Source organism: Zootoca vivipara, chromosome 4, assembly GCF_963506605.1.
Source record: "Zootoca vivipara chromosome 4, rZooViv1.1, whole genome shotgun sequence".
In the NCBI taxonomy this organism is placed as follows: domain Eukaryota; kingdom Metazoa; phylum Chordata; class Lepidosauria; order Squamata; family Lacertidae; genus Zootoca; species Zootoca vivipara.
This window is the reverse complement of record NC_083279.1, coordinates 2452676-2524764: the sequence shown is the minus strand read 5'-3', so window position 1 is coordinate 2524764 and position 72089 is coordinate 2452676. Positions and strand designations below refer to the sequence as shown.

At 45.7% G+C, this 72089-nt stretch overlaps 1 long non-coding RNA gene across 1 annotated transcript; it reads left to right on the top strand.

Annotated features, from left to right (window-relative positions):
* The first annotated feature begins 53566 nt into the window (after window positions 1-53566).
* On the top strand, window positions 53567-70271 carry LOC132591955 (uncharacterized). Its single transcript, XR_009557412.1, has 3 exons — window positions 53567-53590; window positions 55941-56044; window positions 70033-70271. It is a non-coding gene; the product is annotated as an uncharacterized LOC132591955 (long non-coding RNA).
* Window positions 70272-72089: the final 1818 nt, after the last annotated feature.

The window sequence follows — 72089 nt, the reverse complement described above, 5'->3', positions numbered from 1 at the left end:
ACTGTGAGGGCGATAGGGGCTTCCCGAGAGCTCTCAGCACCCATAACAAAGTACACTTCCCGGGATTTTTTTGGGCAGGGAGAAACCATGTCTTTTTAGTGTGATACTGCTTTAAATGCATAGTGCTTGATAAGTATGATGAGGTAATGGGAGAACATTTCATAGAATCATAGAAGTGTAGAGGCCCATCTAGTCCCACCCTCTCCAATGCAGGAATCTCAGCTGAAGCATCCATGACAGATGGCCATCCAACTTCTGCTTGAAACCCTTCAAGGAAGGAGAGTCCACCACCTCTCAAGGGAGTCCGTTCCACTGCCAAACAGCTCTTACTGCCAGAAAGTTCTTCCTGATGTTTAGTCAGAATCTCCTTTCATGCAGCTTGAAGCCTGTTCCATATCAAACAAAAGCAGTTTGTGATGCTGAGATGGAAGCAGCAGAGCCACTTGGATGAGGAAATGGAGCAGGTTCTGGCAGCATCAAGTGGTTGCAGTTTGCCCTTTGCCCCCTGGCTGTAGCTGGCCCACTTGGGTTCCACATGTTGCCATGAGCTGCGACTGTATGCTCTGCCAGGTAAGGATGAACTTAATAATAATAATAATAATAATAATAATAATTTATTATTTATACCCCGCCCATCTGGCCTGGTTCCCCCAGCCACTCTGGGCGGCTTCCAACAAAACATTAAAATACAGAAGTCCATCAAACATTAAAAGCTTCCCTAAACAGGGCTGCCTTGAGATGCCTTCTAAAGGTCTGGTAATTGTTATTCTCTTTGACCTCTGGTGGGAGGGCATTCCACAGGGTGGGCGCCACTACCGAGAAGGCCCTCTGCCTGGTTCCCTGTAACTTGGCTTCTCGTAGCGAGGGAACCGCCAGAAGGCCCTCGGTCCTGGACCTCAGTGTCCGGGCAGAATGATGGAGGTGGAGACGCTCCTTCAGGTATACTGGACCGAGGCCGTTTAGGGCTTTAAAGGTCAGCACCAACACTTTGAATTGTGCTCGGAAACGTACTGGGAGCCAATGAAGGTCTTTCAGGACCGGTGTTATGTGGTCTCGGCGGCCGCTCCCAGTCACCAGTCTAGCTGCCGCATTCTGGATTAATTGCAGTTTCCGGGTCACCTTCAAAGGTAGCCCCACGTAGAGCGCATTACTGTAGTCTAAGCAGGAGATAACCAGAGCATGCACTACTCTGGTGAGACAGTCCGCGGGCAGGTAGGGTCTCAGCCTGCGTACCAGATGGAGCTGATAAACAGCTGCCCTGGACACAGAATTGACCTGCGCCTCCATGGACAGCTGTGAGTCCAAAATGACTCCCAGGCTGCGCACCTGGTCCTTCAGGGGCACAGTTACCCCATTCAGGACCAGGGAGTCCTCCACGCCTGCCCGCCTCCTATCCCCCAAGAACAGTACTTCTGTCTTGTCAGGATTCAACCTCAATCTGTGAGCCACCATCCATCCTCCAACTGCCTCCAGACACTCACACAGGACCTTCACCGCCTTCACTGGTTCTGATTTGAAAGAGAGGTAGAGCTGGGTATCATCCACATACTGATGAACACCCAGCCCAAACCCCCTGATGATCTCTCCCAGCGGCTGCATGTAGATGTTAAAAAGCATGCGGTAGAGGACAGAGCCCTGAGGCACCCCACAAGTGAGAGCCCAGGGGTCTGAACACTCATCCCCCCCACCACTTTCTGAACACGGCCCAGGAGGAAGGAGCGGAACCACTGTATAACAGTGCCCCCAGATTAATAAAACATGTAGCAGTTCAGAATGCAGGTGAAATCACATTCGGGTGAAACTCGGAAAATTAGAATATCGTCAAAAAGTGCATTTATTTCAGTAATGCAACTTTCTATTTTTTTCTTTTTCTTTGAATTTTTACAAATGCTTTCTTTTGGAAATTCCACTGTAATAAAACAGTTACAATAAAACAAAAATAAACATCGCTATCACATTTCATTAATTACATTCCATTTATACTTGACCCGCCTAATGACAAATAATGACAATGACAACAAATAAAGGCTTGACATATCTTGCTTTGCATGTCATGCATCTATCTCAGATATTGGTTCCACCTTTTAAGTTTCATTACTGAAATAAATGCACTTTTTGACGATATTCTAATTTTCCAAGTTTCACCTGTATTTGGATGCTGTCCACATTAAAAGCAAGTTATCTGTTCAAACAGAATATCATGGAAAAGGCTACATTAGAACCCTGTTACTTTACATACTGATTTTTTCATAGGTTTATATGATTATATGATCCTCTTCTTACCTTCTCAGGTTGTACCCAAAGGGTTTTGTGGGGGCAGGACGGATGTAGAAGAATACTGAGCAAATGAGTCAGAGACTGACTGTTCTTCCAGGTGTCCTATAAAACTGTTCAAAATTCCTCAGGGTTTTTTGTTTGTTTTGCTTTGCTTGCTTGAGGAAGAATCTACAAATTCCCTTTGGGTTTCAGTTATTTTATTATTATTATTTCCATTTAGGTGGCATTTCTAGCCCTGACACATTTGCCTTAAGCATCATCAAAGAATGTTTTTGTTACCCCTGTAAGATGTAGATGTCTTGTGAAGGCCACAGTTCCATTTCAGGAGACATGGTGCGCATATATATACACACTGGTTGTATCCTGGCCACATGTTGCTGTGGCTCAGTCAGGGCCCCCGTTTCCCAGGGCGGGCACATGATGTAACGACACCCCTCTCTCTGTTGCCCCCAGTGTGTGACATCATCTTTCCCCCACATGACGTCACCCTCAACCCCGACCCCCCTCACATTCCGTATGCACATTTTGGGGAGGGCCTGACCGCTTCCCCTAGCGGATCCCAGTGGGCGGGGGGACAGGCGGCCCAGCTGCAGTTCCTTATCGAAGGTGGACATGCCGAGGGCAGGGAGGAAGAGGCGAGGCGCCGGTGGTGAAGGGACAGGATCTGGCCCCCGCTCTCCCAGAAGGAGGCAGCTACCGTATGCACGTTTTGTGGAGGGCCTGGTCGCTTCCCCTGGTGGATTCCAGCGGGCAAGGGGGCAGGCAGCCCAGCTGCAGCTCCTTATGGAAGGCGGACATGCTGAGGGCAGTGGGGAGAGCCGAGGCGAAGGGACAGGATCTGGCCCCCGCTCTCCCAGAAGGAGCCATCGGTCACCCGCTCCCGGTACCCTCTGTGCGCTCACACCGGAAGGATGCCACCACGCACCCCAAGGCGTCCTGGGAGTAAGAAATTTACTACAGCATGTGTTGCTTTGACGTCCAACAGATGGCACTGTTTTTCCAAAAAGCATGTTTTTACCTGTCACAGGTGTGACATCTATATAATCTAATTATATGCAAACACTCCCGTATTCGAATGCAACGTTGTGTCAAAATTTCAAAGCAATTGGTCAAGAACTTTCAGAGATTTTGGATTTTGTACAAATGAACATTTACATTTTTATTTATATAGATATAGCCAATGCAAGTCCTTTACCTACTCATTAATAAGATGTTATCTCCACACATAAGAAGACTTGCGTATTTTCAAAGGACAATAATTTGTTTATTTTGCTAACAAAATATTTTGAACGTGATTATATTTTTCATATTTTTTTTAAAAAAGCATCAGCTACTCTAGTCTCCAGGCTGCTCTGTTCAGCAACATGATTTGTGGACCTGGGCAAACCTTCCACACTGGGCAAAGGCCTTCCATTAATTGTTTCACATATATAGTTTCCGCAAGACATCCATCCAGGAACCAGCTGCAAAGTAAAGGAAGCCAACTAAATTATATACCTTCATCTTAGGCACTTTAAAAGTTTCAATTCTTAATTCATTGGTTTTTTATGTTTAAAATATTTAATGAAAGGAAATTATACCAATTGCACTGTGATGTCATACTATATGGTATTACCAAAAGGGGACTACCCCATAGAAATCCCCAAGGGAAAATCCCTTTTTTTTGGGGGGGGGGTAATCTTGCCACCCACAGCAGCATCCCTTATAAGCCCCTGTGGAGCAGCTGGTCAAGGCAGAGGCAGGTGCCTGCAGCTAGGAATTGGCTGGCCCCTCTTGGAAGCAACATACATGGACAATTTGTTTTTCAAAACTCTGCATATTTGCATGTAGCCAAAATTTCACACAAATATATATGTATGCTAGGAACCATTAGCACAAAAATGTGGTTAATTTCCATGAGGACTTTGTTGTTGTTGTTGTTGCAGACTGATGCGGAGAACTTAAGACCAGCAAAATGAGAAACTGAAAGAATCTGAAATTGAGAGATTTGCTCACCCCCAAGTGGCAACTAAATTCCTAGATGACTTGAACTGCTTACATACAGCTCAAAGTATATGGAAAGACCTGTCATTGCCAACGTAGTTTGCAGACAGCTTGATCAGGTTGTTTTAAAGTTATGGTTTTTCAAAAAGGGCTCAGCCTTTGAAAAGTGAAAGATCTGATTAACTGATTAGCAGCACGGTTTGTAGTTATTTACAAGGTGCTGCTTGACAGAGAAGGGCTGGAGATTTCACTTTCTGAAATGAACTTCCTAATGAGTCCAGACCTGCTGAGTTGTGCAGGTATCAGATAACACTTAGCAAAGATTAGAGAGATGCCAGGGGGGTTTGCTGGGGAAAGGAGACCAGATGGTATCTAAACATTGCTTCTCTCTCATCTACAACATAAGCTTTCTACTAAGAAATGCTTGTTTTGGACCTCTAGAAACACTGGCAGCCAAAGGATATATGATTTATAGTGGAAGCAAGCTGTTAACAGAAGTCAGAGATCAGGCAAATATTCAAGTGATATCGTAGCTCTCAAAATTTGCTGTAGATAATCACACCTCATAAAGCAGAAAATGTTTCAGCTCCGTCTGAGTGCAAGTAGATTACCGGGTAAATGAGCATATACAACAAACAAGGTTTTCTTCTTTTCTTTCCACTAAGTTACTCAAGATGGTACTTGAAAATCCATAAAAAGTAAATCAGTACCCATTCAAAGTACATATAAAAATAAACACAATCAGCAGTGGAGAACTCAGCACCACAAGTTTTGACAAAATCCAAAGGCCTCCACTTGCCTTTTGAAACTATGGATTACCATGGATTGGGCCCTCTCTGCTGCTCTCACTGCTTCCTAAACCCAGGAATTAGGGCTGAACACCTCAAGCTCCACATATACCCTAGAGGCGTGTGGTTACACATCTGTGGTGCATTCCAGGTGCCTGGGAATAACAGAAACAAAATTTATCATTTCTTCTGCAAAGGGGGAGGACTGGTGGAGAAGAATAACACAAATAACTTTCAAAACTGATGCTTTGTATTCCAAAGTAAGTTTTTTCTCCTAAAAGAAAATTACCAGCTTCTCTCTTACCTATGTATGGAGCATATCACATCTGCTGTAGCAATATCCTGATGATAAACAAATTCAGAAAGCACGGAAAGTTTACTTCAGTCCCAACCTGTAGCATTTCACGTTCAATTAAACAGACTTCTTCATTCTGATGAAACCAAACACTGTTAAAAGATCTTTAATGAACTCACACAAATAGTTCTCGTTACAGGTAGGTAGCTGTGTTGGTCTGACGTAGTCGAAACAAAATAAAAAAATTCCTTTCAGCAGCACCTTAGAGACCCCCTAAGTTTGTCATTGGTATGAGCTTTCGTGTGCATGCACACTTCTTCAGATACACTGAAACAGAAGTATCTGTATCTGAAGAAGTGTGCATGCACACGAATGCTCATACCAATGGCAAACTTAGTTTGTCTCTAAGGTGCTGCTGGAAGGAATTTTTTATTTTGTCACACAAATAGAGCGGACACGGGCAATGAAGCAGCAGTGGCAAACCTCTGGCACGTTGTAAAGCTGGTGTTTCCCCTTCGGAGTAACACTCCAGCACAATCAGCGTGATATTTACGGTCTTTATTACATACCGGTATACAGTGGTGCCTCGCTAGACGAATTTAATTCGTTCCACGGGTCTTTTCTTATAACGAAAAATTCGTCTAGCGAATCCCATAGGAATGCATTGGATTTTATTTTATTTTGCCCATAGGAACGCATTAATTGAATTTCAATGCATTCCTATGAGAAACCGCGATTTTTCATAAAACGAATTTGTCTAGCGAGGCAACCTCCGCTCGGAAAATCCTTTCGTTAAGCGGAAATTTCGTTAAGCAGGGAATTCGTTAAGCGAGGCACCACTGTATACAAGAAACAGCTACAGTTCAGAATTACAAGTCCGAACCTGTTGAGTCAGATTCAGGGAGTGGCTTCCTACTATTCCCACGCCAACAAAGTAGATGTGGGAATCACGCAAGACATCTTTGATCCTTACGTTTCATTTCCCTCCTTGTCTGTGCTGATTTGAAAGCCCCCTCCCTTCCTGAGTCTGAGGTTCCTTCTGGAGCCTCTGGTTGGTTGCAGGGCTCCCCAGCATCCCTGAGCCCCTGCTCCGCCTGGCTACTCTCCGCCCTCTCTTCCGCTTCCTTTGTCTCTGGGCATCCCTGAGCCCCTGTTCTGACTCCTCTGTCCAATGCTCCTCCAAATCCTCCCTGACACACGTGGACCCAACTGAGCCCCCCAGGGCTCCGTATTTGCAGAAGTCACCTGTCCTACACTTGTGTGGTGCAGGTAAAGACATAGGCAGACCAAAACACTGGATTTGCAGCCATCGCAGATGAGTTGATTGGTGTAAAACGAATGCCAATGTGCATAGTGCCACATACAGGTTTTTTTTGCAAGCCTTCAGAAATGGCAAGGCTTCAAAGCATCACAAACCGCATGTGCTTTAATTTCAAAGCTTGAGTCAAAGATGGGCCACCTGACATCATTATTACATCAGTTGATTGGCAGGTTGACAGCCCCACCCACAAATGCCAATGGGGAGAGGAGGATCTGACCTGCTAATTGAATCCAGCTCTCTACTCATGGCCTGAAGTGCACATTTTAGGTGAATTTGGTGGGTTCTGCTGGTGAAGAACTGCCAGGAGAACAGCTGGAACAGGAAGAATACACTTACACCAGAAGTTAACTGCAGAAATTGTAGAAAAACTAAGCCAATGGTTTTGAATATGCCTCTAATTTCATCAATATTACATCATCACCATCACCATCATCATCATAGAATCATAGAGTTGGAAGAGACCACAAGGGCCATTCAGTCCAGCCCCCTGCCAAGCAGGAAACACCATCAAAGCATTCTTGACATATGACTGTCAAGCATCTACTTAAAGACCTCCAAAGAAGGAGACTTCAGCACACTCCTTGGTAGCAAATTCATCATCATCATATTTCTCTGTGTATTTGCTTGAGAAAAGTCATGATTTTTAACTAGAAAAGCAATTCCCAGGATCACCTGTTTATTTAAAGCATTTTAGAAACTGTCAATTAGTTTTCTTTTTGAAGGAAAAACATTTATTTTGAACAAAGGCTATTCCCTTATTTAAATGCTCATTTGGCCAATGCTATTGGAGAGGCTGTGACTTATTTCGAGGGCAAGTCCCTGGAAGGGCTGGGAATTTGTAGAAACCTCTAACAATGCTAGAAGATCTGGAAATGTCGATGTGGTTCATAGATAACTTGCTTAGGGTACAAAACTACCATGCTTTACAAAGGCCAGGGAAACAAAAGATCTGATTGACTGATTAGGTGCCCTGTTTATTTGCAACTTGAAGCTTGATGGAGAGCTCACTCTTTCAGGAATGAACTTCCTAATGAGCCTTGTAGTGCAAACATCAGATAACACTTGAAAAGATTAGAGCTTATCTATGTATAACTTGGCTCCTGTACATGACATGCACATTCGAGCTGCAACAAGAGATGCTAGGTCCCTGATTCATATCAGGGAAAGAGCGTTTATAATTAGAGCTTAGCTGAAACATCTTGCCTTGTTTCCGGAATGTTGAAGTCTCCTCCACTTTCTTGGGTTTCAGCCATACTCGCCTTGTTTCTTCCTCTGGTTTCCTTGTCTTCCCCACCATATCATACCCCACAAGTGTCCCATTTTAGGCGGGACATCCCAAATCACAGAAGACAATCCCAGCTTCTGTTTTGATCCCAGAATAAAAGTGCTCTGACACTCGTCCTTGGGGTCTCGCCAAAGTGCCTTCCTCCCAGCACTGAGGTTGCCCTGCAGACAATCACCAGATCACTGGACTTGAAGGCACACCCCTGCTGACGTACCGATTTTGGGGACAAAAATGTTGGAAGATATGCCATATGATAGGGGAACAGGTGGCGCTGTGGGTTATACCACTGAGCCTAGGGCTTGCTGATCAGAAGGTCAGCAGTTTGAATCCGTGTGACGGGGTGAGCTCCCGTTGCTCTGTCTCAGCTCCTGCCTACCTAGCAGTTCGAAAGCACCTCAAAGTGCAAGTAGATAAATAGGTACCGCTCCAAGCGGGAAGGTAATGGGCATTTCCGTGTGCTACTCTGGTTCGCCAGAAGCGGCTTTGTCATGCTGGCCACATGACCTGGAAGCTTTACGCCGGCTCCCTTGGCCAGTAAAGTGAGATGAGCGCCGCAACCCCAGAGTTGGTCACGACTGGACCTAATGGTCAGGGGTCCCTTTACCTTTACCTTTATGCCATATGATACAATTGGCTGGGTGACGAATGACATGTTGCTGGTGTTGTCATGATTCTACAACTCCAAAATGATGTCACAGCAATCAAGGCTGAGGGAAATGAGGGTGGGCAAGAGAAATAATCTCAGCTTTTAATTTGCATACTGCCTTTCCCTAATTCTATACACAAAGTGGACTACAAGCTAAAGAATCAACAATGACCGCTTCCCCAACATAAAGGGGAGGCGCATTTTGCGCAGTCGCGCGCAGCCCCCCTTGGGAACCCTAGGGCAGACCTGGAAGTTTGGAGGCTGGCACTGCCTACCTGAGGCTGGAGGCTGGAGTCAACGCCCACTCCATCAGCCGACCAATCCGGCCGAAGGGGGCGTGCCAGGGGGATTGGCCAGGTAGGATCAGGTAGGCTTACCTGCACACAAAGAAGAGGAGCCATTCTTGGGAAGCAGCCGACGGATTCAGAGCTTTAGAGCTGTCCTTGGAGCTTCGCTGGATTCCGCAGGTTCAAGGTAGGCCCTTTGGCCCTTTACATGGCCTTTGCGAGGCCTCTTTTATTTTTATTTTGTTTTGTAAATAAAAATAAAATAAAAATAAAACCAGTAAGGGTTCCCCTTCCCCCACTTGTATGCTCTGATGGGGAGGGTGGAGGGCTTGAGCCTAGGCCCCCTTTTACAAGGTTGTTCCCTTCCCCCACTCGAAGGTAGGGCCCATCGGCCCTGATGGAGGAGGGTGGAGGGCTGCGTGGGCCCCAGGTAGCTCCAGGCGCTTCCCGGGCCGGCCTGGAGGCCTTGGCCTGCACCGGGGGCCTCCCGGTCGCGCTGGCGACCCCATCCACGTGGGGGGGGTACCGCCACTCCGGACGGCCCTGCCTCCCCCCCTTGGGCTTCTTTCCGTAGGCGGGGGCCTACGAGGCCTCCCGCAGATCCTTGGCGACTCCGGCTGCTGCCAGGTCGCATGGGGGGGGGCGCCGCCGTTCCCAGCCCTCCCCCAGGAGCAGTTTGCGGTGGCGGGGGCCTCGGAGGCCTCCCGCCGATCCCCTGCGACTCCGGCTGCTGCCGGGTCGCATGGGGGGGCGCCGCCGTTCGCGCGGCCTAGCCTCACACCCCCAGGGGTTTAATGCGGCGGCGGGGGCCTCGGAGGCCTCCCGCCGATCATCGGCGACTCCGGCTGCTGCCGGGTCGCATGGGGGGGCGCCGCCGTTCCGGGCGGCCTTCCCAGCCCTCCCCCAGGAGCAGTTTGCGATGGCGGGGGCCTCGGAGGCCTCCCGCCGATCCCCTGCCGATCCCCTGCGACTCCAGCTGCTGCCGGGTCGCATGGGGGGCGCCGCCATTCCGGAGGCCTCGTGCTGGTTCCCTGTCGGCCTCTCCACCCCTCCCCAAGAGTTCTTACTGCGGCGGGGGCCTCTATGACCTCCCGCTTTCCCGCGACTCCGGCGGCGGCCGGGTCGCATGGGGGGGTGGGCGCGCCACCCCCGAGCCTCTTTTATCAGCGGCGGGGGCTGGGGAGGCCCCCCGCCAGTTCCTGGCGGCCTCGGCGCTAGCCGGGCCGCATGGGGGGGAGGAGTGCGCCATTACAGGCCGCCTCGCCACCCCCGCGCTTCTGGCAGCGGCGGGGGCCTCAGTGCCATGGCGGGCAGCCTCGCCACCTCCCCAGGTGCCTTCCCATCAGTTCAAGGCGTCCTTGGCCCGGGACGCATGGGGGGGGGGGCACTGCCATTGCCAGCTGAGGATTGCCCAGTCAGTAGGGCAAGAGACTCATTTCTTTCGGGGTCATGAGTTCGAGCCCCTTGTGGGGGCAAAACGGTTCCGGCATTGCAGAGGGTGACTAGTTGATACTTGGTGCCCTTTCCAACATGGAATTGGTTTGATTTCGGCCTGCCCATTGGGCGCTGGGCACCATGGCGGCGGCCATCTTGGGGGTGGCCGCACGGCGGCGGCCATCTTGGGGGGGGCGCATGGTGGCGGCCATCTTGGGGGTGGCCACATGGCGGCGGCCATCTTGGGGGTGGCTGCATGGCGGCGGCCATCTTGGGGGTGGCCACATGGCAGCAGCTGGTTGAAGGGTGTCATCCCGGTGCTGGACACCAGTTCACGCATGCACACGTGTGCACAGCTGCTTACACGCATGATTAACCCTTGCATTATTTGTCTTTTGCAGCTTTGGTAGCGTTGCTTGTTGCGACTCAGTTCTTGCTTTCTTACCCTGTCTAATCTAGTTTGCTGGGATCAATTTCACTGCCCTACTCCAATTATTAGCTGATTGTGATACCACTCGGTGCTTATAATTTACATCATGCCCCCCAAGCGCCAAGTCTCCCCTCCCGTCACCAGAAGGGGCACCGTGAGACATGACCCCCACAAGCCGGTAAAGGCTCAGGCGGCCGCCAAAAGCAAAGGGCGCAACGCTGGGAAAGCACGCAACAAGCCTCCCAGTGCCCCTAAGGGCAAAAAAGCTGCTGGGGGTCCCCCAAGTTCCCGCAGCCCCAAGGCCGCCGCAGGCCGGGCGGGCAAAAAGGCAGCCGCCAAAACAACCCGCAGGGAGCGCTCCGCCTCGCGCTCATCGCATGGGGGCAGTAAATCTAGATCGGAGCGTGAGGACAGCTGGGAGCGGACCATCGCCCGGCTCAGAAGGCGCCTCCAGAGATACGAGTCGCGGGAGAGTTCGGTGTCACCCTACCGTAGCAAGGGACGCTACAGCAGTAGTTCACCTGACCACCGTGCCCGCGAGGACCGATCGGTTTCGCCGGCCTCACCTTCCAGACGTAGAGGTAGGTCCCCCCGCCGTAGTTCTTTCGATAGGTGGGCGGGTGACAAGAGCCCCGAGTCGCGCAGAACGTGCCACCACGAGTCGCATGGATCATGTCACCACGGGTCACACGGAACCTGCCACCACGAGAGTCGCCGGCACGGATGCAGAAGAAGGGGATACAAGTGCAAAAGGGATTCCTCGGGATCATCCACATCCTCAGGTAGGTCCAGTTCTTGTGACAGTGGGCATGGGCGGCGCATCAAGGGTTACTGGGTCACTGGCCCGCATTCCCCGGGGCTCCCGCAATGGGTTTGGCGCCGCCGTAATCGGAGGCACAGGCGTGAGCATGGTGCCATCGCCCCATGCGGGGAGGAGGGCCTTGACTCCACAGGTAATATCAGGGAGTCTAACTTTGAACGGACTGATGACCCCCCTGGCATACGCCTCAATGCGAAGCTCAGGGAGAAGATTCTCAATGGGGAGTTCGTAGACCTCTTCTCCCTACTGTCCCCGGCCTCTAGTACCAGCCAGAAGTTTAAATCATCCGAGCAGCGGAAAAAGGATAAAAAGGTGTCCATTGAGCGTACCTTCCGCAACTGGCTCACGGGGTTTGCCACATATGCGGGGATAGTATCAGCTGCTTACCCTGATAGGGCCTGGCACCTCTACAATTACCTGCTCATCATCCTAACTGCGGAAGCCAAAGCAGGTGAGAAGGCGGCGCTCGCTTATGATCATTTTTTCAGGGAGCGCGCAGCCCAGGACCCCACCTTCAGATGGGACGTCCAGGAAAGCAAGGCGTGGTCGGAGCTTGTCGCCCCATACTTTGAGAGACAGCCGGGGTTCGATAGGCAGCAGAAGCAGGCCCCTAAAACATCAAAAAGAACCTGCTGGGAATATAATAATGGGGCCTGCTTCAGAGAAAAATGCTGTTACGCTCATGAATGCGAGCGCTGTGCGGGTTCCCACCCCATCAGCAAATGCTACAGAGGGAAGCGGCTTTTTCGTGGCCCACGGGGCTCGGGTTCCGGCGCGTCCCAGGCGGGACATGGGGCCGGAGCACCTTCTGGTGCCTCCGGATCACAGCCAGCAAAGGGCTCTTCCCGAAAATAACCACCTCCTTTCCCTAGCCCCCTCCCCCATTTCTCTCCAAGCCATGTTGCCATTCCTGCGTGTTTATCCCAACAGAGAGGCAGCAGTATACATTGAGGAGGGCTTTAGAGATGGCTTTAGGATACCGGTGCAGGGCACGCCCTCCTGCTCAGTTGCACCCAACCAGAAATCAGTACGCGAGATGCCACATATCACAGAAAGGAAAATCAGCAAGGAACGCCAGCTGGGCCGTGTGGCGGGACCATTCACCGAGCCTCCATTGCCTGACCTCATAGTATCACCTCTGGGCATCGTCCCCAAGAAGGTGCCGGGCGAGTTCCGCTTGATACATAACCTATCCTACCCAAAAGGAGGCTCGGTGAATGATGCCATTCCACGTGAGCAATGTTCAGTGCATTACGCATCCCTCGACCATGCTATCAAGCTGGTGAGGGAATGCGGCCCAGGCGCCCTCATGGCAAAATGCGACATTGAGTCGGCTTTCCGACTGCTCCCAGTGCACCCACACAATTTCAGGTTCTTAGGTTTCAAATTCCAGGACAATTGGTACTTTGACAAAGCCATGCCCATGGGCTGCTCCATAGCATGTGCAGCTTTTGAAACATTTAGCACCTTCGTGGAATGGGCCATGAAACAGAGGTCAGGTTCCCATTACATCTCGCATTATTTGGATGACTACTTCCTCGTCCGCCCTGCAGGGTCGGACGCATGCGCCAGAGCGCTGGCCTGCTTCGAACAGCTGGCAGCCGACAAGACGGAGGGCCCAACTACGGTCATATCATATCTAGGCATCGAATTAGACTCCATTAGCCAAACTTCCTGATTGCCGCAGGCCAAGCTGCAGATATTAAGGGAAATGATTAGTGCTATGCTACTCAAAGAAAAGACAACGGTCAGGGAGGTACAGGTACTCCTAGGGCACCTCAATTTCGCATGTAGGGTCATCGCACCTGGCCGTGCCTTCTGTGCGCGACTAAATCGTCTCCTGGCAGGTGGCAGGGCCCGCCACCACCACATCAGGCTCACCAAAGTTATAAAGGAGAATCTAAACACATGGTTGGCCTTCCTCAAATCTTATAACGGGGTGTCCTTCTGGCAATCCTGGCTGCAGCCAAAGGAGGAGTTCCAGATACATTCGGACGCATCAGGTCGCTGTGGTTTTGTTGTCTACTTCAGAGGCCACTGGTGTGCACAACCGTGGCCAGCATCGTGGCATGCAGCGGGTGTCACGCGTGACTTAACATTTCTTGAGTTCTTTCCAATTCTAGTAGCTCTGCGCATATGGGGGTCCCACCTCAAGGACACCAGGGTCTGCTTCTGGTCAGACAACCAGGCTGTGGTTCGGATCATCGCAAAGCAGTCCGCGAAATCAGACAGGGTGATTCGTATACTGCATCTCTTCGTGCTGGAATGCCTCAGAGGTAACACCTCCTTTTCAGCCAGGTTTATTCCAGGCCTTAATAATGAGATTGCGGATGCCTTGTCTCGTTTTCAGATGGAGCGCTTCCGAGAACTAGCGCCCGAGGCCAATCAGCTACCAGAGACATTTCTGGGGGAGCTGTGGAAGGTTGGAGAGCCGAAGTGATGGCAGGGATACTGAGTGCCCTTGCTCCATCAACGCTGCGGTCCTATACCAGAGCCTGTTCACAGTTTGAGCAGTTCAGAGCTAAGTGTGATCCGCGGCTCAGTCACGCGCCCAGGGAGTCTGAGGTTTTGAAATACTTAGTGCACCTCAAGAGGGGAGGCATGGCCATCAAAACAATTCGGATCCACAAGGCTGCGATCTCCTATTTCTGTAACTGCTCGCAGCACCCAGATCCATCCGACACTTTCCGAGTTAAAAAGCTGATAGCAGGATGGCACCGCACACACCCTCCCAGTCCGGATAGGAGAAGGCCAATCACCTTAGAGACCCTCAGTCAGATCTGGGATGTGCTCCCTCGTATATGCTGGTCCAAGCACGAGGTTAGGCTTTTCAGGGCAGCCTTCTCCCTGGCATATTTTGGTGCCCTCAGGCTGGGGGAATGCATCTGCGACAAAAAATCAACCCAACTCAGGGGGCTGACCATGAAGGACGTCAGCTTAGATGACCACAGGGTGCTCGTTAGAATAAGGGCCTCTAAGACCGACCAGCTGGGAAAAGGTGCCACCCTTACCCTGACACGCTCCACAGAGGATGGGCCCTGTCCGGTATCGGACACAAAGAGATTTATCAAAGTGCGCCCGCACGGGCCAGGCCCCCTGTTAATACACTCCACAGGCCGCCCCCTGACATGCACGCAGTTCACAGCAGTCCTGCGGAAGGCCATCCAGGCCTGCGGGGGCGACCCTGCCCACTACTCCGGTCATTCCTTCCGCATAGGGGCAGCCACTACAGCGGCGGCAAGTGGGCTTCCCCCAGAGCGCATAAAGGCATTGGGCCGCTGGCGCTCAGCAGCATTTAAGGGGTATATCCGGTAAAGGCAATGGGTTCTGACAGCTTCTGTGTGATGATTTATTTCAGGTACACACCCCAAGCGCATCTGGATCTTCGGGCATAGCATTGTATACTGGGCAGCGGTCCATGCCTCCTCGGTTCTAGCCGATAAACACCTGGGCCTTCAACCGAAGATCAGCCTCACTTGGTTTGGTCACCGCGGAATGTGCTGGGATGCGCTCATGCCCTGGCTGCGTCACGAACTCACACTCCGCCAACCACCAGACGCGCTGGTCATCCACCTTGGCGAGAATGACCTGGTTGCGCTCAAGAGCATCGTCTTGATAAAAGCGGCTATTTCAGACCTGGAATGCCTTCAGGCAGCGTACCCTAGCGTTACCATATTCTGGTCAGAACTCCTCCCACGCCTACAATGGCGCAACAACACCACCCATGTCAGACTTAACTACACTGTTGAAAAAATCAATAGGGCACTGCGCGCAGCACTCACACGCATTGGAGGCCAAGTTGTGAAGCATCCCAGCATCAAAATTTATAGGAAGGAACTATTCAGGCATGACGGCGTTCACCTCACAGCCACAGGTTGCGACCTCTGGCTGAGCGACATCAGACACAGCCTCCTGGAATGGCTGGCGGTTTCTGGGGCGGTTCAGGTGTAGGTAGTCTTGGCGGCGAGACCCCAATTTGTGGTCTCGGGTGGCGGATGCAGGCCTCGGGCGGAATCCTTTAGTCATTTACATAAAGGGGAGGGGCGTGGGGGCGGTGACCCCACGCCCTATTGCGGCGGCGATAACAGGGTTCCCGTAATTGGGCATCAAAGGGGGGGCATTTGGCGATGCCACTTGGCTGGTTATTGCCCTCCCCTTCCAGCGGCGGCGATCGGGGGGGCGGGCTATCTGCTTGAACATATGTTCTCCAGAGTTAGCCCAACCCCCACTCATGCTGGACAACCCTGAAGATCACCCCACCCCCTGCTGGGGGCTGGGAGGGATATACGCCCAATGCCTGCGCCAAGGTCTTCCTACATCTGAATTTTAATAAAGTTGTGGCCAATTTTTAATCCCATAAATACGTGGTCCTGTGTCATTATTCCACTCGGGGCTGCCCTGGGGGGCTGGGGGGACTCCGCCTGACTGCGCAAAATATGCAACAAATGTCACACAACAATCTGATCCAATACGAATAAGCCATAATAAAATATATTACTTAAAATAAACAGCTTATATAAAATAAAGTAATATTCAGTAATCCATCAGAATACAATAATATAGAATAAAGTTAACTCTCAAAATATCAACAAGAATTTCACTCTCAACAATCACAATATATCATTACTAAATGATAATCAATAAAAATAACAGCCAATTTACAATGCATAAAATACAATTCATTTAAAAAATCCATGTAAATTACATGGTGTGGAAGATGTAGCAGCAAGGAGAATGAAAGGGCATCAAGCAATATCAAAACAACAAGAACGTTTGATGAACTGAACATCTTTTCAGTCATTTGTTCAACTGCAGAAAATGTGCTTATGTTGTGGCAAATAGCTAAGTGGGCAAACATTTAGCACCGATATAGTTCTAATAAACACTCTGTAGCCTGTAATCACATAGTGTCAGAGAGTCAGCCAGCAATAAATTACACAGAGTATGTGAAGTTAACTCTTTAATAGAAGAAGCAGTGCTAGCTCAGGGCAGCCAGACCTAATGAGCACAGCAATTCTTCTCGGTAGGTCTAGCCCCTATGAGGTGGGTGTGGAGGCTGAAGATCGGGCATAGGCAAACTCGGCCCCCCAGATGTTTTGAGATTACAGTTCCCATCATTCCTGACCGCTGGTTCTGTTAGCTAGGGATGATGGGAGTTGTAGTCCCAAAACATCTGGAGGGCCAAGTTTGCCTATGCCTGCTGAAGATCCTCGCCTTCCCACAGCAGCCTACATCTCTCCTCCTCCCTGGGATCCTTCCCAAGCAATCTGAGACCCTTCCAGCATGCCTGCCTCTGCTCCTCCCTCTTCATACCTCTAGTCCTGGGAGACCAGTGGGGAGGGGAGCTTGTTGCAGAGGAGGGAGAGACTGCCTGGCTTCTTCAGCAGCCTGCCTCATCTCTGCCTCTTGGCCTTTCTCCTTTCTTCCTTCTGCCTCTGATTCTGGACTGCTCTCTGCCTCTTCCTGCTCACCAAACCCTGTTACTTCTTCAGCTTCTGACACCTCCTCCTCCCAGTCTGCTCCCGCTTCTCCCTCTGACTACCCACCATCCCACCACCGCTTCCCGGGCTCTGAGCCTTCTTCCCTTGGGGGTTTCCCAGCTGGTGCCTCCCACCACTCTACTGCGTCCAGCCAGCCCATGGCACACAGGGCAGTGGCTCCCAAATTTTAAGGGGGGCACCTGGAAATGGCTGCCCTGTGTGTATAGGACAGCTTTTATACATAAATTGTGCAACCTGCTCAACTGCCACCTATCTCTATACTGGGTCCAGGCACAGTTTTATGCATGGCTTATGTAGACCAGGCCTAAAGAACACTCACCCACTGATTCCTGAAGAGTCCAGGGCTGCTCATTTTGTCACACACAGCTCTATCATGGAAAGCTGGGCAATGGTTTATGTGGCATCAAAACAGACTGTCTAAAGCAAAGCAAAACAAAACACAGGATGTGGAACAACTGGCAAAATGGTCAAGAGGCATCTCAGGGTGCTTGAACTGTCTCTTGCCATTTGGCTGGTGGGTGGCATTCAACTAAGCTTTACTCTGAGGAGACCCATTAAAATGGATAAACATGACTAAGTTGACCCATTACTTTTGGTGTGTCTTACTCTGAGTAAAGCCTTGGTGAACGCATTCCAAAATATCTGTGTGCAGAATTGGCTACAGAGGGAAAATTCAAGTGCGATGTTCTGTCATGGTATTCTGTGAGTACAGTGATGCCGTCTCCGCTCCCTCTTCTGCAAGCCCTTTACCCTTTGCTTTTGCAAGACAAGTCCAGCAGAAGGGGCTCAGCAACCTTTGCAAGAAATACAGGATTGATTTTTGAAATAAATAAAATAAATTTATGAGGAGAACTGGGCAAAATATTGCAAAAAAGAGAGAACGATTTCATAGTTCAAGGCCAAGAAATGCACTGACTGAAGTGTATCTTGGCTTTGATAAGGCTTTTCATTCAGTTTGGTGCACAAAAGAAAAGGAAGCAGGGCAGATTAAAGGGAAGCCCTTGCTCTGCATTAGGTAGTGATTTGACTGTGAGCTCCATCACACACAGAGAGTAATTATGTGTGGTTCTGTGTCAAATGGCCAGGGAGGGGTTGAGGAGCTTCCCCAAGTGGGCAATCTCTGACCAGCACTACTGCTGCTGCTGCTAACTCCCACTTTGAGGCAAGCACTTTATTAGCAACTTTCATAATACAAGCCCCACTCTCTAATCAGATCTCTGATGAATGGCTAAGAGTTGGATGGACTAGAAGGTGTACAGAGGCAAAAGCTGAAACTGGAATGATTCTAATGAACAGATGAATTGGAATGGAAAAGTTAGGAAGTAATAGTTCCACTCTTTGATGGGTGAATTAAGTGCCAGGATAAATATCAAATAGTGAAATTTAGACTACAATTTTATGGGGCACAAATGAAAGCATACTTATCTTTATTAAAGTTATCACCCATATTTCTGCAAGCTAACAAAAGCAAACATGATGTGTGAGTGCAATAGAAATAGTACAAAAGAAAGAAAGAGTGAGATTTGCATATGTATAACGTGTTGTGTAGATTCAAATTTAGGATCAATATTGGAGAGGGAAGAAACATTCTAGTTGTCAGTGCTTAACACTGAACAACGGGTGCCAGCAAGATGGGGTCCTCCACCCAAACTGAAACAAGTGTCTCTGGGAAATTAAAGTAGTGGGTAGTTGGGGTCTCATTGGGACGTCCCCATCATTGGAGGAAAGGCAAAGGTAAAGGGACCCCTGACTGTTAAGTCCAGTCGCGAACGACTCTGGGGTTGCGGCGCTCATCTCGCTTTACTGGCTGAGGGAGCCGGCATACAGCTGTGGCCAGCATGACTAAGTTGCTTCTGGAGAACCAGAGCAGCGCACGGAAACGCCGTTTACCTTCCTGCCGGAGCGGTACCTATTTATCTACTTGCACTTTGCCGTGCTTTCGAACTGCTAGGTGGGCAGGAGCTGGGACCGAACAACGGGAGCTTGCTCTGTCGTGCGGATTCGAACCGCTGACCTTCTGATCGGCAAACCCTAGGCTCAGTGGTTTGGAGCAGGTCAAAGCAAAAGAAAAAGGTTTATAACAGCAGAGACAGAAGGAGATCTGCAGCCAACACAAAAAATCTGTGCCACCTTCTCACCAGGTCCCTGGTGAGAGCCTAATCTCTTAGCACTAGGAAAAACAACCAATCACACTTTGGTTTTTCCACAGCCCTTGGGATAAAGACTGCCTTAGTCTTTATTCCAGGTCCTTATGGTGCATCTCATACAGGTGCCTTGGAAAGTGATAAAAATGTGTGTTTTCCCCACTTTCAAGAGAATGATGTGTTACTCAGTAGCAAAATTAGTAAACCCTAGATTAAAATTCTAACTTCAGGCTTGGGCATCACTTTTTAAAAAAAGACATTAAAAGGTTTGAAACCAATACATGTGGGGAAGAAGAGGTTAAGTGAACTGGCATGTGAATACTCTTAGGTCAGAGAAAATTGAAAAGAGAGAAGATTGTCCTTGTATCTGTGAATGACTGTTTTAAATCCAATGGGGGGCAATTATTCCCCTAGTTGATAAGAGCAGAACAAGAAGTACTAGGCTTAGTCTGCAAAAGGGAAATGTAATTGCATATAAAAATGATTTTAAGAAAGACCTTAATGATTAGATTGGAACAATCAAATAAGCTGTCAAAAGGCAAGACAGAATTCCTTCCAATAGAGCTAATCAATCATAGGCCTTGATATCTGTTTATATATATATATATCAATAACCTAGAGATCGTTCATTCAGCCCTGCTTCTTATGCACAAGTGAAGAGATATCACCAACTTTTATTAGTCCTATAATTCTGCAAATGAAAATGGGGGAGCCAAGTCACCAACCCCACCTTACCTGCTGTTGCTTCTTTAGGATAAACAGGTACCTGGGATCTTTTTCTCAACTACCCAGTAATTCTAATCCAGTGTAAAAAAAACGCTTCAGTTTTGTTTGTTTTTTAAAAAATAATTATTAGAAAAAGGGAAAGTCAGTAAACATAACACTTGACACTACATAAAGACATAACACTACATAAAGACATTTGTTTCCTTCATCGCTGCCTCAGAATCTTCCCCTCCTCCCTTGGGAAAGTGGTGGGTCCTCTTTTGTCCTTTGGGATACATTCTCCTGCTCCCCTTTGAAGTTTGATGTCCCACTAGACTAGACTGTGCACATCACAGCAACTATAGCATATTGTCATGTTGCATAAAACAGACATATTTCCTTTTTCTGTTGTGCAGTTAGTCGGTTAGTTTTCTTACACAGAAATGGCTTCATCTGCAACATTTATAAGCCTATCCATTGAGAAGCCAGGCTAATTGTACGCCAGTCTCTCCATAGGTACATTTCCCCTTTCCCCCTCAGTCCTTCATATGAAAGTAGATGGTTTTAACAAGGAATTGGGAACAGGGGAAATGCAGCCTACTGAGTCTTACCACTGGTCCATATAGTTCAGTATTACCTCCATTGCCTGGCAGCAGAGAGGATCTCTACCCGCCATACCTGGAGAGGCTGGGGATTAACTGGGGACCTTTTGTATGCAAAGCACGGCCTGCACCCCCCAAGCCATGGCCGTCTCTCTGCTCCACTCTCAGCTTCCATTATGAGGAAAACTGTTCCTGGATCTGTGAAGCTGCTCCTCTGCTTGTTCATAGTGTATCTGCCCTCGTCTCCAGTGACCTTGGTTCACTTGTTATCCTTGGTTTTGCAAAGGTGGTTATTTCACAGTCATCTGAATCACAGTCAAACAGCAAGTCATCTATTGTCTCCTGCTTGGACAAAGATTGGATATTAGAAGATGGCACAGATGACGGACTCTTTGCTTCCCACCTAGTTGTTGTCTCCTTCACTGACTCATTTCCTGGCAACCTAACACACTGTCTTATAGGCAATGTATTATTTCTATGAAGAATTCTCAGATCATGTCTGCCCTTCTCCCATACATACTGGAATTTCAAGTAATTTCTCTGCTGCTGTAAATGGCTCTGACTTCCATCTGTTTCTTGATCTGCTTTTCCCTTCAAATGCCATCTTTCTTTTTGACAGACTCCAGAAAGCAATTCTTGCTCTTGTATTCTTCTGTCAAACTGTGTCTTCTTCTGTACATTTCCTAGTTGCTTCCCTAGCCAAGTGATCTGCTTTCTCAAGTTGTTTCCACTCTTCCACAGACTGCAAGTCTCGGGACCACTGCCAGATGGAGTCACCCCAAAACAAATGTCTTTGGACAGCTGTGCATCTTTCTCAAATGCCAGATAATCCAGAGCAGTTCTCGTAGCATCATTTCTTGTGCAGCCCTAAGCATGAACCAGTCCAACCTATACTCTGCTTCCAGTTGCTCTTTCACTCTGTGGTGAGTGTTTCAATCATATTCAGGTGTGTTCTGTTAGCATATAATCCACAGTTAATCCTTCTGTGGGTGATAAAGTATAATCTGGGGTTTCTCAGCTCATTTGCTAGCAATGCCCCCAAAGTCTTCCAATTTCTGCATTAACTTCACAAAAACAGTACCCAAACTGCCTTGCTCCTCTGGCAATCTTCCTTCCCCTTCCTAAAGCAGGGAATGAGACCAATCCTGCACCCACCTACCTGGATGTCAGTAAATTTAGTCTTAAAAGTTCCAGCACCCACTCCTAGTCCCCAGTCCATGGATAGCTGTGAGTCCAAAATTACTTCCAGGCTGCACACCCAGTCTTTCAGGGTAACAGTTACTGCATTCAGAACCAGGGAGTCCCCCACACCTGTGCACCCCTTGCCCCCCTAAAAGTTGTCCTTTGGTCTTGTCAGTATCCATTACTTGTCATCCGTCCTCCAACCACCTCCAGACACTCACACAGGACATTCACCGCCTTCACTGGTTGCAATTTAAAGGAGATCTGACTCTTAATTAATAATAAAAGTACAAATAGATCCTTTATTTCTGCTAGATGCCTTCATCCCCCCCCCCAATCTTTCTCTCTTTTGACTTTCATGTAGCTCCATAAACTTCAATGTTATTCCTTTTTCACACTGCTGTAAGTGAAACCTAAATAAACCTATGAATTTTGCAGCTGGTTGTGCTCTACATAATGAGAGGAGCAGACACCTCACACCCGATATCTTCTGAATTAATTTTTTGTAGCTTGGAGTGATTATTAATAAATATATATATTTCTGTTGCTGCATTGCCTTTTTTCTCTGACACAGAGTCCACATGGCCAAGAATAGAAAGGGAAGTTTAATTCTGCTCCCATATCATTTCCCTTTATATTATAAAGTCTTTGCTTTCCAATTTCTTCCTCCCTCTTTTTGTTGCTTTCTGGCACTGGAGTAGTTTTGGGCTGTGTTCACTGCTGCGCATGTTTCCCACCACTGCTGGAAATCTGTCAGGAAGCGGAGACTCAGGCAAATGCCTGTCAGCTTCCTTCACAGCTTTGGTGAAACCAAACCCTGCAAATGCTGGGATCAAGCGACATTCACCTCTGAATTGTTCATTTTCATGACAGACTGAACTGTGTGGTCAATACATGCTGTTATTTTCTTCTTATTCGCTATATGGTCAAAAGAGAGATTGCAATCTCTTAGGCACCTCTTTCTGCTATTAATACCTAGTTATACCACGTTTTATTTTTTAAAACGTGATGTGTGTTTTTAGAAATCAGAGCCCAGTTATAGGTTGGTTCTTTTCTTCTGAGGTTAATGAGTTTGTGGGTAAATCCCTGAGGGTAAATCTTTGCTTTATGTAAGGAGGTTGCCAAAAATGTTGCACACAGTTGACATTACAAACAAATTTTGGAAGTTCCTACTCAGGCTCTAACTATGTGTCATTATCAAGATGATCAGCAGTCACAGCAAGATTGCTGTGTTGCTTTAAAATGGTACTGGCAAAGGAAGGCAACAGGGGCAGCAGATCCAGCCTCCAAGGAGTGCATTTCTCGCTGCTGCTGCTGCTGCTGCTGCTGCTGGATTTGCCAGCTCCTTGGCTTCCAGCCCACTGTCACCTCCACAGCTACTGTTCTCCTCTCACCCCTAGGGAGGAAATGGCAGGGGCAGCCCACAGCAGTCTCCTGGGCTCTGCACCTGCCTGGTGTAATATAATATATAATATATAATATATAATAATATAATTTATTATTTATACCCCGCTCATCTGGCCGGGTTCCCCCAGCCACTCTGGGCGGCTTCCAAAAAAACAGAAATTCTAAAATACAGAAATCCATCAAACATTAAAAGCTTCCCTAAACAGGGCTGCCTTGAGATGCCTTCTAAAGGTCTGGTAATTGTTCTCTTTGACCTCTAGTGGGAGGGCATTCCACAGGGTGGGTTCCACTACCGAGAAGGCCCTCTGCCTGGTTCCCTGTAACTTGGCTTCTCGTAATGAGGGAACCGCCAGAAGGCCCTCGGAGCTGGACCTCAGTGTCCGGGCAGAACGATGGGGGTGGAGACGCTCCTTCAGGTATACCGGACCGAGGCCGTTTAGGGCTTTAAAGGTCAACACCAACACTTTGAATTGTGCTCAGAAACGTACTGGGAGCCAATGTAGGTCTTTTAGGACCGGTGTTATGTGATCTCGGCGGCCGCTCCCAGTCACCAGTCTAGCTGCCGCATTCTGGATTAGTTGTAGTTTCCGGGTCACCTTCAAAGGTAGCCCCACGTAGAGCACATTGCAGTAGTCCAAGCGAGAGATAACTAGAGCATGCACCACTCTGGAGAGACAGTCAGTGGGCAGGTAGGGACTCAGCCTGCGTACCAGATGGAGCTGATAAACAGCTGCCCTGGACACGGAGTTGACCTGTGCCCCCATGGACAGCTGTGAGTCTAAAATGACTCCCAGGCTGCGCACCTGGTCTTTCAGGGGCACAGTTACCCCATTCAGGACCAGAGAGTCCTCCACACCCGCCCGCCTCCTGTCCCCCACAAACAGTACTTCTGTCTTGTCAGGATTCAATCTCAATCTGTTAGCCGCCATCCATCCTCCAACCGCCTCCAAGCACTCACACAGGACCTTCACCACCTTCACTGGTTCTGATTTAAAAGAGAGGTAGAGCTGGGTATCATCAGCATACTGATGGACACCCAGCCCAAACCCCCTGATGATCTCTCCCAGCGGCTGCATATAGATGTTAAAAAGCATGGGGGAGAGGACAGAACCCTGAGGCACCCCACAAGTGAGAGCCCAGGGGTCTGAACACTCATCCCCCACCACCACTTTCTGAACACGGCCCAGGAGGAAGGAGCGGAACCACTGCATGACAGTGCCCCCAGCTCCCAAGCCCTCTAGACGGTCCAGAAGGATGTTATGGTCAATGGTGTCAAAAGCCGCTGAGAGATCCAGCAGAAAAAGGAAACAGCTCTTACCTTTGTCCCTAGCCCGCCGGAGATCATCGACCAGTGCGACCAAGGCAGTTTCAGTCCCATGATGAGGCCTGAATCCTGACTGGAAGGGATCCAAATGGTCCGCTTCTTCCAGGCGTGCCTGGAGTTGTTCCGCAACCACTTGCTCAATCACCTTGCCCAAGAATGGAAGATTTGAGACTGGGCGATAGTTGGCCATATTGGCCGGATCTAAAGATGGTTTTTTAAGAAGCGGTTTAATAACCGCTTTCAGCGGGTCTGGGAAGGCTCCCTCATGGAGAGAAGCATTTACCAACCCGCGAAGCCCATCGCCCAGCCCTTCCTGGCTAGCTTTTATAAGCCAGGATGGGCAAGGATCAAGGAGACAGGTGGTTGGTTTCATTCGTCTAAGCAGCCTGTCCACATCCTCGGAGGTAACAGATTGAAATTGATCCCACAAAACCTGACTGAGCTTTCTCTTTCCACCTTTGATGGCCTTTGATTCCCACTTCAACCATCAGGTAAGGTGGGTTATCTGACATGTCAAAGTTGCTGGTGTGAATAGAAATTTCCTATGCATTATCTTTTTCAAGTTATAGTGAAGGGTGAGAATTGGGGAAATGTTACATGCATGCACGATGCACCTTTTTAAAGCAACAAGGACCAGAGTTGCTTCTGGGGGATTAGTGCGTGAGGAACTGTGAGGAAAGGCGAAACAGTTCTGAGAGACAGGTGGTTGGTGGCACATGAATTTACTTATGGGAAATCATTCCAGTTTGGCACATTCTATGGGTACAGGAATCTTACCTTCACCTCAGTGGATTCTTCCCCCATAAAGTTCTGCTATTAGCACTCAGGAAAGAAATACGATGCTCCCACCATCTATACAAGAAGAGGTTTCCGTCTCTGCTACTGGCTGATGTCAGGTCACCCAACTTGGAGTGTTGTATAGACTGGATTCAAAGCAGGTACATGTAAACCCAAAGTATAAGCATTTTGCTTCCACCAACAATGACAAATCTCTTCAGTCTGTGCTGCTCACAAATTGAAGCCGAATCCAGGCAGGGCAGAAGTGTTGTTGGTTGATGGACCAATCACAAGGGGACATTATTCTTGAAGGAGCAGGGACAAAGCTTGTGTTTGCCCTGAGACCCTGGTCTGCTTTAAGTGGTTTTGGTCCAAAATGCAGATTTTTATACATTACTAGCTATTCCCGGCTGTCTGTTAAATGGAAACGAAATAGAGAGTGCCCCATCCCCCCCACCTTCAGACTGTTGGGAGTATGTCGCATGTCTGTGCACTTCTGTTGTATATTGCTTTTGTTCTCTGCTGTGCTGATGTAGAAGGAGGGACGTGTTGTTTTTCTCTCTCCTAAGATATGCTTAATAAACGCCTGTAAATATGCCAACACGTCTCTCTCTCTCTCTGTGGACGCTCAAGCTACATGAACTCTGCAACAGCGTATCTAGCCTCTTAGAGTCTAGATCGATACCAGCTGGCTGCACCGGAGGGTTGAGACACCCAGCCGGCCAGGGGGTGACGGAGCCCTGGCGTCTACGGTGTCTGCCAACACAGACTCCCCCCCCCATTCATCCTTTCCAAAGGCACGGCCCACCCCCCACTCAGCGCCCCCGTTTCTCACCCCAGCCACATGATGTCACGCTGCATGAAGTAATCTTCCTCCCGCGTGATGGCACCCATCACCCAAACTCCTCTCTCTCTCCCACCCTCCCACCCCATGTGCTTCTTGGGGTGGGCCTGCTCCCCTGGCTGGGCTATGCCATGTTATTGTGATGTCACAGCAGATGTTATCCAGGCGATGTTTTAAGTTAGAAATCATGTTCTAACTTGTCACAGGTGAGACATCTATATAATCTAGGTATATAAAAACACTCGTGTACGGTGTGCCAACGTTGTGTCCGAGTTTCAAAGCGATCAGTCAAGTGCTTTCGGAGCTTTTCGATTAGGGCCATTGTCATCTTTATAATAATAATAATAATAATAATAATTTTTTTATTTGTACCCCGCCCATCTGGCTGAGTCTCCCCAACCACTCTGGGCGGCTTCCAATTGAATATCAAAACAATACAGCAATATTTTTATTGATATAGATTTCTGCATGGTCCTGGGTATGTCAGTCCACCTTCCTTAATTTTCCTTAATTTTCTTTTTCATATTGAGATTGATGATTGGTAGACATTCTCATGCTCCTGAAAAGCTTTTTTTTCAAATGGAACACTCAGTGCAAAGGCAGAAAAGGCCGGAAAGGGCTTTTGGGAGCCTGCACATAGTAAGTTATGTTTTAAATTGACTCATGACATAACTGCTGGAGGATCTCTTATGCCAATGTATTGTTCATGAATGGCTCCATTCAAAACTATCATTTTAGCAGCAGACTTTCAAGAGGCTTTCATCAAGAGGGTCACTAAAGATGGAGAGTCAGGCTGCGCTATCAGCTGAGTTAGGTGATGTTCCTGACTGGCTTGGAATCCTGCACTTGATATGCCAGCTTTACATGGGCAGAGTTTTTCATCCAGGCTCCTACTGACATCAATTAACCCTTTGCAGAACACACTCATATATAACTGTAGAAACCATCTTTGGAGTCTTGTGCTTGAAATCTGTTCTTATTCCACAGCCATGGCACTTGGGGACAATTCTTGTGCTGCCAATGTAACAAAAGTGTCGTTTTTTGCATATGCAACACATTCATTCTCCTCCCAGCAGAGCTTGTGCTTTGAGAGAGGGATCGTTCTTATTCTGCCAAGGGGCATTCAATTGACCTCAAGTAATTTCCTAGATTTGTCTGGTTTCAGCAAATTCAGCTGGTATCTTATTTTCAACATATTTTCATGATATTTGTTCGTTCCAAGGAGATGTGCTGATGCATCTTAAGTTATGCTAGATGACAAGCCCTCTGGCCTCAGCACCTTTGAGGCTACAGTGGCACCTCGGGTTACGTACATGATCCATTCCGGGGTGCCGTTCACAACCCAAAAAGTACGTAACCCGAACAGCGCTTCCACGCATGCGGGAAAGCGTGATAGTGCGCTTCTGCGCATGCACGAACTGTACAGAACGCTTCTGTGCATGCACGTGCGGTGAACCCGGAAGTAAACACTTCCGGGTCTACCACATTCGCAACCCGAAGTGTACGTAATCGAAGGTATGACTGTACTTTATTGCAAAGCAAATCAAGAGTCTGCAAACATCCTCTTTTAATACAATGCGCAGAAGGATGCACATGATGGCATGCACATGCATCTATATATAGGGTTTTTTAAAAAAAATTTTTAGAGACTTTCCTCTTTGTAAGGCAATTAGATATTAACATCTGATTTGGTAGGATCAGGTGATCAAGGAACGATAACTGTTTTTATCATTGTTTGAGGGTATTAGGATGTAGTAAGTGTTTTCATCATTGCTTAGGGCAGGGGTGTCAAACTCAAATTCATCGGGGGCCGCATCAGCAGTTTGGTCACCCTCAAAGGGCCGGTTGTATCTGTAGGACTATGTGTCCACTCTTTATTATCATAAATTATTGTCACTGCAATCAATTATTACTGTTTTTTGTAATAATGTAAGTAATAACTAGCTCTGAAAGCAGAAACATAGTCAGAATAATGGCAAGTAGATATTCAAATGTACAATTATTGTGTTGTTGTTGTTGTTTAGTCGTTTAGTCGTGTCCGACTCTTCGTGACCCCATGGACCATAGCACGCCAGGCACTCCTGTCTTGCACTGCCTCCCGCAGTTTGGTCAAACTCATGTTCGTAGCTTCGAGAACACTGTCCAACCATCTTGTCCTCTGTCGTCCCCTTCTCCTAGTGCCCTCAATCTTTCCCAACATCAGGGTCTTTTCCAAGGATTCTTCTCTTCTCATGAGGTGGCCAAAGTATTGGAGCCTCAGCTTCACGATCTGTCCTTCCAGGGAGCACTCAGGGCTGATTTCCTTAAGAATGGATAGGTTTGATCTTCTAGCAGTCCATGGGACTCTCAAGAGTCTCCTCCAGCACCATAATTCAAAAGCATCAATTCTTCGACGATCAGCCTTCTTTATGGTCCAGCTCTCACTTCCATACATCACTACTGGGAAAACCATAGCTTTAACTATACGGACCTTTGTCGGCAAAGTGATGTCTCTGCTTTTTAAGATGCTGTCTAGGTTTGTCATTGCTTTTCTCCCAAGAAGCAGGCGTCTTTTAATTTCGTGACTGCTGTCACCATCTGCAGTGATCAAGGAGCCCAAGAAAGTAAAATCTCTCACTGCCTCCATTTCTTCCCCTTCTATTTGCCAGGAGGTGATGGGACCAGTGGCCATGATCTTGGTTTTTTTGATGTTGAGCTTCAGACCATATTTTGCGCTCTCCTCTTTCACCCTCATTAAAAGGTTCTTTAATTCCTCCTCGCTTTCTGCCATCAAGGTTGTGTCATCTGCATATCTGAGGTTGTTGATATTTCTTCCGGCAATCTTAATTCCGGCTTGGGATTCATCTAGTCCAGCCTTTCGCATGATGAATTCTGCATATAAGTTAAATAAGCAGGGAGACAATATACAACCTTGTCGTACTCCTTTCCCAATTTTGAACCAATCAGTTGTTCCATATCCAGTTCTAACTGTAGCTTCTTGTCCCACATAGAGATTTCTCAGGAGACAGATGAGGTGATCAGGCACTCCCATTTCTTTAAGAACTTGCCATAGTTTGCTGTGTTCGACACAGTCAAAGGCTTTTGCATAGTCAATGAAGCAGAAGTAGACGTTTTTCTGGAACTCTCTAGCTTTCTCCATAATCCAGCGCATGTTTGCTATTTGGTCTCTGGTTCCTCAATTATTGTACAATTTATTGAAAAATGATTTTTGGTAACTGCACTGGGTGGTGGAGGCTCGCTAGGGTTTCATGCAGGACCTTTGCAGAGCTACTAGTACCTGGAGATGCTGGGGTCCTTCTGCATGCAGGACAGATATTCTGCCAGTGAGCCACCACCCTTCACCAAAGGGACTGGCTGAGGTTGACTCACTGGAGCTGCTCTCCTGGTTCCAGGGTTTAAGGGCCAGAAGTATAAAGCAGCATCCTATGTTTCTGAGGAGAGGGAGAGGGAGGGGAGGGGCGGGAGGAAGGGAGGAAGGAAAGAGGGGAGAGAAAGAAGAGTAGGAAATAAGGAAGAGAATAAAGAAGGAAAGAAAAAGAAAGAGGGAGAGAAGACGGAAAGGGAGAAAGAAGGAAGGAAGTAGAGGGAAAGAAAGAATAAGAATTAGGGAGAGGAAGAAAGTTGGGAAGGACGGAAGGAAGGAAGGAAGGAAGAAAGAAAGAAAAGAGGGAGCAGGAGGGAGAGAGGAAGGAAAGATGTGAGAGAAAGAAGAGTAGGAAAGAAGGAATAAAGAAGGAAAGAAAAAGAAAGAGGGAGAGAAGACAGAGATAAAGAAGGAAGGAAGGAGAGGGAAAGAAAGAATAAGAACGAGAGAGAGGAAGAAAGAAAGGGAAGGGTGGGTCGCCGCCTTGATTCAGCGCCAGAAAAGAGCGTGAAGGGACCCAGGGGCAAAAAGCATTTCCTGTGCAGCGTGAGGCAGTGGGTGTCCGTTTTAGGAGAAGTGCGTAAAGCCTCAGAGTTGCACGTTCGTGAGGCTGAGCCGCGGCAGGAGGAGGAGGAGGTGAGGCAAGAGGAGGAGGCTTGCTGGGTCGGTGCCCGGCAGCGCCGTGCGGAGAGTCCCGAGCCTCTGGGACGCAGCAGTGCTCTGTAGCACTTTGAATCCTCCTCCTCCTCCACGCGGCGCTGCTGGGTGCTTTGTTTGTGCTTCAGCAGCAGCAGCAGAAGCAGCAGCCGTTTCCAGGCGCCGAGCCGTGGCAGGAGGAGGATTCAAAGTGCTACAGAGCACTGCTGCGTCGCAGAGGCTCGGGACTCTCCGTGCGGCGCTGCTCCGGCCGCCTTTCTACCCCCCCGACCCCAGCTCTTTGTCGGCGCTTTGTCGGCGCGGCGCTTCAGCAGCAAGGTCCCGCTGCTGGGTCCCGCTGGCTGGGGCGCTCGGCGGGCCACATGACGAGGTCTGGCGGGCCGGATTTGGCCCCCGGGCCTTGTGTTTGACACCCGTGGCTTAGGGTAATATGTCTCATTACTCTGATTTGAAGAACAGTAATAGACACAAGAAGAGCTGCCTGGATCAGGCCCATGGCCCATCTGCAAGAAGATGCCAGCTGGGAGCCCCAAAGAAGGACCTGCGTTCCTACTGCCTTTGAGACAGCATCAACTGCATCAAACAAATGCAGTTACAACAATTTATCACTGATGCCTGTCATCAAAACTCAAACAAGCTCAAGAAAATGCTCATCAGTCAAATGTGTTGTTCTTAGTTTTGAGCACGGGTATGATGTGAGAATTAGCAGGGATTTGAACTGGGAGTCCAGTGAAGGCACCTGCCTGATGTCAATAGGCAGGGAGTTCCAAAGTGTGAATTGTGGGTGGCATCCATCTGTTTCAAGAGACAATGGAGTGCACCTTGAGGGTGAAGCCAACCCCCTGTGTTAGCAGCACTGAAGTGACCTCCCTGGGGGGCAAGGTTGGACAGGTCAAATAAAGGTCAATCTAGTCCAGTATAGTATTGCCTTTTGCCCGAATTTGTATTTGTTTGTTTGTTTGTTTGTTTGTGTGTTTGTGTGTTTGTTTTGTCATTCTCCTTATTTAGGAAAAATATCCACTTTTTAAGGGGAAGACATTTTGTGATTTGAAAGGCTATATGCAAATGTTCAAAGTGTTAAGCACATTTTTAACTAAAATGTGAATATAAATGCATTAATGTTGTGTTGCATAGAGTTTGTAGTAATGGTACACAAACGTCTAAAACATTCGTTCTGCTGCAAACTTTTGGACAAAAGAAAAAGTTTTCTCTGTGGTCATGGTTACATCTGAAGTACTTTAGATCAAGATATTCTAGTTAAACTTGTGGCTTTATCCTTTGTGACAGTTAGAAATTAATGTGAGCCATTCCCCCCCCCCAAAAAAACTAGAAAAACAGTAAGAGAAAAGAAAAAAATAGAAAAAAAATCTCTCATTGCCCTTAATTTGCTTTCTGACAGAATAAGAGCATCAACAATAATATTAATCATCATTACTATTACAGTCATTAAAAAGAAATACATGTGAGGACATATCATAGAATAGAATCACAGAGTTGGAAGAGACCACAAGAGCCATCCAGTCCAACCCCCTGCCAAGCAGGAAATATAAGAAGAGGGAAGGAAAATACGCAAAAATGTGGTTTGTTTTGTGATACTTTTGTTTCTGTTATTGCTCATACAGAAGGAAGAATTCCTGAGGAACCCAGCAGGCGGCAGCAAGGCCCATTGGGGTTATGAACTATGAGGAAGCAAATCACACTGTAAACTTTAAATTGCCCTTTCAAATGGGGAGGATTAAGGAGAGGAGAGAGAAGAAGAATCAGAAGCAAAAGTCCACACTGGTGGATGTATGCCATTTTATTAAGTTAAAAGATTTAATTCTCACTTTTAGTCCAAAGATCCCAAAGGTGACTAAATGTCTATCCCTACTCAGCTTTGTCCCACCCCAGAACTGATTACGGTACATGGATTCTGCTGTTTAATGTGCACACTCATCGTCACGTAGCTTCATTAATTCTTTGTTCATGTGATGTTCCTCCCTCATTCTGGATTGTCTCAAAACAAGGATACCCCCAAAGGGAAAGGGTCTGAGAAAATATAGATTGAGGAAGGAGAAAGTGTGGGAATGCAGTGGTTTGGAGGAGAATGTCATGTGGACCGTGGAGTTTACTATCCACATTAAGCAACATGTTGGGTGAGTAAAATATTGTTTAGCTTAAACAAAGTTCATGACAATGGTATGTCACTCCACAATATAAGAGCATAAGAACAGCCCTGCCGGATCAGGCCAAAGGACCATCTAGTCCAGCATCCCATTCTCACAGAAGTCAGCCAGATGCCTGCAGGAAGCCCCAAAGCAGGACCTGAACCCAACAGCAGCATTCTCCTCTCTTTCCCAGCCACTGGAATACAAAAGCATGCTGCCTCTGACAGTGGAGGAGGCGGGACATGAGGAGTCCTCATGGTTGGTGGCTGTGGACTGCCTTAGGCTCTGTGAATTTGTCAAATCCTCTTTCAAAGCCATTCATGTTGGTGGCTGTCCCTGCATTTTGTGGGAGCAAATTCCATAGTTGAATTATGTGCTGTGTGAATCTCCCACACTTGGCCCTGAATTCTCTACACCATTCCTAATCTTATATACCTTACTTGTCCTCCCTTTTTGCCTTTTTTAAATGAACTAAAAGGTCTCAAATGTTGTAACTTTTCCTCATACAAGAATTGTTGGATCATTTTGTTTGCTCTTTTATGAAAAAATTCCATCTCTACAAGATCCTTTTTGTATTGTAGGATATGTGGTACACAGTATTTTAAGTGTTGTCTCACTTTAGATTGGTATAATGGCATTATGATATTGATTGCTAAAATAGGACTTGCCTTTTTCAGAGCTTCTAGAAACTGGACCACCGTCTTTATCAAGCCATCTGCTGTGACCTCGAGGTCTTGTTCATGGTCAGGAACCACCATTGGCAAATATGTGGAATCTTCTGTTTTTTATTCACATTAAGAGTGAATAATCCATAGTCACATCCCAGACTGTGGTGGGTGAACCTTGCTCCTAAAAGTTTGGTCAAAATTAAACGGTTCAGGAAATCCAACCAGACCAAATTTCATAAAAACATACATAGACTTTACTAAAACAAAACTCTACAAGAGAGGAAAAACTCTAAATAATTACACATATTAAAATAGCTCAGAAGGTAAAAAAACAACAAACACTAACTTATCCAGCTAATTAACATAAACACTCACACTTAAATCTCAGTAGGCTGAGGAACAGAACAAAATGCTGTCAAAAGCCCAAATAGTTGCTGACCTCGGCTTGGCCAGCTTCCAAGAGCTCCCACCAACCCAGGTTTTATGGGGAATTGGACCATGGGCATTCACCTCTTCCAACCAATTACCTTGTGACACCAGCCTTGAGGCTTTAAACCATTCCCATAAACCTGTCTTAAAAGGGTGGTATCACCACATAGACATACACATGAATATTGCCATTACATTACATTTCAGGTGTGTACTTAGACTATTTTATATATACTTAAAAAGGTAAATATGGCCAACACAATTTCAAACATGCATCCTACAAGAGTGCCTAGATTGGTTGTAGCTCCCTCTTGAGAGAGCTCTTAATTACAAATGCAGATTTCAGTGTGTGAAATGACCCTAAGCTCATGTACGAAAAAGCTCCTAGATCTTGGAGTTGGGAATGGGCAATGGCCTAGGGATGTGAGGCCATCTGTCTTGGAAACAGCTGTACTCATTTTGAGCATGAGAAAATCATAAATCATGGACAGAAACATTGAGATATATCATTGACTGTTTTATTTTTGGAAAGGATAATTAACAGCAATATTTGCAAATCCTGCTGAATACCCATCACATTTTATTGACGTAGCTTAAGCAAATAGCCAAGCTGTATGATTCTTACATTAGAGACACAGTCCAATAAGAATTAATAGATCCTCTTCTCTTTCATCTGACCTTTTAAAGTTTCTTGGGAAATCAAAGGAGCATCAATTCTGACTCTTTCCAAAAATGTGCCCTTTCCACACAAACAGGATAATTTCCTGGCTAACATGCAAAGACCATAAACTCTCTCATTTTTTTTTATTCCCCTAAGGATATTTTATCCCAGATAAAAGCTTTAATATTTTAGTGATTCTTGTGGGCAACTTCACTTTCCTTTGTTTACAAATACCTGTCTGACATTACAAGCAGGAAGTGTGGATAAATCAGCATTCTACCACCGCCACACACACACACACCCCAGTTTACCAAGGATTTGTGCAACCTTTCTGAGATACGTTTCATTCAAATTATTTTCAAGTTCTTGAAGATCAGCCCCACCCATGCAACATGGCAGATCTCTTTTGAGGGAGTTTAATAAGCAATTTGTGATATAGTGTTTAGGTTTGCTTGCCATTCGAGCGGGGGAGGGGCAGAAATTCCACTGAAGGAGCTCTTTGGATCCAGGCCAAGGACAAAAACAGAATCCTTAATTATAGGAAGTGTGCAACTAATCAATCTTTCTAATAGGGAATTCAGGTGGCAACAGAAATGAAGCCCAAATGGGACACTTGAGAAGTGAGGGGGGTGTGTCCGCACGCCTGGGGGAACCTTGTGGTTTGGAAAGTACAAAAAAATAAAGTATCTCCCCACCACCACCTCCCAAAAAAAGAAAGCCCAATGAGAAGTGAGTCATGGGATGTTAAACAACATTTGGAAAAGAAAAAAGTTAGAAAAAAGAGTGAGGCATAGAATGGTCTTTTTGGTGAAGGGTGTGACCAGCTGGGACCCTGAACAGGGGCACTGCTCTTAAGCGACACGGCAACACTTTGCTGCATGCCTCATTTATTTAGCACTGGTTTCAGAAGTTGTACTCTTTACATGTTTTACTGCTCTCTCCCAATGACTCCTGTAGCTCCTTCACAGTAGTCCAATTATTCAGCCCCATTGTTCTCCACTGTTGGTGACCTGGAAGCTCAATTGACGCTTGGAGATGCATTCAATAGCTGTGTCAGTCAAAGGGCAGATCAGAAAGCAAAAATGCAGAGTACAAAACATAATGGATAAAACATAACATAATCAAAACGAACAATTCAACCAATTTTCATAGATTTCACTGAAGGGTAGTAATTGCAGCAAATTGTTATAGTTCTGTATTTCACAGTTATTGCTAATTTAGTCCCTGTGACAACTTCGCTCTGCATTTGCTGCAGTAATGCAAAAGAAGCCATTGTCCCAGCAATTTGACAATCATATTCAGACAATCTACTATTTAAGGGATACTGACCAATAGGACCCTGTTTTTAATACTGGTTCCAAAAATATCACTTGGTGTACAAAGGGTAGTTAAATAAAGAGGAAGATCTTTTACCACCTTCCTCGCAAATGCAGGCGCACATTGCATAGGCAGCCTGGGAAACCTGGAACAGAATCTCTGAATTTGCAGTTGAAATGTCAGGTGATGATCTAACCAAGTAAAGGAATTTACATTTCGGACACGGTGCTTCACAGTCTCATTGAGATGAATGGCAAATTAAGGTGCTTCAGGGCCCCTCCAGGCAGAACTTATAATGTGCATTCAGGGAGATTTGTGCTCTTGGCAGTGGCGGAGCTACCTGCTCCAGCACCGGCCGTGGTGTACATCCGGGGGCGTGGCAAGTGGCGCATGTCCCAAGGTGGCAGGGGTGGCTGCGATGGCACCCCCTCCCATGGCACCCGGGGTGAACTGCCCTCCCGCCCCCACCTTCACCTGCCAGTGGAGCCTCTTGGTAGTGTTGCACTTCTGCATTCCAGTTGATTTGAGGATTCAAAACTTTCTGCAAGGTCCTATGGCATCTGTAGCATCCATGCATGGTCTGTAGCTTTTTGCAGAGGGGGGAAAAATCAACTTTCCATACTACAAATATTTTGATTTATTTTTTGTCCTGCTTTTGTTGTGCTATAGCGATATGGTGTTCTGGCAGTGTGCTGATTCAACTTCGCTTCTTTGAGACGTACATCCTGTTGATGCTGGATACGTGCATTCTTGTGGGGCCTTTTGGAAGCAAGTAAAGGTTTAGCACAACAATCAAGGTCTTTAAAACATAGAAACTGTAAAATGGTAACTGTGGTGGCCTGCCCCATCTTGGCTGGCCGCTGCCACGTCATGCAGACAAGAAGAAGCACACCCCCCAGAGGTGCCTCCCTGGTGATTGAGGAGGGCAGGGCAACATCTCCCCTGGCAGAGACTGGAGCTGCAGCAAAAAGGGAGCTATGGTAACCCAGCCTCAAGAAGAGAAGAATTTGCCATTCACAGCAATTACTCCTCATCCTCCTTATACCATATGGCTCATTGAAATTTTAACTACCCTGAAGGTAACATACTCATATTATCAAAATCACATTCTTCGTTGCAGTTTAACTATCCATAACATTTATCTTAGGATTCTGATTTAATGCATTTTCTCCTACTGATAATGAATATTTCAGTATTTATCGTATCATGTGTAGCATCAAAATACAAATGATACTAACACACACACACACACACACATTTCAGGACTAAGATGCACACAGTGTCATATATGTGTTGTTATTGAACATTCTATCCGGTGACTTGAAGATAATATGCTCTCTTCAAAATGTGAATGTTGTTATGGTTGCAGGGGCTTGCTATGACTTTTGCTGAATGTAAATCAGCCCATTTGCTAAGCCGGAGATCCACTGCAGAACTGCTCCTTGAGCCAAATTTTACGAAATGTGACAGCAGCCTCCATTTATCTTTGCAAAAACACAAAATGTCAAAGTTTCCATTGGTGCAGATATAAATTAGCCCTTCTTCTAATCTGAAGCACCAATCCCTAATTCTTAGCAGCAGCACAGTTTCTTATTATCTCAATGTGTGCAGTACTTAGAGCACTGAAAGTGAATCAAAATGCAGAGTATTCTGGCATATTCCTTCTCTCAGAAGCATTCAGAAGATAAGACAGGATTCCATCTGTATACAACAAGCTGCCCCCTCATTTCTTACACACTTTAGTGATGCATATACGACATAATGCAATGAAAGATTTAGATGAAGAAAAAATAAAAACCAAACTTCCAATAATAATCAAAGAACACAGATTTGAGAGAGTTGGAAGATTCCATGTGTAAATGTTCCTAGCTTTTAAATGAGTCAAAATAAAAATACTGCTTTTCCTATACATAGCTCTTGTGAGAGTTCAGGAGTTTTGCTGAAAAGAAGAAACTAGTGATCAAGTGTGTGAAAATGTTTCAGGAATTCCAAATCTTTGCATATTGCATAATATTATATACTGGGGATTTTAAACTTTAATTTTTATCCTGTTCTTCCTCCAAGGAGTCAGGGTAGCATACATGGTTCTCTCAATCATTTTATCCTCCTAATAACCTTCTGAAGCAGCTTAAGTTGGGAGATAATGGCTGGCCAGGGGTTACCTGGTGAGCTTTGTGACTGAGTGGGAATTGAAACCTGGGTATCTCGGGCCATAGGGCACATTAACACCATCCATTTAAAGAATGGAGCTCCCAAATGGCTCCATTTTGGAATGGTTCAGCGCCCGAATGCTGAAAACCCAGCAGTAAATGCTCTGGTTTTTGACTGTTTTTTGGAACCCAAATGTCTGACACAGCTTCCGCTTGAGTGCAAGAAGCTTTTCCAACCAATTGGAAGCCGTGCCTCGGTTGTCAAACATTTTGGAAGCTGAATGGGCTTCTGGAACGGATTATGTTTGACAATCAGGTTTGACTGTACTACTTTAAGCAGCCATGGGATTTACCCAAATAATTCTGGGAGCTGTAGCTTGTTAATGGTGCTGAGAGTTGTGAGAACATCCCTTATTCCTCTCACAGAGCTACAATTTCCAGAGTATTTTAGCAATCAATTCCTCTCCACAAGGAACCCTGGAAATTGCAGCTCTGTGGGACATCCCTCTTAAGTCTTTTGCAGCAGAACCAAAAGTCTTGTGCATCTGAAAAGCAGAGTTAATGACCCATCACAAAGCCATCTATGCCTGCAATCTTGACCATGTCTACTCAAAGGAAGGCCCCACTGGAATTCAATTGGCCTTACTCCCAGGTAAGTGGATCAGGGATTGTATACTGACTATCTTGCTTTTACAGTTCAGTATAAACTCACTCAAGCATCAGTGAAGTTGCTATTTTGCTCCTTGTGCAGGGGCGTACCCAGGATCAAAACGGGGGGGGGGCACAAGCCATGGTTGCTCAGGGGCGGGGCCAAGGCACGGGAGGGGAGGGAGGGGCCACAAAGTGGGACCGTGGGCGGGGCTACAGGGCCAACGGGCCCGACGACATTGCGGCGGCCGCGGCAGCGGCCACCTTGTGCTTCTGGGGCTGGCAGCGGCGGCGGCTACCCTGCTTGGCTGGAGAGGACGGGAGGGTCGGGCAGGCAAGAGGGGGTGGCAGGGCGGGCGAGGGCGAGGCAAGGCACAGCCGCAGTCACGACGGCTCCGAGGCATTGCTGCATATCAGCATAATATTTCAACCATGTCGTGGGTTCAAGCCCCACCTTGGAAAAAAATTCCTGCATTGCAGGGGGCTGGACTAGATGACCCTTGTGGTCCCTTCTGACTACAATTCTATGATTCTATTGATATATTACCATAGCATATGCATCATTCTGCTTTCTCGAATTGTCCTAGGCATAGCAGCCAACTCCTAGAGGCCTAGGTGCCTCCCCCCCCCAATTTCTGGTAAATACCGTATTTGAAAGAGTCATCCCCCCATGTTGATGGGCTTTCTATGTGGGGCTTACCTGCCCCCCGTATTTTATAACCCCCCCAAAACAGGGCTTCCCTTCCTTAAAAAAAACACAACAGCTTTGACCTGAAAGGGGGTAGATCACTCCCAGTTTTTTAACTCTGTGAGTAGATCAGAGTCTCTTGGGAGTTGGCCACCCCTGATTTACAGTATACAGATGCAGGAGGAGGGGCAGACTGGAACACCACTGCTTTTTATAAACATCACTGTGTCTATCAAAGCTACAGCCCCCCTTTTTCTTATTCACTTTCTTTTAGCCTTGCAGAGCCACCTCAGTCAAATTGAATCCTCTGCACCTTCATTAAATCGCCAATAGAACTCTTAATGCGATCCCTGAATGCTCATTAACAACTCCCACTGAAGAACAATAGGGTGAGCTATCAAATCTTGCCTGAAAGGGGCTATCTGCTCCATTGTCTTAACTGCTTAACTACCGGTAGCCACTTTGCTTTATTTATTTGATGTGTTTTTGTTACAGCTGTGCTCCCGCCCCAACCAAGCGGAGACCAAGCGGCTCTCGCTAAAGCAAAGCACGTCTCCCGTTTGCCCTTTTCCACTTCAGTTTTTGGAGGGGAAAAGTGCTGGTTATGGTCTGTAAAATACGTCATTTTTTTGCTTCTAGGGGGGGCAGCTGCCCCTGCCTGCCCCCCCGGGTTTGCCTATGTCCGTGTGTCCTCTGGATGGTATGAATTGTTGGCATTTTAAACGTTTTGCAGGCACTCACCTTTGCTCTGTGTTGTTTGTATTCAGGAAAATCATAAAAACACAACACAGCAGTTCACCAGCGCCTGCTCCGGCTAATAGTCATGTTGGGGCGAACTTTTCCAGTGCCCCCTTTCAGCATCACCACAAACAATCTGCGCGAGGGGGCACATAAATATGTTGAAAAGCATTGGGGAAAGGATTGCGCCCTGCGGCACTCCACACAGCAAGGAGTGACGCAATGACATCTCCCTCCCTAGCGCCACCCTCTGTCCCCGACCAGAGATGAAGGAGCTCAGCCATTGTCAGGCTGTGTCCTGAACCCCCATGTTGGCAAGGCGGTGGTCCAATCGACCATGTCAAAGGCTGCTGACAGATCTAAAAGAATCAGCAGTCCCGACCCGCCTTGGTCCAGTTGTCTATGGAGATAATCTGTTAGGGCGACCGGAGTCGTCTCGGTCCCGAAAACAGGACAGAAACAGGACTGAAATGGATCTAGAGCCAATGTTTCCTCCAGAAACCTACCAAGCTGTTCAGCAACTGCTCTCTCAATTACCTTGCCCAGATATGGAAGATTCAAAACTGGGTGGTAATTGGCTTGATCTAAAGGATCTAATTGGTGTTTCTGTGCGCTGCAATGGTTTGCCAGAAGCAGCTTAGTCATGCTGGTCACATGACCTGGAAGCTGTATGCCGGCTCCCTCGGCCAATAACGCAAGATGAGTGCCACAACCCCAGAGTCGGTCACGACTGGACCTAATGGTTAGGGGTCCCTTTACCTTTTAAAGGATCTAATGAACTTTTCTTTAAGAGCAGACACACCATTGCTTCCTTCAGCTCCTCTGGGAATGTCCCCGTGCCAAGGGACAAATTGATGATTTCAACCAGGGGGACCCGTACGACATCTGGACATGCTCTAATCAGCCAAGACGGGCACGGGTCAAGGAGACAAGTGGTGGGCCTACTGGCTCGGAGGAATCTGTCCACATCAGTGGGGAGTATCAGCTGGCTGGAATTCCTGAGGGAGTTCAATGGCGTATCCTTGTGGCAGGATACTTTGAATCTGCAATTTGATTTTCAGGTCTATTCAGATGCTGCTGGCTCATTGGGTTTTGGGCTCTATTTCTGTGGCCTTTGGTGCGCTCAGAGGTGGCCTGAGCACTGGCAGGGTACAGCCATTACCCGTAATTTAACATTTCTTGAGTTTTCCCCCATAGTAGTGGCAGTGCACATCTGGACCATGGAGTTCAAGGACCAGCGGGTCTGTTTCTGGTCCAATAACCAGGCTGTGGTGAGCGTTTTGGCAAAGCAGTCATCCCACTCCAGTGGAGTCTCTGCCTTGTTACGCACGTTTCTGCTGCGGTGCCTCAAATTTAATATTGTGTTTTCCAATATCCCAACAAGATAGGTGCCCTATCCTGTTTTCAGATGGAGCACTTCAGATCCCTGGCTCCAGGTGCCCAGCAGCTTCCGGAATATTTCCCAGTTCAACTTTGGAACTTTGGCAGCAGCTAGTCCTGCAGGGAGTAGTAGCATCTATTTCTCCTTCCACATTGACGTCTTAGAAGAAGGTCTTATAACACAGGAATTGCATTGGCTTTTTTTAGCTGCTGCATCACACTGTTGACTCATGTCAAGTTGGTGGTCTACCAAGACTCCGAGATCCTGTTTACACATACTGTACTGCTCTCAAGCCAGGTGTCCTCCATCCTGTATTTGTGCCTTTCTTTTTCTTTTCTTTTTTGCCCAAATGTAGTACTTTGCATTTCTCCCTGTTAAAATTCATTTTGTTTGCTTTGGCCCAGTTGTCTAATCTGTTAAGGTCATTTTGAAGTGTGATCCTGTCCTCTGGGGTATTAGCCACCCCTCCCAATTTGGTGCCATCTGCAAACTTGCTCAGGATGCCCTCAAGCCCACCACACACAATGCACCAAAAATGCTATTGAAAAAGCTGCCGAAAAGAGTCTTGTCTCATAAGTCGACCAGCAAATTAGCCTCAGCTTGCTGTGCATAGTGCAGGCATCTCCAAACTCGGCCCTCCAGATGTTTTGGGACTACAACCCCCACCATCCCTAACTAACAGGACCAGTGGTCAGGGATGATGAGAATTGTAGTCCCAAAACATCTGGAGGGCTGAGTTTGGGGGTGCCTGGCATAGAGCATTAAATATCAAACGTGGTCGGCCTCCTACCTGGCGCCTTAGGTGGCTGCAATCTGCCCCATCCCTCAAGAGCCTGCACACCACAAACTTTGCACAAGGGTCTCTGGAATAAAGGGACTTACAGAAAAATGAAATGGCAGAAGACTGAATTCAAATGGACTTCACAGCACAACCCATAAAACGCAGGTGAGCCAGGCACTGCGACACCTGATGCGTGGATGGCCACACTGAACTATCGCTAGTCAAAAGCTGTGCTCTGCAAGCTAAAAAGTCCAGTCACTTCAAACTGTGCAATATTAATATTTGCAATGTTTTATGTACAGGTAATTTTTTCATGAAGGGAAATTAAGTCATTCATGTGAGCTCTGAGCTGATGTCTGAAATGGGACGGTCCAAACACAAATTAACCACTTCGCCTGCTGTTCATAATAACTAGAACTATGATGTTCTTTCTGATGTTTTATAAGTGTCACCTCCGGCATTTTAATTTGAACTTGCTTTAGATTTCAGAGCTGCTTTAATGCAACAGCTCAGATATTTTGGAGGGTTCTTTAAAGAAAGTTCAAAGTGAGATGTAAATATTATACTTTATCTTCATCTTAAATAGACCCCTTCAGCTTTTGAAAAAATGGCATAGCAAACTTCTAGCTGTGACTCTTACCAATACAGTCCTTTACGTCCCATTTCTCCTCTAAGTTGCTGAAAGGTCTTCTGTTAATCAAAGCATTTCTTCTTTTCATTTCAGCAGTGTAATTCTTAACAATGTACTTCTTCATGGAGCTGTCTGGGTTGCCAGATGGCCTCCCTTTTGATGATGGTGGCATATTCAGTATCTTATCCAAATATTGCATTACTATGATAATCTAGCATTTTATCCTTCAGTTCCTGCTCAAGTACCTCCTAAAAATAGTAGTTCTTTCCAGCTTGATTCCTCAAGCATAAATTAGACCCTTGTCTTGTACATGGCCAGTTAACAGCTTTGCGGGCTAGGTGGGTGTTTTAAGGCACTGCGGTCTGTACCAACTTTATTTCCCGTTCTCTGACAAACCACTGTGCAGGGGTGGGGCAACGGGGGGTGATGGGGGTGGTTTGCCCCAGGTTCCACTCTGCGGGGGTGACAGTCGGTGCCCCACCCAGCGACTCCCAAAGCAAGCCCCTCCAGCCTCCCGGAAAAAAGCCTGCTCGGCACAGCATGGCACACTGTGCCGAGTGAGCTTTTTACCTGGAGGCTGGAGGCTTGGGAGTCGGGGGGGGCGCCAACTGCTGCCCCCATCCAGCTCCAGGGTGGAACCTGCCTGCCATGCCGAGTGAGGCTCCATTTAGGCTCCATTTTGAAGTCGCAGGGGGTGTGATCCCCCTCAACGTAGCATGCTGCGCATGCATACAACCTTGAGGGGATCGCACACACCCCGCGACTTCAAAATGGAGCCTAAATGGAGCGTGTGGCTCCAGGCTGGTGCAGCGGGCACGCTGCACCAGCAGGCTATCCACCTGGAGCCTGGACGCTCCGTTTAGGCTCTGTTTTGAAGTCGCAGGGGGGGTTGCGATCCCCCTCTACGTTGTACGCATGCATCATTACATAGCGATGCATGCGTCATTACGTAACAACGCATGCATCATTACGTAGCGATGCCCTGCCCCGCCCCGCCCCCCGGACACAACAATATTCCCCCCAGGTGACAAAGCGGCTTCCTCTGCCACGGCCTCCGTGTCCTACTGCATTTTACCCTTGGAAGAGGAGAAGCCTTTTAGAATAGTGTCAGTGTCACACACCTACATTAGAGTCCTTAAGGTTTCACTCCTATGCCTCAGCCCCCAAAAGTTAAATATCTGAAAGTGGTGCATTTTAGCTCTTACTTGTATATACCTCCATGTACTTGCAAACCTCTATAACAAAAAAATAAAAAAGACAGAATAATGAAATGAGGGCATATTCCAGTTATCAGAAAAACATTTCAGATTAACAGGTTCACTCAAGCTCCAAAATGTCAAGAAATTGCATTATTTTAGGCAACATTATCTTATATGCTTCAAAATGACCTTAACAGATTAGACAACTGGCCCAAAGCAAACAAGACAAATTTTAACAGGGAGAAATATAAAGTACTACACTTGGGCAAAAAAAGAAAGAAAGGCACAAATACAGGATGGAAGACACCTGGCTTTATTGCAATTATTTGTACGTGTAAAAAGGATCTAGGAGTCTTGGTAGACCACAAACTTGACATGAGTCAACAGTGTGATGCAGCAGCTAAAAAAGCCAATGCAATTCAATAGGAGTATAGCATCTAGATCAAGGGAAGTAATAGTACCACTGTATTCCGCTCTGGTCAGACCTCACCTGGAGTACTGTGTCCAGTTCTGGGCACCACAGTTCAAGAAGGATACTGACAAGCTGGAATGTGTCCAGAGTAGGGCAACCAAAATGGTCAAACGCCTGGAAACGATGCTTTATGAGAAACGGCTTAGGGAGCTGGGTATGTTTAGTCTGGAGAAGAGAAGGTTAAGGGGTGATATGATATGATAGCCATGTTCAAATATATTAAAGGATGTCATATATAGGAGGGAGAAAGATTGTTTTCTGCTGCTCCAGAGAAGTGGACACGGAGCAATGGATTCAAACTACAAGAAAGAAGATTCCACCTAAACATTAGGAAGAACTTCCTGACAGTAAGAGCTGTTCGGCAGTGGAATTTCGGCAGACAGGCATATGTCAAGAATGCTTTGATGGTGTTTCCTGCTTGGCAAGGGGTTGGACTGGATGGCCCTTGTGGTCTCTTCCAACTCTATGATTCTATGATATGCTGCATCTCCCCCTCCATCCCAGAGCTTCGGTCCAAGCCAACGGAAAGACCCTATTCCCTCACACAAACCACCCAGGCTCTGAGGTCTTGGTCCAGCCACAGGAGAGGGTCTTCTCAGTAGTGGCTGCTGCCTAACTCTGGAACTCCCTCCCTGGAGAATCCAAACTGGCTGCTTCCTTCTTGTCCTTCCACTGGCAGGTGAAGACGTTCTTGTTCCAACAGGCCTTTGGGAACAGATTGCTTTCAGTGAAAAGGCTGCTGGTGTGCTGCTTTTATTGCAATTATTTGTATGGTTCTTAATGAGAAAGTCTTAATTATAGTAATGTTCAGTGTTTTTCAGTTATTGCTTTCCCCTCTCCTCACCCTGCTATGTTCTTATTTCATCTGTAAATAGGTGTGTGTGTGTGTGTGTGTGTGTGTGTGTGTGTGTGTGTGTGTTCAACAATAATTAGGATATGCTATAACCTGTGTTCAGTTCCATCAGGCGGAGGAGAACGACCGAGAGCAGGGCTGTCTTTAGCAGATGCAGAGGATTGGGAGGGGGTGACCTGTGTGCAAAGGCAAGTTGAGAAAAGGAAGCAGGCGGGGGGGGGGTAGAGGGGTTTCAATGGAGTTGAAGATGAAAGCAGGGGTGTGAAAGGGTCTGAAGAATAACATAAATGTTATTGGAGAAATGTTGGAGGGTATGGAGTTATCTGACCCCTGTGCCATCTGAAGGCAATCCTGTATAGGGAAGTGGTTTTTTAAAAAGTGTTTAATAGTTTATTATGTTTTTTTCTATATGTTGGAAGCTGCCCAGAGTGGCTGAGGCAACCCAGTAAGATGTGTGGGGTATCAATGGTAAAATTATCATTATTGGAAGGTATGTCATGGTTCCCAGAGTATTTGGGGTTGATTCTAATAAGGTCTCCCCCCCCCCCCCGGCATCCCTCAATCGGCATTGGATGCAGGCAGGTTTGGCAGCCAGTTTTGGGGCAGCCCGCAAAGTAATGTCTGCCAATACAGCCAGAGCTAAGGTGTATGCAATTTAAGTGCCACAGTTATTGACACCAGCAATGACTGGTGAAGGTGAGGCCAAGGAGGCCAGGTAAACCATCTGCACACCTTGAGGATGCACTCAAGAACACGTCCCAGAATCTATATGAGAAAGGTATTTTAAAAAGAGAAAGTATGATGCTGTTCTGCAGGCACACAGGTACCTTCCCCAGTGTCCGTCCGCAGTTTGATGGGGGCTGGACAACTGACCTTTTCATCAGTTCACCAAACATTCCACAGTCCTGAACAGAATCCTTCAGTGGGATTTTTCCCTTACCCAAATGTCATCTTGTCTATTCCCCAAGCCATCCACAATATAGAAAAAGAGGAAATGTTTCAAAGGATCAGTAACCTTTGAAAATATCTCAGATTTGCTAAGAGCTGTAAGCTACAGCCCAAACTGTGTGGTTTTCTATGAATACCATATTATTTTACCCTTAGATGCTGATGAAAAATGGCACAGACATCCTTTCCCCACAACTTAAGCACAGAAACTTGAAAAACTGCAGTAATCCTGACTGATTTTTCTGGAATCAGCTATTATTATCCTCCATCTTCCTCCATCTTCCCTTCTATAATTGATTTTATGATATTGTCTCTTGAGTATAATTGTATCTGGCTGAACTGGGGCCAAATATCACAACTGATATAGTCTGAGGTTCTAGAAATGAAATCTGATGTATAGTTTTGTATGCATTTGGTCAGCTGAGTTCAAAGGTCCTGATTGAAGGAGCATGACTGTTGGAGTCTGGACAGGGGCAAAGGAAGTGGGGGGCAATGGGAGCGGGCCGCCCTGGCAGTGCGATCCAAGTGGGGTGCCATCGCGGCTGCCCCCCACCCACACTGGGCGCTCCGCCCCCACAGGTGGCGGTCCCCACCCCCAGAATGTGTGCCATGCCACTGCAGACGTGCCACGCCCCCAGAACGCATGCCACGCCCTCAGAACACGCACCACGCCCCTGCGGGTAGTACGCTCCGCCCCCTGGATGCACGCCAGCCCTGCCCCCACCTGCTCTCTGCCCCTGGTGCATGAAGCTCCACCACTGAGTCTGGACCCCCCTTTCAAAACAAAGTCCAAGTGCTCCCCTGAGAATTGGGAGCGCTCCCATTTCTACAGCACTGTGATACTGAACTCTTTAGATCATGGCTACAAGGGCTTCAAACGTTTCAGTTTTCCAAAGTGTGACGGACAGTTGAATAGGTACTGAAAATATCACGTTGTTTTGGCCCGCAGATGTCCTAACCACTAATGTTTCCTTGTATGACCACTCAGTTCATTTCTCCTAGTCCCTCTTTCCTCCTTGTGCCCTCTGTGCTCTGTCCCTATGGACTCGTCTTCCTTCTCATTGTTCAGCATATATAGCTTTTGCACCTTCTAATGCTAAACAAAGTTTTCATCTCCCCCCTTTAATACTGTGGCATATAGAGAAGACCATTCCCTGTTTCTTCAAATGTAAGGAGAAGCAGATGGTCCACCAGGCTTGAAATCTTGGTATATTGTGCTCCTGGCGTCTGTGCCAACTCACTTGCCACCTGCTTTCTAGATCAGCTGTAGTTTCCTAGTGGATTCCTATTGTGTTTGACTTCAACCAGCATGGAGCTTCACTGTGGGTTTATGAAACTATAGAGTTGTCTGTTCGTTTCAGTTATTATAATTGCCACTTTGGATTTTTATATGAATAGTTAATTTGTTCAGTGCAGAGTAATCTATGCTCACTATTATAACAGCTTTCTCTTTCTGACTTCTGAGCAAGGTGACACTCACTGCATTGTGGAGGCAGCACACATGATCTGACATGCTTCTGTGCATAGGAATCACTTATTTATTATAAAACTCTCTGAAAATGCAGGACAAAAACATTGACTGGTGCATTAGAAAAACGAAAGATTTTGCCTATCTTTCAGTCTAACTCACTCCTGCATCCTTCAGAGGATCATATAGCTGCCCCTGAAGGTCTCAGAACCAGAGCCTCCAGCTGGGTGACTGGTGCTACTGGAACCCGATTGCTTGGGAAACAACATTCTTCCTCCAGAATGGGGGAGGGGGTCAGGAAGACAAGAAAAAGAAACACCAAGTTTCACTTTAACAGGGTTTATTTGCTAGATAAGACTACAAAGTAGGAGGCATTTAAAAAAAAAAAACCCACAGATATCTCATGGCCCTTAGAGTTGCTGGGAAATTTCTTTGTGAGTTCTTATGCAAAATTTCTACATAAAATTAACTCCTTAAAGGACACATCCGAAAAGGACACAACCTTGTTTCTGTGATTGTAAGTTATTCGAAACTTTTTGCAACATTTTGTTTTATTTGTTGCAACCCACCCTAAGGCCTGAGCAGATTAGTAGCTGAGTTACTCTTAAATAATAGTAGCTGAGCAGACAGAGGTCTCCACAGAAAGCATCAGAGAGATAACATGATCTCAATGTCTCCTCTGTGTTTTCCAGTAACACAATCAAGCAATTCTGGTCCAAATGATTTGTGGTTTGGCAAGTTTTGGAAAGACTGGAAGCTGCTTTGAATTCCTAAAAGGACTAACAAAATTTAGAAGTAGAGACACTAAATTGCCTCAATGGGCAAATAGGCAATCTTTTTAAAATGTATTAAATGCTAATAAAGTCAGCTTCACTCTGTGGGCAAAAATATGTGTTCTGAGTGCAAAATACAAGTGTGTCTCATCAAGTAAGATGGCTGAATCCAGGTTGAATTGGGTATGTAGGTGTATTTGGGAAAATTCAAGAGGCGACAGGCTAATCTTTTCCTGTTGCCACTTCCAGGGCTGAAGTGATAGTGCCTGATTCTACATACCTCGTGTTTGATGGGCAAGCTGTGGATTCTGCACTTGGGTATGTGTACAAAAAGAAGAAGAAGTCAGAATTATCTCTTAGTCTTCAAGCTCTTATTTCATATTGTTTCCCACCCACTTCAGTCTGTTTCTGTGTTTCGCCAAGAACCTCACAATCTTTAGTGCATATAACAGTTTTCTTTAATTATGATGACTAATTTCTTGCCACTGCTGGTTTCCTCCCACTTGAGCCTACTTCAGCAAATGCTAATCACAAATATTTTAAAGGCCATATGGCTTTATCTAGCCAAATGCATTAATATAGTGATATTTGTGCACCCTATTGAGTGCAGGGCTGAGCACAAACTGAAATATGAAGTGAGGTATATTTTATGTATATAGCAAACATTAAGCCAGGTGATTTACATTGGTTTTTCTTAGACTCTTAGATTACTTTGGAAAAATCATACAAGGCCAACGCATAATCATGGCAGATTTATTAAAGACAAGTGATGTATTAAAACTTGGGAAGTTATATTTTAAGTTAAAGGTAAATTAAAGCCATAAATTTAAGATGGGCACAGATGAGGCCTGTCTTCAGCCAGCAGTAATCGGTTGCTTGCTTATTTAATTACCTGGGAATGGATTCCTTCTTCCTAACCTGCCTGCCTTCTTCCCAGCACCCAGATGCCTGGCATTTTGTTCATTAGCGTAGGCCTGCTTGGTCACTGCAATGCAAGATCAACAATTTTGTTAAGGGGAGATGATTGTCTCACCACATCATAATTGGATTTGGAAGACACATCTGCTGTTTTTCAAAGTGACATCTTTGACAAGTTGAAAAGGCAGCTTCCTAAAATGGCTTTCTCTGCCTTGACTGTACAGGTACAGATAATAATTGGAGAATTGTAGAGTTGGAAGGGACCACAAGGGTCACCTAGCCCAAGTCCCACTGCAATGCAGAAATATTTTGCCCAACGTGGGGCTCAAGCCCTAAGATGAATAGTCTCATGCTCTACCCACTGAGTATTGATCAACAGCACAGTTGTTTTCCAAAAAAGAAATGTGGATCTGTCACAGCCATTTAGCTCATGTGATGAGAAATTACGTCCAGTATTTTGTTTATAAGACAGGATATGGCTCTCCTCATCCCACATGAGGTGTATGAGAGGAGTTGCCCTTGGGATTCCATCAGATCTGTGAACTTCATCTCCCACATGACCTCTTGGCAAAGGTGTCTAGTACTGAACACAATGCCACACATACAACCATTACCTGGAACAGGAAGCATTTGTGGTGGCTTTCCGATGATCATAATAAGCTCATCACAAGAGAACATTAAAACAGAATCACTAAACCTGCAACTCAGCACACCAAACACAACCATGCCAGGTGCTGTTCTCATGCCAGCCTTTTGAGAAACTTGGTTTAGGCAGTGCCAAGGCAGTCCTAAAACTGGAGCTCAAAATTTTAGCTTCTGGTTGGCAGCCATTTAGGAGTTTTAGGCTGACCTGTTTGCCTTGATGGATCACAAGACCAGCATAGCTCATGTGTTATGTTGCCTTTCGTAAAATTGGAGCTGTGTTTATGATCCGTTGTCAGAGGGGTCCTTCCAGCCTTGTGATGCTGTGATCCTTAGCCTTGTCAGCAGGCTAAGGATAAAAAATAGGGGAGACCAGGATCTGGGCCATCCATCAGACACTCAATGTGCACCTACTATGCGCATGTGCATGTGTGCAGAGCAGGCATCCTTATTGCAGGGCATAATGCCCACTCCAGTCTTTTGGGATCCGCATGAATGCAGTACTATGCATGGTTTCCTGGAAGTAACTCAGGGGTGCTTAATTCTGACTGCATAGGTTCATCTTCTTAAACATTGAGCTTTAACAAAATCACATGAGCCATCCAAAATGCAACCTTTAGTTTATAATCTGAAATGCAAACAATCTCAGCAAGAAGTGTTTCTATTTGAACTGCTAGAGTGATGAAGAAACCTCATCACAAAAAGTGAAAGAAGTCTTCAGCTGCTCTTGATTATTTTCCTCACTCTCTAACTTCCTCATTGCTAATTCAAAGCCACAAAAAAACCTCCTTGTCACCTTATTTATTTGTCTGCCAACTACACTGGTGTACTGGTAGATGATGTCATTGCATCTGCTCTGAAGAAAGTCCCAGAACTGTGTTTCTCTTGCTCCCCCTTCACTTACGCCACAGATATAAAACCAAAATAAAAACTTGGACCAGCTACTGTAGCTAAAGTCTCTGCGGTTCTCCTCCAGTGAGCATATATATCCCCAGTTAAGTCTTGTTTATTGCAAAACTGCTCTCCTAACTACTCTGTGCATGCTTTTTATATGCCTAACTTACTAGTTAGAGTGCACGAAAGAACCTTGCCAATGATTTTGTAAACAAGGAGATTATACCTGGAAACCTCATGCCATTCCGAATCGAGAACAGGACTGTGTCCAAGGGATTTGAGCTTATCAACAAAACTGTAACCACAGCAAAACAAAGGCCTGTTCCAGTCTTTTCTCAAATCCATTGCAGCTATAATCTTTTTCAAAGAATGGCTTTTATTTTTTACACATCTTTAAAATATAAAGCTAACTGAAGCTAGCTCAGACTTTTATTTTATCATTCTGCTTCCTTTGGACCTATATAGCATATGATACACAAACAAATGAAAATGAACCTGCCAGTTTCTTCTGGTTTTCCAGATGAATCTCATAATTTTGGAGTCCTGTGGTGGTCATGGAACTAGTTGGGAAGAAAAATGGACAAATCTCTCAATTTCTCTCAGTACCTTGTTTTTTCCATTTGTCAGTTCTCCACATTTCTGCATCATTTTGTGATTTATTCTTTTAAAAGACCTCATGAAACTCAACCAGTATTTTAGTGCAATTCACCCCCTCCTCCCGCAATACATAAATGTTGGGATGCAATTTTACTTCATACAAGCATTTCCTCATCATATAATTCATTTTATCTCTCCCCCCCAATAATAATATACAGTCGTACCTTGGTTTTCGAATAGCTTAGTTCTCAAATGTTTTGGCTCCTGAACGTCGCAAACCCGGAAGTGAATGTTCTGGTTTGTGAACTATTTTTGGAAGCCAAATATCTGACGGGGCTTCCGCAGCTTCCAGAGCTTCCTGCAGCCAATCAGAAGCCACACTTTGGTTTCCGAATGTTTTGGAAGTCAAACGGACTTCCGGAGCAGATTCCGTTTGACTTCCAAGGTACAACTGAATATGTGTTTGCATATACTTTCCTTTAATAAAACTCTTTTGTAAAAAATAATTTGCTTGGAAAACTGTATCTCCAAATTTGGAGAAGTGTGACTTTCAAAGGATAGCTGTGTTTCAGTTCATGTATTGATTCAGAAAGTATGAAGTAGTTGCATTAAAATCCTAACTGGGTAGACCAAATATTAAATGCTCTTCTTTTATAATTGTGGCCTTTTCCTTGAAAAAAAGGTCATTGAGTTTTGGTTCCTTTCATTTAAATGTAATTGGGCCCTATTATCACTGAAATATGGGAGTTGGATTACTTTTTTTTTTTTTTGAAAAAATTAAATGCTATCATACACCACGACAAATTCTCAAAAGCACTGATTTTGGGAAGAAAAGAAATTTGCAAGCTTGATAGGATGGAAATTATAGACACTGCTGCTACTCATTTTCTTCACAATTCCATTGAACGCCTTGGTTATCTGGTTCTGAGCAGTTTATTCAAGGCAAGATGAAGAAGGCAAGGAGAGAGGCCTGAGAAAATAGACCTGAAACAAAGAAAGTGACCCATACCGTGTTTCTCATATTATAAGACATGTCTTATAGGTTCCGGTTTCCGCCTACAGGAATGGCGGACCTGTTTTCCATCTCTCTGACCTTCGTAAGGAATTTGGCGGTTGCTAGGGGAGTAAATGGCAACCCCCTACCCTCTCCGGGGGTTACGGAGAGGGGCCGCTGGCCCGCGATGCCCCCAGACCCACTCCGACTGTTTTTGGAGTGGGGGGAGCTTGGGCTGAGCACTTACGAGGGCCAGGACTCCCGGACGCTAATCTGCATGGCGGGGATTTCCATGGTTAAAGAAGATAATTAGGCTTAAATCTATGGACATACTTCAGAAGGAGGGGAAGAAGCGCTGTTTACTGCTGAGAAATTTATGCTGCTGAGGGAGAGGAGTCAAAGATTGTACAGCATCTGGAAGAAGGATTGATGGGGACGGAGCGATAAGGGAAGTGAGTTTTTATTTTTTTTCTTCATATTGTTGCCTCGTACCTTCCCGGACGCGATGTCCTGGCTTGTTTGGAGTGAAAGAGAAGCAAAAGACTGTGTGAGTTGAACTTTATAACTGTTGTTACTGAGCATATTTTTTAAAGATGTGGAGTTGCCGATGAGAAAAGCCCCCCCCTAGTCGGACGGAAGGAGTTCTGGACGCGTTCGGAGGATTTATGAGCTGTGACGCACTTTAAATTGGAGCAGCGACCTGAAGCTAAGTTCAGCTATAGGGCAAGGAGATCCATTAATTTACCAAGAGTTTATGGTTTGATGTTTGGGTCTCCTGCCTGGAAAAGCTGTAAATTCTATAATGATCGTAAATCTTCATGGCTATGAGAAAAAACGAAAGTGATTTGAGCTTTTTAAGATGGCGCTGCTTCGTGCTGCTTCGACGCAACAGGGAGCTCCATTAAGAAGATTTATGGGGAGGCTGGACTGATTAACTCACACAGGAGAAAGAACATCTGTGAAACTTTGTTTGATATTTATCTCAGCAGCTGGGAAACAATCGGATGAAAGTGGAAAACATCTATGTGACTGTAAGGGGAAGATCTGGATTATTATGAACTTGGAGGACGATTTGAACTTTAGAAAAAAGACGGCAGTGGACAGTTGCGAGGAATTCCCAATTTCTTGAAGCATGGGAACCCAAATAAAAAATTCTTTAGATGATTTGGCATAATATTCGGTTTGATTGATATATATATGTGTATAATTTGAAATATTGAATGTGATATAATTGGTTTTAATTGGAAAATTAATAAAAATATTTTTTTTTAAAAAAATATAAGACATGTCTTATATTTATTTTTTCCTCAAAAAAACCACTATGGCTTATTTTCAAGGGATGTCTTATTTTTTTCCTCCTCCTCCTGCCGCGGCCGGCATTGCTGCTGCACCTATCACTATGTCTTATTTTCGGGGTATGGCTTATATTCCTTGAATGCTTAAAAATCCTGCTATGGCTTATTTTATGGGTATGTCTTAAAATATGAGAAACAGGGTACCAGATGCAAATCAGAATACAGGTACTGTCTGCATTGGATTCCGCACTTCCCTGACTGTTGCAGTCCAAAATAAAGTAACAAAATGTATTTTAACATCCACCTTTTGAGATCCAGTATGTTTTGAAATGTGTATTTTAAGGAAAAAAGACTATCAAAAGTATGTATTTAGATACAGTTTGTGCTGATTCCCTCACCCTAAATGCAGTCTAATGCAGAAATGGAGCAGAATTATAACTTAGAGTTCAGACTTATAACTGAACACATATGAAAGCAACATGGACTAAAAATAGATTGATTTGTCCATCCCTCAAGGAATGAAGGGGAAAGAAGTAAAGAAAGAGCCTTTAGTGTGTTTTAGGAGGGTATAGGGACTATAGAATTGTGCTTCACATAAAATCTGGGTTTGAGGAGGAATCTTAAGGAAGACAGAGATGACTTAATGAAGCTGGGCGGGGTGACATAAATTTTATTTAGTTCAGGTGCAAGGCTTTCTATGGAATTTAGCAATGACACCTGCGGCTTACAATTAGAGACAAATTTCCTTCCTTCTGCTCATTCAACGCCCATCATGAAACACTCTTTTCACCTTAGTTCTCTACAACAAAAGGTTAAAAAAGAAAAACTTTAAAAAAAACTTTAGACATGCAAACTTAATATGTAAGTATTGCTTTGCAATGTACATTATTTTCCTATTAATGGGTGTATAATTGCTGCTGTCCCAACAGTTGCCTCATTGTTGTTCTTTTGTCTGACATGTTATTGGTTGACTTTGTGTAACTTGTTTCATTGTTAGAAGCAGCCTATATGCAATGAAGTTAAAATTATAACCGTGTCTACTCAAAAGTAAACTCCACTGAATTCAGTGGGGCTTATTCCAGATACATGGAATTATTACGGTAGTTCATTGCTGTTATTTTCATATCATCTCTTGTTTTAATCTCTTTAGTTATCCATAAGTTCTATCTGTGCTTCTTAGGTAAAGTCTAAGCCTCTTTGTTAATATGGGGAGAAACATCTTTATTTGGATCCATCCCCAAACTAAAACTTTGTTTTCAAATCTTTCCCCATGCTAAGCAGCTAAATCCCAAAACATTTAAAGCATAAATTAGCTTCACCATTATCTTTCAGCTGAGAAACGCATGACCATTTTCTGAATGAAATACACATTTATGAAATAAAATTTTGCAGTAAAAAGGGGCTTGTATGTGGTTAAATAGCATTACAACTGAGCGAAGGCGTGATTAATGCCATCCAGGACACAAAGAGCAAAATATCCGACTGTCCCTCCCTGGGGCCTGAATAACAGAAAGGAGACAGGATGGGAGGTTTAGAAATCCAACTAGTGAAACAGACTGCAATCCAAACCCCACTGATCTGGGAGCAAGCACATTGGACTTCCTTCTGAGTAGAGGGTCAGAGGGTAACATGCTAGAGGATTCGCTACAGGAACTAGAACAACTAGTGTGTTTTACTTCAGAGAAATGTGCATCCCACAGTTTTGCTGTGGAGTTCAGGTGCCCTGTGCCTTCCCTTCAGCACTGGCATCTGGCCCACCAATAAACTGCCTTTTTAAACTGCAAAAAAAAGTTAAAAGATGTCCAAAATGTGTTATTTTCTTATGGTTCTGGAAATCACATTTCTGTGTGTTCTGCTGGTAGATGTGCACATTAAGAACGTCAGCTTCAGGGGTGATAAGGGCATATCCAAAGCTGTTTTTCATCTTCTTTTCTGACACCTCTTGCCTGGAAATCCATAGAAGATAATGCCAGAACCAAAATGCATGAATATTACCTTATTAAAAAGTAGCTGGTACTTGAATTTTGAAGGATAGTCTGAGACACTCCATTCAGCTGCTGGGGGAGAAATCCCATTCAACATTACTGAAGGTGTCAGCTGGGAGAGGTAGCATGGCAAACCTCAATTTCTCACTAAATGTTTTCTCTCTGCCCTTATATTTTATATATCCATTTCCTTTTCCCGATTTTAATCCTGGATAATCCAATTATACCAGATAATATAATTTTAGCAGCACACTTCAGGGTGGGGAAGCCAAATCTTTATAACAATACCTTTATATAACAAATAGTGACCTTTACGTTTTGTTTTATAAAACAAAAATCTAGCAGTGAAGCCTTATAAAACAATTATTTATCTAAGATATATTGTGGGAAACGGAAGAAAGTATTAAAAGTTAGAAATACATAATTTTGCCACAGGCTTCATAAAATTCTAGTTTATAACCCATTAGAAGGGAAGAGTTTCATTTTGCCTTCAAATTTTCTCTAGAACTCCAGATATAGATACAGAACAACCGGCTCTGTAGTCATTATTTTGTCATTTCTCCTTTCAATTTCTTTATCTTAATTTTTAGGCAGTCTGAACAAAAGTGGTGCTTGCGAGCAACCTCTAGGATCAGCACTGATGTTGCACAAAACGCCAACATTCACTACAGAAAAGTCTCTACCATTATCGCAGGTGAGATCCTGGCTTGGAAAGAAATCTTATCCTGTCTTTTTCCACTGGCCTTCAATCTTCCCTTCAATACTCCAAATAATAAAAATTTCTAGAGTTTTGATTGATTAATTTCTAGAGTTTAGCGCACCCCCCCCAACAATCATAGAATTGTAGAGCTGGAAGGGACTCTGAGGGTCATCCAGTCCAGCCCTCAGGGATGCATGAATGCTGCCCCCAGCCATCCCTGGGTGGGCTCAACCCCCCCACCTTCCGGTTAACAGCCAGTGCACTGAGCCAGTGCACCTCCACCTCCCTTAATCAGCAGTCTTATTCAATTAAAAGTAGATTGGAATAGCCAAGTCTTTAATGCCATTGCAAAACAGCCAGAGAGGGATAAGAGATGCTCTGGAAGGATGCAATGTCTGTGGCCTTCTGAGAAATTAGCATGGTAGTTGGAAGGACTGGTAGTCAAAATCAGCTCTGCTTTCTTCACAGGGGCAGAAATAAAATGTTCAAGTGAAAAGGAAAAACAAAACATAGAATGAGTAAAGAAGCAAATGAGTGATCAAACACTTTTTTAAATAAAAGAACAGAACAAACAAGGTCTTTAATAACTGAGATTATTTGAATATTGAAACAAAGAGAAAATCTTGTGGATGCCTTACATGGAGCAAAACTGATTTTCTAACATCAGAGACCCCTTAGATAATTCCATAAAAAGACTTCCACTGGTGCAACGCTCTTCCCCCTGCATGTTGGTGCAAGGAGATGAACCCTGGCTGGTCTTTTTTGAACTGGTATGCAGGTAGGAAGGTGGGTAAAGCTCAGGGCCTTTGTGCTTTGAGACCACTCTCTTTCAGTGCAAATGTGGACTATGGCCACACTGAAGCCCCTCTGAGAAGAACCCAAGCAGTGGGAGAACAAAAGGATGCTCTTCTAGATCTGTCTCCCTGCCATTCTGCCCCAGTATCTGGTACTCAGATATATTCTCCCTCTGAATATAGAGCTTCTTTGTTTCTATCACAGCTCATGATAGCATCATCTAGCGGCCATCAATGGGCAGGCTTGCAAGTGTAGGCTTTTGATCTGGCAGCATTTCCAGGTAAAGCCATTTATGAAAAACTACGTCTTTGTTAAGCCTTACAGAACTGTGGTGACTCAAACGGGGGCCAACACAACTGCAGGAAACACAATGTCTCCTGGAGAAAGCAGCCTTCATGTGGAGTGCCTTTGCTCAAATGTAACAAGTGCAGAGCTGGTGTGCTTGATGCTGGCTTAGTTTATGCTGCATGTGCTTTATACTACCTTCTTGTGTGTAGAATTGCTCCCTTACTTGATGTCTGTGCAAGTCCCCAGGAGCACCTTTTAAATGGGAGGAGCCATTGGCCGACAATAGTTAAGCAACATCTTCCTCATAAATAAAAGTACATCAGTCACCTCCACACTTCCAAGATGCACCTTCTCTTAGTGCATCTTAGAAATCCATGAAAACTTGCTTTGACGTTTTTCATTACTGATACAATTGTTGTTTGCAATGGTGGTAGGAAGCACAACTATAAGTGCCACACACCTCAGTTCCTTAGCAGCAGAACCTGTCTCACCCTGACTGCATCAGAAGAGACTCTACTTTGCCTGCCAGCCAGTCCATCCTTCCAGCGACTGGTATAAGCAACAAACAGGGAGGATCCCTCTAGCAAATAGAGCAAGGCTCCAACATGAAGATGCATAACCAGGAGAATGTGGGGCACCTTTGCTGACCCAAAGCATTTACTGTAATCACTTCTGGATTGGGGCCTGAAATACCATGGGGAAGTGTAGGTCTGCTACACTGCCAAGACCATCACTGATTATGGAGCAAAAGGCAAAGGTCTTAGCTCCCAACGTCCCAACCAAACGGAGAGTGTATTAACTCTGCTCTTAAACTGGCAGGTGTTTTGATCATTGAATAATTAATCAATTCAAAGTTTGATTGAATTTTATGTCATTTTTATATATTGATGGAGATGTGTCGGTCTACTTCTCTTCAGAATCAATCCCCCAATGATTAAAAAGGGTGAAAAATAATGACTTCTGCTATCAGCACTGCTACAGGTATAAATACATAATATACATTTTAAATGAATCATATAAAACATTAGAACCAACCATAATGTGCCCCATAATGTGCCAAAATAACTGAATTTGAAGCTTTAAGTAAAGTACAGCATAGATCAAATATGAGAAACTATCTTTGAAAAAAAATACTAAAAGGTATAGAAAATCAATGTCTGCTGCGAAGTGGATTTTCATGCCTTTAAAGAGTATATTGTCAACCAAGACCAGCCTAAATGCCAGGTTCATAATACCATATACCACGACTGATGGGTTGCCGCCTTCGCCAGGCTCCTCTCCGCCTCTCTCTCTCGTCTCTCTCTCGAGGTGACCCCCCTCCCCCTCCGGGGGGCATGGATGTTGACCACGCCTCCTGAGGGGATCCTGGCCATGTCATCGCCAGCCAGCTAATCGGGTGGCTGGGGGGCGTGGCCGGGCCCCGTGGCTTGCCTGCCCCCCCCCAGTTTTGATCCTGGGTATGCCCATGAGACCCATGCTTTCCAGGCATGGGGCAAGTGAATCCATTGGCTGAGTGGTTTAGACCACAGCACCACTGATCAGAAGGTCAGCAGTTCAAATCTGCACCACGGAGTGAGCTCCCATTGCTCTGTCCCACGCCAGTCCAAGTAGATCATTAGGTACCGCTGCAGCAGGAAGGTAAACAGAGTTTCCCTGCCCTCTGACTTCCGTCACAGTGTCCCATTGCTGGCCACATGACCCAGAAAGCTGTCTGTGGACAAATCCCAGCTCCCTCGGCCTGAAAGCCAGATGAGAGCTGTACCCTATAGTTGCCTTTGACTGGACTTCACCATCCAGGGGTCCTTTACCTCACCTTTACCTTGTGGGCTGAGACGGGTCTGAAAGGTTAGACGGAGAGGCAGTGGCAGGCCCAGGATCACCCAGCAAGCTTTCCAGCCAAGTGGGGATTTGAACCGTGGCCTCCCAGGTCCTAGCATTGCACTCCAACCACTGCACCTGAATGAGTGGCGGAGTTCTCAAATCAAAGTCCCATCCATCATGGTCAAAGAAAATGTGAGTGATTTTTCAGTCCCTCTCAGGGCAGGGGGGGGGGATATTGAAAACCCTCAGGGCTGTCAGACCTGGAGGAGAATCAACCGTCCCAGCCCTGAGAATGCAGGGGCCAAAAGGTCTGGGCCTGGGCTGATGAGCAACAACAGAGTAATCATTTAACTGGAAAGGAGAGATCTCCTGAAGAACCAAGTGTCTCACCAAGAACAAGCAACTCCTAAAATACCTTTATCACTGGCACCTGTGATCTATGAGGCCAGTTTTTAATCAGATCTTTATTCATAGAATCATAGAGTTGGAAGAGACCACAAGGGCCATCCAGTCCAACCCCCTGCCAAGCAGGAAACACCACCAAAGCATTCTTGACAGATGGCTGTCAAGCCTCTGCTTAAAGACCTCCAAAGAAGGAGACTCCACCACACTCCTTGGTAGCAAATTCCACTGCCGAACAGCTCTTACCGTCAGGAAGTTCTTCCTAATGTTTAGGTGGAATCTTCTTTCTTGAAGTTTGAATCCATTGCTCCGTGTCTGCTTCTCTGGAGCAGCAGAAAACAACCTTTCTCCCTCCTCCATATGACGTCCTTTCATATATTTGAACATGGCTATCATATCACCCCTTAACCTTCTCTTCTCCAGGCTAAACATACCCAGCTCTCTAAGCCGTTCCTCATAAGGCATCGCTTCCAGGCCTTTGACCATTTTGGTTGCCCTCTTCTGGACACGTTCCAGCTTATCAGTATCCTTCTTGAACTGTGGTGCCCAGAACTGGACACAGTACTCCAGGTGAGGTCTGACCAGAGCAGAATACAGTGGTACTATTACTTCCCTTGATCTAGATGTTATACTCCTATTGATGCAGCCCAGAATTGCATTGGCTTTTTTAGCTGCTGCATCACACTGCTGACTCATGTCAAGTTTGTGGTCTACCAAGACTCTTAGGTCCTTTTCATACATACTGCTCTCAAGCCAGGTGTCACCCATCCTGTATTTGTGCCTTTCATTTTTTTTGCCCAAGTGTAGTACTTTACATTTCTCCTTGTTAAAATTCATCTTGTTTGCTTTGGCCCAGTTGTCTAATCTGTTAAGGTCATTTTGAAGTATTCTAAACCTTCCAGTTGCAAGAAGCAGCACTGATCATTGCCACCTCAGATTTAGGGTTCACACTGAGTTGTACCTTCCCTGGATTCTCGTTGGTGTTAACCTGGTGCTGCTGCCTGCCTGTGCCTCTGGGTTATATTTTTATAGACTCATAGAACTGTAGAGTTGGAAGGTGCCCCAAAGCATGTCCAACACGTCAATCGCAATCGACCAGTCAATCAAGGGATTGATTTTCATCAATTGAAAGGGGAGGGGAGAGAAGCCCTGTGCACTCTGACAGGCTCCTCAGAAAGAAAGGTCTGCTTTAGAGAGTTTGACTTGAACAGGGAGCTTCTGTTCCCAATGGAAATCTCTTTGGTGTTATCCCTGCCGGCTCAGCCTACTGGGGGAAACTCACAACCTGCCATCAGGTTCACTCTTGTAAGCCTCACCTGCAGGCCTTTGCGCTATGGTTTCTTGTCAATCCCAGTCCTGCTACAGTTTACTGGAAAAGGAGGAGCAGCCAGAGAGAGAAGGGGGAGGGAGGGCAGAAGCTGTTGAAGTGTCACTCCTGACTTCCTCTGCTGCTGCTCCCTTCCTGCTAATTCGTATGAAGTTAATTTGAATTTGAATAGTCTGTATGAATTTCTGACCTCATCTGTATGGTAGAGTCACACTGAAGTCTTAATTCTTGTGCTGCAAAAAAGGGGGAAAACACTGTAGTTTTTGTTTAATTTAAAAGGAAAATAATTTAGTTGCTCTGTGAATGCCTTTTTGCCTTAATCACTGAGAGATTTGCAGGATGATTATGTCAAATTGTCTTATTTTTCTCGTTTAAGGCAGAAAAAGGAATAATTCAGAATGGCATCCTTTTTCATTTATGCTACTTCACATATTCAAATGCAGCACCTTCCAAACAGAATCAAGAAAACGAGCTGTGATGATGAATCACATTTGAAAACCATGTATACACAAAATCTATTTTGCATTATGTTATTCTAAACAGACTTTGACAGGCTCTTAAATAAGTATTCTTCTGAAAGGAAAGTATGTTGCATATGGGTGCCAGTTCATTTCCACATGTTAAATTCTCCTTACCGAAATATATCTATGGGAAAGATATACAGAGCAATCCTATAGAAAGATCAACCAGAATCAGAGGGGCTGGGATCCAGCAGATCTCTAGTTGAGTGAGGAGGTTTCTGGTGTGGTCAGACTATGCCAGCTTAACTCCCTCATCCTGAGGGTGGAAGGCAGAGCAAGAGGAAAGTGAGGAGGCTAAAAGGAGTGGGTGGGAGCTCCTCTGAAGCCCCCAGCCGAGGCTGTTGAGCAATGGAAGGAAGGAGGAAAAGTTGGCAGGCAGGCAGGCAGGCGAAGTCAGGATAGCAGGATAAAGAAAAGCATTTGGAAAATAAGCTGGAAGGAGTTGCTGGAAAGAAAACCACATAAGAGCACACAGGTGAGAACTTCTGAGAGCTCTGAAGTGAGAACTCTGCAAATATCAGACAGCAACACTGGGGGTTCACGAGGAGAGGCTTCAGGAGTGAACTACCTTCACGGCAACCCTTCCAAAGAAACAATTTCTTAAGAAGTTAGTGACCAGGCTAGTCTACTTCTTTTCACTGCCCGATAACTGATGGAAGAGTCTCCTTCCCCCTTGGACCTTCATGCTCTGCCTTCATAAAGATGCCCTAGGAAGGTCATAAACAGACAGTTATTAGCAGAGTCCCCACAAGCATACCCAGCTGGCCACTACTGGATTTCTATCCACAAAAAGTATTGGATTGTTGCCTCAATTTTAGGGTAAAGGGCACAGAATACTGACAAATTGACTAATTTGGCATGTGAAAAGCTAAATTTATCCTGTTTGAAAGTTTTTTATGGTCAGAGTAAAAATTAATTACAGTAATAAAAAGAAGTATTAAGTGTTTTCCTCTTCCAATTTTCAGTGAAGAAGCTAAAGTGTTTGATGCACTTGTTATCTGTAAAGTAAGAAACTTATATGTTTAAAGTATAGATCATACATTTCATTTCTTCTTGTATTTTATGAAGGAACCCAAATAGAAGAAAAGAGTTAAACACTCTTTAAAAACAACAACCCAATGTGGATTTTGAAACTAAGCCAAGTTAAGAGGAAATCTTCGTTTTGTGTTCAGACCTTTAAACTTCCCCCTTAAATAAGGGGGTGTGTTTAGACCTTTAAACTTCCCCCTCAAATTTTTGGTTTGGTTTTTGGCAGAATTTAGGCCACAACTTTATTGATTACAGCAAGTGAGTGGTTGCATAGGCTCTGGTTCGACTAGCTCCCTGCACCCTTGCAGGAAGCACTGACCCAGAGCTCTGCCAAAGGTGAACACCTGAAGTGGCAGAAAGCCAGGAACATGCTATGTCCACCACCCAGATGTCCCCCTGGACTCAGGCACGGGCACAATCTCCTTGCAGGGTTGACCAAACCATTGAGTCCCTGGATTATTTTAATGGAATACCCTTCACATAGGGATGGCGAGAGCGTTCCCCCTCTGGTTCCCTATCACCAGAACCAGAGCCTATCCGCAACCTTACAAGTTGTGACGATTTGCTATACGGCAGGCGAAACCCAAATGGCACCAGCCAATCTGCTAAGTGGGGAAAATTTCTGCCGTGTCCTGTACCAATGACATGATGGCATTGCAAGGTCAAGCGTGCATGCCCAAAATATAGGGAGAGGTGGGTGGGTGTTCCGATGCACTGACCAAGAGAGAAATCAGTCCTCCCTAACAAGAGGGCAAGCCAATACCTTGCAGTGTGATTTCCAGGTACATTCGGATGCTGCTGACTATCTCAGTTTTGGCCTTTATTTGAGAGGTCGCTGGTGTGCTCAGTGATGGCCTGAGCACTGGCAGGGTACAGCTGTTACTCATGACTTAGCATTTCTTGAGTTTTTCCCCATAGTAGTGGCAGTGCACATCTGGACCAAGGAGTTCAAGGAGTTCAAGGACCGGTGGGTCTGTTTCTGGTCCGATAACCAGGCTGTGGTGAGCGTTTTGGCAAAGCAGTCATCCCGTTCCAGTTGAGTCTCTGTCCTCTTCCGCACCTTTGTGCTGTGATGCCTCAAGTTTAATCAATAAATTTGTGGCCTAAATGCTACCAAAAAAACAAACTAAAAATTTGAGTCTTGTCTGAATTTATTTGGGGGTGGTTAAAAGGTCTACACACACAAATTGGGTCCTCCCTAACAAGAGGGCATGTGTTGCGGTGTGGCTTGGGAACCAGACCCTGTGTTGTGGGTGGGGACATTTGGATGGCCACAACACCCAATTTGAGGTCCCTCGATGCTGAGTGCAATCAGACCAATGGGATGCCAGCTAAATTCTATCGAGGGACCTCTATATAAGCCCTGAGCTTCCTCTTTGGGGCCAGTACATCGGAACACCCGCCCACCTCTCCCTATATTTTGGGCTTGCACACATGACCTTGTTATGCCGTCATGTGTCGTCTGTCATTGGGACAGGGGCTCGGCAGGAATTTTCCCCACTTGGCAGATTGGCTGGTGCCATTTGAGTTTCGCCTGCTGCATAGCAAATAATCACAACTTGTAAAGTTGCAGATAGGCTCTGGTTCAGGTGATAGGGGTGGCAGAGCGGCCTGGCCATCCCTATGCAACGGGTATTCCATTAAAGGAATCCAGGGACTCTTTGGTTGGTCAACCCTGCGAGGGGTTGTGCCCTGAGCCTGAGTCCAGGGGGGGGGCATCTGGCTGGTGGACTGGCTTGACCCCACTTTCCACTGTGCCGGGTGTTTACCCAAGGCTGACCTATGGTGTACCCTGGGTCAGCGCTGCCTGCAACGGTGCAGGGAGCTAGTCGAACCAGAGCCTTTGCAACCACTCACTTGATTGTAATCAATAAAGCTGTGGCCTAAATTCTGCCCAAAAAACCCCAAAACTTTGAGTCTTGTCTTGTTTATTTGGGGGGTGGTTAAAGGGTCCACACACGCAAAGCTCAGAGTCACGTGCATTGGCATATATAGGTCCCTTGAGCCAATTGGCTAGCATCCCATTGGTCAGATTAAACCCAGCAACAAGGGTTTAATCGTACCCACCCACAACGCAAGGGTTTGGTTGCCAGGTCTCACCGCAACACGTGCCCTCGTTGAGGGAGGACCCGATTTAACACAAGGTAGATAAAATTCCAGTGTGTGTTTTCTCCTACCAAGCCCCAGGCTTAATAGCTGGAAATTCCTGTAGAGCAGAGGACTGTGAGTTGAAAATAATTGTAGAAATGGTTCTGGGCTTTTTGAAATCTCAGTAGAAAGCCAAATCTCTTTCAGCAATTTACTGACATCTCCAAAATGTTCTTTCCATCGATCTTTTTCTTCCCCAGGATTTTCTTCCTCTTGTTATCTAAGTACCAATTCTCTGGGGGTAACTTGGGCTTACATTTCATCTACCCTAGATTTCATCTGTATGCCCCCCTCATTAGGGATCAAGCTAATGTTTACTTTCTGCTTTTTCTTAGCTCATTATAAAAGCAATATTTCCAAAAGCCTGAACGCTCTCAGCTGGAATACAGCATTCAATCTTTAGAAGCAGAGTTTGAAGATGAAGGGAGGGGGAGAGAGAGAAACGTACTTTTCAAATCTGCAAATCAAATGCTTGACTTGCTGGGCTGAACATGCACATTCAGATGTGCAACAATCACTTGCAAAGTACCGGTAACTTGATTAATTTTTCTGTTTCAACCACCATACTAGCAAAGTTCTTCTTCTTTGGTAATCATTCGTAGCCGAGTAAGATTTTCTTCCATGAACACGGTCTTAACAATGAGTCCGTAAGTGACTTTGGAGGCCAGTTCTGGAACCAGACGTCCTTCCACTGTGGGGACATAGGTTTCTGGGTGGGAGTTGGTCATAATAAGGGTTTGCCAAGCATGCCTTCCTTTTGTCCTGAGTTTCTCCCTTTCTCCCTTTCGTCCTGAGTTTGAGCATCTTCAAAACCTATGGCACCTTTGGTAAGGGCTGTTCTCCAACTGGAGCACTCACAGGCCAGTGTTTCCCAGCTGTTGGTGTTTATACTACGTTTTTAAGATTTGCCTTGAGAGAGTTTTTGAACCTCTCTTGTTTACCACCAGCATTGCGCTTTCCATTTTTAACTTTGGAGTAGTAGTAATTGCATACCATCCAACTTTTTCAAGTCCTAAACTGGGATCCACATCTTCACATCCACCTAGCATTTGCAGAAATCACAAGTGTTCTAAGTGGAGTAAATGTGTGTGGATGGGCAAATAGGAACTTGAGTACTCAAAAAAATCTGTGATAACACCATGGTGAACACCCCTGAGGGTTACAAGTAGCTAGAAGTACAGGAGGAAGCATCTGGAACCCAAGAGAAGCCAGTTTCCATAAAAAAGAATCTTGAGAAAAGAGGACTTGGAAGGGGGGGGGAATGACAATAGCTTTCAAGTATTTTGCAGGATGGTGGGTTTTTTTTAAAAAAAAACTGAAGTAAGGAGATAATTTTGAACTCATTAAAGAAGTGTCATAAAATGACTGCCACGCCTAACATCAGTAAGGTATATAGCTATGCATTTTTCACAGTGAAAAAGCAGAACACAGTACAGTGGTACCTTGATTTATGATCACAATTGGTTCTGGAAGTATGTTCATAAACCGAAGCGTTCATAAACCGAAGCCAACTTTCCCATTGAAAGTAATGGAAAGTGGATTAATCCGTTCTAGACGATGAAAAAAACCCCTAAAGCAGCAATTTAACAGAGCGCTTCCGTGGCTGCAGCCCAGTTGCAGAAGCGCTCCCCAGCCTCTGGGAGGCATCGGAACAAAGTCCCGGCTCTGATGCCTTCACGGAGGCTGGAGCTTCACTCCGATGCCTTCGTGGAGGCCGGGGAGCGCTTCCGTGGCTGCAACCCAGTCGCGGAAGTGCTCCCCGGTCTCTGGGAGGCATCGGAATGAAGGCCCGGCCTCCCCGAAGGTATTGGACACTCCGGTGTCTTTGGGGAGGTTTGGCCTTCACTCCGATGCCATCGGAGCGAAGGCCCGGCCTCCCTGAAGGCATCGGACGCTCAGTAGGCCTCGGGCACCTTGGTTTACTAACTTCTGGGTTAGGAGTGTTCGTAAACTGAAAATTCGTAAACCGAGGTATTTGTAAACCAAGGTACCACTGTATCTCTCTCTCTCTCCCTCTCTCAGCACAGAACACAGTCCTAATACAAAGGCCAGGGTTGATTCAGACCAAACTGTGGGAGGCGGTGGAAGACAGGAGGGTCACGAAGAGTCGGACATGACTAAACGACTAAACAACAACAAAGATCTATTGAAGTGGTTGAATGTGGCTGAGGGATTCTCCACACTTCTGGTCACCCTGTGATTTCTAGGCATGGGTCTAGAGGAAAACCCACTGCTTACTGCTGAATTGGAACAAATGTGAATCAGGTTTCCTGTGGAGAGATGTTTGCTCCAGTCCACAGCAGGTCTTCCCAGGGAAAGCAGTGGGGCAAAAGGAAAATCTCTCGGACCTGCGTCTAGAAATCATGGGACAAAGTTTGGATGAGCTTTCAGTTAGGATCATTAATTGCAGTGGATTTACTCTGAGTAAAACATTAAAAGGAAGTTAAAGTACATGAAGTGAAAAACGGCAGCATCTCAGTGGATGTGGCATTACAACATTATTGAAAATGGAATGTGTCAAAATGACCATGACATTAATAAAGAAATGCTGGAAAAGCGGGGATCCCAGTTATACTTTCACCACTCTTTGTCTGTGCAATGCGTTTCCCTTAAACTTTTTTTTTTAATATGTCTAGATCTATCCCACTGCTTTTAGATGTTCTGTTCTCTAGTCCTGGAAGACCTGCTCACTGCCTTGCAGTCCTTCCCCCACCTAGCCTGGGAGGGCAGGGCCCAGACTGATTCCAGCTACAGAAGCTGAGGCTGCTGGAAAGTCTCTTGGGCAGAGGGGACTTTGACAAACCAAGTTTTTTTTTTGTTGCTACCAAAACTATAACAACAACAGAAAGCAAAGTGGTTGGAAACTTAAACTCCATCCACCAAGCAGCAAATTACTTCATGAGGAAATTATAGTGATTTGCATTCTCGCAGAGCAGAGCTGTTAATTGAAATAAATTAGCAGAAAATTAAAATAGGTTCCAGCGAGAGTCTTCCTGTGTTATATTGCTCTCCATTTGGCTTACCACATACAAAAGTCTCAGCATTCTTCTCAAGAACTAATGACAGGCCAAGCAATTGTCAAAATTCTCCCAATAGGGAACTCCCCCCCCCCCCAAGTTAACTGACACTTCTCTCATGGGCAGCGTGGCGCTGAGCAAACCTATTAGTAACAAGCATCTTTTCTTTCCAGGGACAGCATTTGTCTTCCCCTATGCACACTTAATGGCACATACCTGTGAACTGTATGTAAGCATCAGAGCAGCTGTTTCTGAACTAATTGTCACTGGCCCAGTTTGGAGGATGCATGAAGATAAGATGTCACTACAGCTAGGGCCGGCACAAGACTCTCTGCCACCTGAAGCAGAGTTGCTCGTGCATCACCCGTGCACAATGACCATCACCTCCTGCATCCTGCTAGCCCCCCCCCCCCACTGATGCTCTGCACAGTCCCACACTGGGCAGTGCCTCACTCTAACAAAGAACTCTGCAAAATGGGGGGCTCTTCCAAAATGCCTACTCTGCTGCTGCTTTTCCGCAGCAATAGAAACAACTATTTAAAGCTTAACAGCAGCAAACTGTTGAACATTCAAAGTGTAATACTTTACCACAGTTAAAGTTAAGCCACAGTGAGGCAGCAATTGCTCCCTGTTCTTCATTAGAAGTCAGGTGTTTTCCTTCTGGTTCAATGAAGAGTATGAACAAGTCTTATATATTATATGCAGCATTATTTCTATTATTCCAAGCATATACATATAAAAAAATACATGTCATCATATGTCTGATATTATTTGTATTTGATATGTATTTAGACTCTGAATTTACTAAAGAAACCAGCACTGGAACAGATACAGACAACAATGCGCGCGCGCGCGCGCACACACACACACACACACACATATATATATATGTGTGTGTGTGTGTGTGTGTATATGTATATGTATATGTATGTAGGCATTGTGTACACGGATGAAACAGCCTTTCTCCATAACCGCTGAACCGAATTGAAACAAATTTGAGAAGAACATACCTTGCCCATCACGGAGGGATCTGGCATAAAAAAATTATCAAAAAACCACACCTTTCACACCTAAAATAATGATTAGACACACAAAAAAGTGGCGCCCAAATTAGACGTCACCACCAGAAGCTCTGAAGACTCCAGCAGCTGCGCTGCCAGATGACATCACAAAATTCCACAGCAACCAACTGAAAACAGTCCTGAAAACAAGGCCCAGCTTTTTCAATAAACAAAGCATATTGCGTAGAGAGCAAAGCATATTGCATTGGTTTCGGTGATAGAAATACGTGTGTGTTTTAAACCTCTGGCACTGAATGAAACCCATAGGACTTGGAAGGGCTTAACTTTTGGATTGTGCCAGTAGAAGTTGTTTTTGACACAGCCTGTTGTATTGCTGAAGCAGGAAATGGTCCATTTTGGTGCTTGAAACACAGAAGAAGGGAGACTACCTGAACTTGTTAGGTTTTTTTTTTTTTTTTTGCCACGTAGCTTTTTCACTGTGTGTATACACCTTAGGAAACTGGCTGGCTGTCCCTTGCCAGCTTCCTACGAACACCAGCAACAATGTGCTGTATGAGAAGTAAAGACTATGCATAAGACCATCACGCACAGCAAACCCAGCACGGTACAATTGTTATCGGGGTGGGTGGGAATGCTCTCAAGTTTACGACAACTCACGCAAAAGCAAATTTTGTGCGAGTGCTGCTTTAGCCCTGGCTGTCGGTATTTCTGCCGTAAAAAGGACTCCCTGTTCATAGTTCCATGGAAGTGCCTCTCATTTGAAAAGATGGCCCTCTGGAGATGCCTTTCACTCATCTTTTGCCATCACTGCATTAGTGCATTTGGCATCCTTTTTTTGCAAGCATTTCCCGCATTTTTGCAAGCATGTCTGGGCACCGGAAGTCGCTTCACGCATGTCTGGACATGCGTAGAAGCGACTTCTGGTGCCGCGCCGCTGCGATCCCTTATTTTTCTACCCGGAACTTGGCAGCTATGAAGAAATATCAACAACCTCAGATATGCTGACGACACAACCTTGATGGCAGAAAGTGAGGAGGAATTAAAGAACCTTTTAATGAGGGTGAAAGAGGAGAGCGCAAAATATGGTCTGAAGCTCAACATTAAAAAACCAAGATCATGGCCACTGGTCCCATCACCTCCTGGCAAATAGAAGGGGAAGAAATGGAGGCGGTGAGAGATTTTACTTTCTTGGGTTCCATGATCACTGCAGATGGTGACAGCAGTCACAAAATTAAAGACACCTGCTTCTTGGGAGAAAAGCAATGGCAAACCTAGACAGCATCTTCAAAAGTAGAGACATTACCTTGCTGACAAAAGTCTATATAGTTAAAGCTATGGTTTTCCTAGTACAGTGGTACCTCGACATCCGAATGCCTCGACTTCCGAAGGTTTCGTGGTGCCTGTCAGAGGCTCAAATGCCAGTACTCTTTCCTTGGGGTGTTAAGCCGAGGCACCAGGCTACATTTGGCTGAATGCCTTTTGTCCAATTTGATATTTGTATCCTGCCCAAGTCTGCTTTATAGTAAGTAATAAAACGAGGAGGAATGAATTGTGGGGTCATGTGTGATTTGATCCTTACCATTAATCAGCTTCCTATGTCTGCATGCCCTAGGAATGCAGAAGTCCATCATCCCATGTCGCTGATTAAAGGAGACTGGCATCCAGACTGAACTTCACCTTTGATGAGAACTGAATTTGTATGCAGATTTGCTCCCTCCCCACAGCCCAGAATAACCAGCACTGCATGTTCTGCTGGATAATAAGCAGAGGTATGAGAATACTTTAAGTTCTTATTGCATTAAAAGTTTTAAGACTGGATCAGCTCAACTGTACTGAATACTGACAGCATTAACGGACACCAAGTGAACAAACCCATCTCCTGTTTCATTAAAGCATTAACTTTTCCAATTAAAGTTCAGCTTTTTAAAAGTCAATTTACATAGGCATCATCCTAAAACAAATAGAAATGCAATTTATCACTATTTCAGCTTTCTGAAACATTATCATGATGAACTTATTCACAGTCACAGTTACTGAAGTAGAACTTAGATAAAGAATTTGATTAGATAAGAAAATGGAGAGAAGCTTAACATTTTACAAACCACAGCAAAGGTGTTTGACCTACTTGAAATGCTGTATTTGCTGACTCTTTCGTTTCTTGATGAGGCAGCCTGTGAAATGAAGCCTCCTAGTACCTGCAGTGATTGACGTTTCCCAAGGCTGGCTGCTACATTCATCTCTTCATGAGGCATCATATGGAAAGAAGCCTCCCAGAACTTGTAGTGATTGTCAATTCTCAGAGCTGCAACAGGCATTTGATCCTCATCCTGACAGCAGCATGGCGCTTCATTGTTTATTTATTTTATTTCATTGTTAGGGAGAACAAGGAAAGCTGTGTCCCATATCTTTTCCTTCCTTGTTGTCTTCTTTGCACTCACCGGCAGGTGGAGAATAGAAACATTATTCCCCATAAGGAAGATCCTACCTAGCATAGAGATGTTAATGCATTGTCATGCATTGCCATTTTATGGGTATGTCCGTAGCAAAAGGAAAAACAAGGAAACAGTGGGGTCACTCAGAGGAGAAGATAGTGAAATGCAAACAGGGGACAGAGAAAGGGCAGAACTCCTCAATGCCTTCTTTGCCTCAGTCTTCTCCAAGAAAGAAAACAACGCCCGACCTGAAGAATATGGAGCAGATGATTCAGCAGGGGAAACACAGCCCAGAATAAGTAAGGAGGTAGTACAAGAATACTTGGCTAGTTTAGATGTATTCAAGTCTCCAGGGCCAGATGAACTACATCCAAGAGTATTAAAAGAACTGGCAGAGGTGATTTCAGAACCACTGGCAATAATCTTTGAAAATTCCTGGAGAACAGGCGAAGTTCCAGCAGACTGGAGGAGGGCAAATGTTGTCCCTATTTTCAAAAAGGGGAAAAGAGAGGACCCAAACAATTACCGCCCAGTCAGCCTGACATCAATACCAGGAAAGATTCTAGAGCAGATCATTAAGCAAACAGTCTGTGAGCACCTAGAAAGAAACTCTGTGATCACTAAAAGTCAGCATGGGTTCCTGAAAAATAAGTCATGTCAGACTAATCTGATCTCATTTTTTGACAGAATTACAAGCCTGGTAGATGAAGGGAACGCTGTGGATGTAGCCTATCTTGATTTCAGCAAGGCCTTTGACAAGGTGCCCCATGATATTCTTGTAAAGAAGCTGGTAAAATGTGGGCTAGACAATGCTACCATTCAGTGGATTTGTAACTGGCTTACTGACCGAACCCAAAGGGTGCTCATCAATGGCTCCTCCTCATCCTGGAGAGTAGTGACTAGTGGAGTGCCACAGGGTTCTGTCTTGGGCCCAGTCTTGTTCAACATTTTTATCAATGACTTGGATGATGGGCTTGAGGGCATCCTGAGCAAGTTTGCAGATGACACCAAATTGGGAGGGGTGGCTAACACCCCAGAGGACAGGATCACACTTCAGAATGACCTTAACAGATTAGACAACTGGGCCAAAGCAAACAAGATGAATTTTAACAAGGAGAAATGTAAAGTACTACACTTGGGCAAAAAAAATGAAAGGCACAAATACAGGATGGGAGACACCTGGCTTGAGAGCAGTACATGTGAAAAGGATCTAGGAGTCTTGGTAGACCACAAACTT